This window comes from Brassica napus, chromosome A9 (assembly GCF_020379485.1).
Source record: "Brassica napus cultivar Da-Ae chromosome A9, Da-Ae, whole genome shotgun sequence".
NCBI lineage: Eukaryota > Viridiplantae > Streptophyta > Magnoliopsida > Brassicales > Brassicaceae > Brassica > Brassica napus.
The window spans coordinates 17,667,885-17,728,832 of NC_063442.1; the positions used below are offsets into that span (position 1 = coordinate 17,667,885).

The following is a 60,948-nucleotide window of genomic DNA, read 5'->3' on the forward strand; positions in this document are numbered from 1 at the left end:
AGCAATTATAGAACCTTCAACTTTGGCGAGGTTCTTTGCTTTTCCCTTCAAATATTTCATGGCTCGCTCATACTGATACATCCATCCGTAATGTACAGGTCCACGAAGCAATGCTTCATATGGGAGGTGGACAGCTAGATGCTCCATGACGTCAAAAAATCCAGGAGGAAATATCTTCTCCAAGTTGCACAATAAGATGGGAATGTTCTCCTGAAGCTGTTCTACAACTTCTTCTTTAAGAGTGCGTGTGCTCAGATCCCTGAAAAATGCTCCAATGCCTTTTATATTCCAAAAACAATTAAACACATTGTTAGTCGTATATTATTTCACAAACTAGACCGTTATAAAATTATTGTGATATAAAACACTACGAACCTGCAAGTGCTTCATGTACGTTTGTTGGAAGTAGCTCCGCAAATGCAAAGGGCAGTAGTCGTTGCATAAAGACATGACAATCATGACTCTTCATCCCAGAGAACTTTTGACCCTTTTCAACACATCTAGAGAGATTTGAAACATACCCATCGGGGAACTTCACTTCTGATGCCACCCAGTTGAACAACACCGACTTTTTTTCTGAAGACAGTCTGAATATCGGAACGGGAACTTGTCCATTGCTTTTAATATGTAACTCGCTTCTTGAGCAAATATCCGGCAAGTCCAACCTCGATTTTATGTTGTCTTTTGTCTTCCCTGGGACATTCAATATTGTATTCATGATGTTCTCAAAGAAATTCTTCTCTATATGCATCACATCGAGGTTGTGGCGCAGAAGAAGATCCTTCCAATATGGCAACTCCCAAAATATACTCTTCTTGTGCCAGTTGTGATGAACACCGTAAGAATCAGGCATATTACGAGGGACATGCCAATTACCACCCCAACGAACTGTTTCGTTAGCTCCGTAGTAGTCGATTTGTGCTTCAATTTGTTCTCCAGTTAGATATGGTGGAGGAGTGTCTCTCACAACCCTTTTGTGCCTAAACAAATTCTTGTTTCTTCGGTAAGGATGGCCAATGGGAAGAAATCGACGATGACAATCAAACCAACTTGTCTTCCTACCATTCTTCAGTTGAAACGCATCTGTCGTTCCATTACAATATGGACAAGCTAATCTCCCATGTGTAGTCCATCCAGACAACATCCCATATGCAGGAAAGTCACTTATGGTCCACAAAAGCATAGCTCGCATCGTAAAATTTGTCTTCGTTGAACAGTCGTACGTCCTCACCCCTGTTGACCACAAATCCTTCAACTCTTTTATCAGTGGTTGTAGGAAAACATCCAGGGACCTTTTTGGATGGTTCGGACCAGGTATCAATATCGTCAAGAATAGCAACTCCCGTTGCATGCACATCTCCGGTGGCAGGTTGTATGGCGTAAGAAAGACTGGCCACAATGAATATTGTCTCCCTGACATTCCGAACGGACTAAATCCATCTGTGCATAATCCGAGATACACATTCCGGATATTGCTAGCAAAATCCGGATGTACTTTGTTGAAATGTTTCCAGGCTCTTGCATCTGATGGATGAGTCATCTCACCATCCGTCTGAGTATGCTCGGCATGCCATCTCATCTTTCCAGCAGTCTGCTCTGATTGATACAATCTTTTCAATCTGTCTGTAATTGGTAGGTACCACATCCTTTGGTACGGTACCCTATTACGTCCCCGTCCTTGCGGCTTGAATCGTGGCTTCTTGCAGAATCGACATTCTTCTAGCTTCTCATCATCTCCCCAATAGATCATGCAGTTGTCGATGCAGACATCTATCATCTCCGAAGGCAACCCAAGACTATAAACTAATTTCTGAATCTCATAATAAGAATCAGCAGACACATTGTCTTCCGGCAAATACTCTTTAAACAAGTCCGCCCATTCGTTCATGCAACTTTCAGGTAGATTGTGATCAGTTTTAATATTCATCATTCTAGCAGCCAACGACAATTTAGAGAGACCTTCTCTACAACCACTGTAAAGTGGTTGATTCGCCGCGTTTAACATTCCGTAAAACTTTTTTGCATCTATATTAGGTTCTTCATCTTCATCATGAGCTACGAATGCATCAGCTACCATATCATGAACCCTATCATAATCTACCATCTCCTCCTGATGGTAACTATGTTCATTATGCAAATGATGATTAACCGGTTCTTCCTGAAAATTGCTATTACTACTACTAGCTTCATTCTGATCATAATTATAACCTTCCCCATGTTGAAACCAGATATAGTAATTTGGCGTGAAACCTCTATTTATTAAATGCTTCCAAACATTTTCACGGTTTGCCAATTTCGAATTGTTGCATTTCCGACAAGGACAGAACATCTTACCACTTTCTTGGGCGAGCGGTGTTGAATCTGCTTGGTGCATAAATGTCTCCAGCCCCGCAAGGTATTCTTTCGTCACTCTCCCGTTAGCATCTCTATGCATATACATCCAATTCCGCAACTCGTAAATAGTCCCAGAGCCAGCCATTTTTTTTTCTTTCACGTTTTTTGTTGTTGGTGTGTTTAAAATGATGTTCCAACATCCATATTTATAGAAAATTTCGAATCTGGTAGTTGTAATTTTACTATGAAATTACGACGAAAATTAATTGCATGGCCAAAAAAAAAACGTGAGCCACCTACCAAGTTGGTGGATTCAAAATTTCCTCGTTAAGTACACGTAAAGTATTTCGTCGTAAAGCACTCGCGAAATTTACGTGGCTTTTACGAGGAAAAGATATTTCCTCGTAAAAGCCACGTCAATTTACATCGTCTTTACGACGAATATCTTTTGTCGTTACCTTACGACGAAATAACGATGCTTTTCTTTCTCCACGTACTTTCCTCGCAAAATCAACGTTTTTTTACGACGATTATTTTTCCTCGTTAAACCTCCTCGTTAAAGATACGTTTTCTTGTAGTGATTAACATTTTGATATAAAAACATTCGAAAGTTATATTATCCACTCAAATGTTATCATCTCTACTTTCTCAACGTCCAAAAAAATTGGTCCTTTTTTCTTTTTTTCCTTGAAGATATTAAACCAAACTGAAAAGAATACATTTGGAAACAAAAGCCAGCTCTTTCGAAGAGATGAAAGTGAAGGTGAGATGGTCGATACGTATCTGACCATGTATTCTTTTCAGTTTGGTTTAATATCATTGAGAAAAAAATTAGTCATTAAAAATAGAGAAATTCTCTAAAATAGTTTTTTTTAAGTTTTCACAAAATAGCTTTTAATAAGGAAAATGACAAAAACAAATTTTATTAAAGAGTAAAAATACATATATCCTAGAGTTGGCTAATCTAGACTTAGTGTTTAAGGTTAAAGGGTGGGATTTTGAAGATATAGCTTCAAATTTTAAAAAATAAAATATTAAAATTAAATTTTCTATTTTGGTCATTTTTTTTATTGAGTGTTATTTTGTGATAAAAACTTAAAAATGATTATTTGAGAGAATTTTCCTTAACATATGTATTATTAATCTTTTTATTGTATATAAGAAAGTGAAGGTGAGATGATGGTGTATGTTGAAACCATACAACTACGTACTTTTGACAAGCTCATACTTCCTAGTTCCTACAAGCAGCTGCCAATGATGTCTACTATCTCAGATCTCTTTACCAACACAATCAATATTACTCCTAACGCACTTCTCGTTCTCACTACCATCTTGACAGTTCTGTGGTTCCTCTTCAAGCGCTCGCCACAACCGCCGCTACCACCTGGACCGCGAGGGTTACCTATTGTCGGAAACCTCCCATTTCTTGACGCGGACCTTCACACATACTTCACAACTATCGCTCAGAAACACGGTCCGATCTTCAAACTCAAACTCGGCTCAAAACTAACCGTTGTTGTGAACTCTCCATCGCTGGCTCGAGAGATCTTGAAAGACCAAGACATCAATTTCTCAAACCGAGATGTCCCTCTCACTGGCCGGGTCGCTACCTATGGTGGTCTCGACATCGTTTGGCTACCATACGGTGCTGAATGGAGAATTCTCAGAAAACTTTGCGTTACCAAGCTTCTTAGCCGCAAGACTTTGGAATCTTTCTACGAGCTTCGACGCAAAGAAGTCCGTGAAAGAACGAGATTTTTATACCAGCAAAGTCAAGAAAAATCGGCGGTGAATGTCGGAGACCAACTGTTCTTGACGATGATGAATCTAACGATGAATATGTTGTGGGGAGGATCGGTGAAAGCGGAGAATATGGAGAGCGTTGGAGCAGACTTCAAAGGAGTCATTTCTGAGATGATTAGGCTTTTGGGTGAGCCTAATGTTTCGGATTTTTTTCCTTGGCTAGCTAGATTCGATCTTCAAGGGCTTGTGAAGCAGATGCGTGTGTGTACTCACCAGCTCGATGCCATATTCGAAGGAGCCATCAAGCAGATGCAAAAGCTAGGACGTAAAGATGATGATGAATGCAAAGATTTTTTGCAACATTTGATGAAGTTAAAGGACCAAGAAGTTAATTCGGAGACTCCCATTACAGTTAACCATGTCAAAGGCGTACTTACGGTAAATAACTGTTTCAGTGTCTCTAATTTGGTACGACGTGGCACGTGCTTATAGCTCCTTTTTGGAAAGTGAAAATAGAACCGTAGGATGATTTAATCGACAAGAAATAGGCCTTGGATTTTTCAGATTTTAAAATATGTTTGGTGTTTGATTTTTGCATATCTCTACTAATAAAAGGGAGCTTTTGAGGCTCTATAGGGCGTCCACATCAGCGGAAAAAATTTCTCCCGAAAGATGACACGTGGCATAAAATATAGTTTTACATTTTAATATTACTAATTTTCGAAAATTGTAAAAAATATGTAAACATACAACATAAAAAAATGGAAAAACTACATTAAACATATCTCTACTAATAAAAAGGAGCTTTTGAGGCTCCATAGGGCGTCCACATCAGTGGAAAAAATTTCTCCCGAAAGATGACACGTGGCATAAAATATAGTTTTACATTTTAATATTACTTACTTTCGAAATCCTTACTAATAAAAGTGACCTTTTGAGGCTCCATAGAGGGTCCACATCAGCAAAAAAAACTTCTCCCGAAAGATGACACGTGATATAAAATATAGTTTTACATTTTAATATTACTAATTTTCGAAAATTATAAATAATATGTAAACATACAGCATAAAAAATGGAAAAACTACATTAAACATATGTAAGATTATCATTTTTCACTTAAAAAAAGACGGCTTATCTCCATAATGTAACATTACCGTCTTATAAAAAAACAAAAAACATTATATATAATTTGGAAAATAATAAATATATGTAAACATACAACATAAAAAATAGAAATACTACATTAAACATATGTACGATTACCATTTTACATTTTTATTTTTTAAAAATAATATGTAAACATACAACATAAAAAATGGAAAAACTACATCAAACATATGTAAGATTACTATTTTTCACTAAAAAAAAGACGTCTTATCTCCATAATGTAACATTACTATTTTGTAAAAAAAACATTATATATAATTTTGAAAATAATAAATAATATGTAAACATACAACATAAAATATGAAAATACTATATTAAACATATGTAAGATTACCATTTTACACTAGAAAAAACGGCTTATCTCCGTAATGTAACATTATCATTTTATAAAAAAATAAAAAAACATAAATATAACTATTTGACTATTTGTCCAAGTTCTTCTATTAAATATTACCGTTCTACATTAAAATGAAAAAATACATTAAGACTTAAAATATAAAATATAAAATATAGATATTAAATAAATATAAAGTATAAGAAAGAGAAATAATAAATATATAGAAAAATAAATAATAATTAAATATTATAAATATATTAATATACGAATTATATATACAATAATAAGTAAATGCACAATTTAAAAAAAATGGAAAGAGTACATTAAATATTAAACATCTATCTTAAAATGTAAAATATAGATATTAAGAAAATAGAAAGTATAAGAAAAATAAATACACAACTTAAAAACAATGGAAAAAGAATATTAAGATTTAAACATCTATCTTAAAATATAAAATATAGATATTACGCAAATAGAAAGTACAAAAAAAGGAAATACACAATTTGAAAAAAAATGGAAAAATTACATTAGTATTTAAACATCTATCTTAAAATGTAAATCTATCTTAAATTATAAAATTATTAGTAAATAGAAAATATAAGAAATAGAAATACACAATAAAAAAATATTAAGTAAATATATAATATAAGTAAATCCCCAATTTAAAAAATGGAACATTACATTAAGATTTAAAAATATATCTTAAAATTTAAAATACAGATATTACGTAAATAGAAAGTATAACAAATGGAAATATACAATTTAAAAAAATGGAAAACATACATTAAGATTTAAACATCTATCTTAAAATGTAAAATAGAGACATTAAGTAAATAAAAATACAAGAAATGGAAATACATAAACATGAAAATAAATAATAAGTGAATAATGTAAATATATAATATATGAATTATATATATAATAATAAGTAAATACACAATTTAAAAAAAAAATGGAAAAAGTTCATGAAGCATTAAACATCTATCTTAAAATGGAAAATATATAATATAAGTAAATACACAATTGAAAAAAATGGAAAATGTACATTAAGATTTAAATATCTATTTTAAAATATAAAATATAGATATTATGTAAATAAAAAATATAAGAAATGGAAAAAGTACATTAAGATTTAAACATCTATCTTAAAATGTACATCTATCTTAAAATGGTAGTAAACTATATTAAAATAGAAATACCACATTAAACAAAAAAAATAAAAATGTGTAGTTTTACATCAAGAAAGTCTCTATAAAACTCATTATTCCATCAACATCAACCTCACACTATCAAGGAAAACTTCAAAGCACTCGAGCAAAAAAATGGTTCCACCATCAACTCTTGCCGTCCCAAAAACCTTTAATGACCTTGAAAGAGATTTTTTATAACAACGAACTTTTTGTTAGGTGGATTCATTGTTGGAAAACCCGCAACTTCCAAAAGCCAAACTTATTCATGGGAATTGAATTGCTTTTCATAGACTCAAAGGTATTCTTACAAATTTAAATTAATCTAATCCATAATTTTATTGTTAATATTCATAGTAACTCTTTCATGATCAAACCATTACAGTTAATAACCATTCAAGCGTTTATCCCGAAACACTTCCTTTCTCGCCGAATCAGGTATTGATTCATGTTGGTTTAGTATTGTTTTTGGTTTATTAACCGGTTTAGGATGGTCCTATTGTAAATATAATTTAAGTTGGTTTAGCATATATTATGCTTAAAATAACTTAAATTAAATAATAGTAATATTATGCTTAAAATACAATTTTAGAGAGTTTTCAAATATAGTTTACAGAACATTATAGGTGATGAATTTAATTTATTAAATTTGTTTATTTCTTAAAACTAAATTTTTTTAAAAACATACTGAGTTATAAATATCAATGATGGATTGGTGAGTATAACATAAAGAAAAAAATATAATTATTTGATTTTCAAGATAAGAAATTCAGCTTTTATTCAGTTACTCAATATATAATTTCTTAAATTTTTTTTTTAAATATACATAATTTATATATATATATATATATATATATATATATTAATCTTCCAAACTTAAACTATTATACTATATATGAATAATGTTTTTAAATAAAAAGAATTTCTGATTTAAAAATAAAATAAAAACAACAAATGGTATTTTCAAATAATGGATGTAATTTACATTATACTATCATTTAATAAGTATTAGATATGTTTTGATATATCATTATTTTCTATTTCCAGAAAACAATAAATTGTTAAACATCAATATCATCTAGGTTAAGTATACGAACAACACAAATTCAAACATCACAAAAAAATATTTACATAAACATTATAATACAATGACTTAATCAGAAAATACAATTCAAAAAAACAATATTCAAAAGAATAGTTATATACTTAATATTTAAAAATCAAAGATATTTTTGCTAAAATTGTACTTACCTGGCTAAGGAGATCGACCATCTTTTTACGGATCGATCGATTGTTTAGCATATGGTCGATCCGAAAATACTCTGCAGTTTGATTAAATATCTAAAACATTTATTCCAACACTCAACAGATAACTTTGCTAAATATGATAACTAGATAGCCAACAAAATTCCAAAAAAATATTTAAATAGTAAAAAATATGTTAATTTAATGTGTTAAAATTTAAAAATAAATTTTAATTATGACATGCATCTTAACATTTATATAAATATATATCATAACCTAAATATAAATAATTTAACAACTTAAATTGAAAAAAACATAAAAATCCCGGGCGTAGCCCGGGTTAATCCCTAGTTACATTCTCTAAAGTAGGTGAGGTTCACATCATATTTATTTGGAAACAGACTTTTTCCAACACAATCTGAACACGTGACCTCCAAAATCGTTACTAAGTAATATGCTAATATGTAAGTTTTAACCACTAGGATACTTTATTTGTTGTTGGTATTTTCGCATATTATCAGTTAGAATTTGGCTACTTCAAAATTTAGATGGCAGATTTATACTGGACTAGTCCAAGCCCTTATTCTGATTAAAAATGCATAATTGAATTTGCATGTTTCTTAGTTCATGAGAGTGATTAATGTGTTTGTTATATATTGTATATTTGAAGGATATGGTGACTGGTGGTACTGATACCTCTACAAACACAATAGAGTTTGCGATGGCCGAGCTTATAAGCAACCCAAAGTTGATGAAGAGAGCGCAACAAGAGCTAGACGAAGTTGTAGGAAAAGAAAACATTGTTGAAGAATCACACATCACTGAACTTCCTTACATACTAGCCATAATGAAAGAAACACTTAGACTTCATCCAACCATTCCTTTGTTAGTCCCTCACCGTCCAGCTGAAACTGCCGTGGTGGGCGGTTACGCTATCCCTAAAGACACTAAAGTTTTCATCAATGTTTGGTCTATCCAAAGAGACCCAAACGTGTGGGAGAATCCGACTGAGTTTCGTCCCGAGAGATTTCTTGATAATAAGTCTTGCGATTTTACTGGAACTGATTACAGCTTTCTTCCATTTGGATCTGGCCGGAGAATTTGCGCCGGTGTAGCACTCGCCGAGAGGATGGTTTTGTACACTCTCGCGACGCTATTACATTCGTTCGACTGGAAGATTCCGGAAGGATGTGTGTTGGATTTGGAAGAGAAGTTTGGGATTGTCTTGAAGCTTAAGACCCCTCTTGTTGCCTTGCCGGTTCCGAGGTTGTCCGACTCGAATCTTTATCAATAGATACTAAGATCTTTGTATTTAGCAATTCTTATTCAAAACCAAAAAGTATTAATTACTTTCTTTCAGAGTTAAAGTACTATGTACTATGTGTTCTCTAAGAGCATCCCCATCAATAAACTTACAAGGGGTTCACACAGATTCCAAAAAACAAAAATATTAAAATAATGTACAGTGATAAACCTGTCTCTCCTCAGCTCTCCCCAATGAACCTACGTCCGACGAGTTCATCACTGTTTCGCCGGCTCCACAACACGTGGCGGCTCGCGATTGTTTCTATTATTATTATTATTTTTTAAATCAAACAAAAAAATTAATAATAAAAAATTATAAACTTGAACCCCAAGAGCAGGTTCAATAATGGGAGTGCTCTAAGGCATATGAGAGAATTTCCAACAAGCCCCTCATTTTTTATGGGTCTACTCTTAAAATAAGATGATAATTCTTAGCAATCATCCTCAAATTTATTTTTAGAAAAATTAGCAATTTACACTTTAGTCTTTAATATTATTAATAATTAACTATAATCATTGAACTTTCAAATTCAATAAAATGTACTTTTTAAAACATATTAAAATAGAATATTTATTGAGAAAATATAATAATACTAGGATAAGACCTGCGCCGTGCGCAAGATAAATTTATTTGAAAATTATTTAAGAAATATCGTATGGAAAAAAATTTATATTATTGATCGAATTAATATATTTGGCTCTTAAACAATTTTTTTAATTTTTTTTTGTTAATTACATAATTTGTTTACTAATGAACTGATCACATTTTTAAAAATATTTTGGGTCAAAAAATTATTAATCGCATAAAAACCTAACGTTTAGACCGAAGAATCTCATGCCTACTATTTGGTTGCAATGAAAATATGTCAGTTCGGTTTTATATCATGATTTAGCAATTTAAAAGTTAATTATGGTTATGAGAAGTTTACGTTCACGTGTCAATCCTATCTATCTTCGATAGTTTTCTCCTGTTTGTGTCATTTTGGTTATTGCTCGATATAAATATTGATTTTGGAGTTTATTCTCATTTCTTTTTTTTTGTTTTTGGCCTGAGATTTAGAAAATGTTTAAGATTCAAAATTATTAAAGAGATACATACTTAGGTTAAGATATGCGTCTTGTGCAGAATAAATACTTATTTTATATTTTTCTGCATATTATGAAATAATAAAATAATAATTATATATTAAATAACTAAGAAATCAGTTATTATTATGTAATAAATTGGCTTGCACATATAAATCAAATGACCGCTCTTGTTTATTCGCAATCATTTTAGAATAAATAAATCAAAACAATCTTATATATCGTATATGAGATATATTTAAATTTAAACGATATGAAGTATATATATATATTAACATAAACACCTATTAAAATAAAATTATTTATTTATATGATTTTATTATCATTGTGTCTTATTATAGAAAATAATTTAAACATTGATCACAAAAGTTTATGTGAGACTTTTAACAATTTTAGTAATTTATACTCGTTTTGAAAAATTCAAAATACAACATATACAAGAAAATTTAAATTTTAATATATGATTAATGTAATTGTGTAATTTATTTTAATAATAAATAATTAAACAAAATTGATAGAAAGCATACAAATTATTATCAAATCTTCATTATTTAAAATCATTAATTACTATATATATCATAATCACATTAGGTAATTCTGTAGGTTTTATTTAAGGAAATAATATATAATAAATAGCTACATTTCTTTAGTTAATATCATATGATATCATGATGACAAAAAAAATATCATATGATATCATATAGTTGATATTAAATGTTTCTAGTAAGATATAAAAATCGAATTGGACCAATATGTTTTTCAATTTCAATGTGAGGCTGACACGTATGACTAATTAACTACCTAATTGATTGACACATAAACAAGATGTCTTTTTTAATTATTACAAAATTGAGGTTACATCTTTTCAAATGTTCTTCAATTAATATATAGGGGATGTAGTCAAATACAACTAAAAATAGTACAAAAGATGTTATAAAATAATTTAAATCAAAATTTTTTTTTTAAAAAGTATAACAATAAGAACTAAAATATAATATATAAAATGTTATCCATACTATTGTCAAACATATATAATTGTAGGGACTAAAGTAAAAACAAATAGTGTTTTAAGATGGTAAATAGTGGACTACATTTGAGAGTATACTATTTACTCTCTTAAAATTTGAGGGGATGAAAGACTGTTGGAGGAGTGCAAAACCCCTCATAAAATGAAGGGATATAATGGGCTGTTAGAGATTCCCTAATTTTTCAAAGTTTTTGTGTATAATTAATATAATTATTTGTTCGGTGAAAAATAAAATAGCAATATTATTGAACTACGGGAATTTTTTTACTTCCACGTTTAGCTATTAGTTTCATATCTGTCCAAACTTCCTTAATCTTAATTGCATGGCTCGCATGGTGTATAGTGTGTGGTTCTATCTCGTTAGTTACAAAAAAATAGAAGAATTAGGACTACTTATCATTATTCCAAATATGTAAATAAGAATGAATTTTTGTACTTAAATAAATCATAGTATGAATATATATGATGACTCAAATATGCACCACCGCTTATTATAAAAATTATTAAATTTTTATAAGCAATGAAATTCTATCTTGTTTTCCAAAGAGTTATTATATTTGTACATAACATGTTTATGTATATTTGCATTTGCGTGTACATATATTCGATTACTACTTTAAATCCCATAATAAACATTATTTTGACTAATTGGAGCACCACGAATGTGTGGACGGAAGATCTAAGAGTTTATTTTGTGCATCACTCATCCCAAGCAGATACATATTTAGCTTCACAAAGCGGAAGATCATGTTTGAAGTTCGGAACGGGCGTAAGTATTGGCTTGCGCTCGAAGAAGTTTGCAGATTTCAAATGAAAACTCTAAGAAACTATATGCATTATGGGAAAATCTTCTTGGAATGTAATGGAAGCCAAGTGTGCACAACTATATCCTTGTTTTCTATATCTCTGTGATTCTGTATCCCTGTTGAAAGCCAAGTTTAATGTTTATAATAGTATTGAAAGATATAAGTTTCGACTTTTTGGTAAGGGCTATATTCATAAAGAAGGGTTTGATTATAACAAATTTTCTTTATACCAAAAAAAAAAAATTTTCTTTCTAGTTGCAAAGATGCTACTGTTAAACAGTAAATTTTATCAGCTTCATAGAAGTGGTCATTAACTCAACTTAACAGTTCTAGTAAAGTTTTGATGTCCACGAGATAACACCCAAACACTAGTCATTCTTCTGGTTCCAAAACCATCTTCACCAATTGAGAACAATCGCTGCAAACGTAATTTGATACTATCGCAAGTTCCTCATACACTCCATCGTCCATATTAACGCCTCCATCTATGAGTGAAGGGGTGAGAGATTTCCCTAACCTTTCTTACCCCCATCAATCCGTCAAAACCCTCCAGAGTGCTATACCAGCCTTGTCCGGAATAAGGTTCATTTTCTTTCCACGAACCATCTATAAAGCACCAACGCCCTGTAACTGATGGTAAGGTCTGAACCTCGACCTGTCCTGCTGCCCTCTGAATTTCCGGCACCTGTGCCTCTTTCCATAGTATGGATTATGTCTCCGCTAATTTGAGCGTGTCACTGGGATCAATGTCTAAATTACTAAAAAAGTTATTGTTTCTTCCTTTCCAAATATACCATAGTATCCACGCATATTGATGATCATCCATCGGAAGAACTCTCCAAAAGAGGTGATCCATATTTGTGAAGAGAGAACTGGAAGGAAAAAAAGTCGGGTTTGATGGGATCTTTGAAAGCGCCCAAACTTGACGCGCTGGAGGACATTAAAAAAACACATGGTTTATTGATTCCTCTGGAGCTCCGCATCTGTCATAACCTATTTCCCCTTGAAACCCTCGCACTTTTAGATTTTTCTTGACAGCTATACACCCATATACCAATTGCCATAAAAATGCTTTATCTTTGGTGAACACTTCACCTTCCAACAGAACGCTTTCGGTGGGTCCATAAAATTCTTGTGGTTTTTCTTTATCTAGGTAAATGATCTCACTCAAATTATCCTAAAGAGTGAATTACTCTCTCAAATAAGAGGTTCAGTTGTAGTACTTAGGGATGAAATTCTCACGGAGCTAGGAAACCTAATAAATCTAATTAAGTTGATTAAGCTAAGTTTATTTTGATTAAATGTAAAAGACAGGTTTGTGAGCAAGTTAATTGCTCGATCGATTGATTGGAGTTTTGGTACTTAGATGAAAGTAGCTAGACTTAGGATTTTTATTCAGGTAATCAGGATTATAATCCTACAAAATGCCTAATAAGTTGTATGCATGATATTATAGAGCTCAACACTTAATAACAAGCCATTAGGCTCTCGCTTTCTAGGTTTGTCTAATTGACCAGTGTCGGTCGATGATTCTATAGGCATATCGATCGATACACTTGTTGAAACGTCGACCGATTATTCGATTGAAATATCGATCGACGGTTATGGTCAAGCGTTAATGCACGGGTTGAATGTACTCACTAAGCTTCCTAGATCAGGTCTCGCCTTACTCTAGCAATCTTATCTCAATTAGGATGGATTCAGGGTGAGATGCAAGCTATCGCTTATGTCTACAACTCCTAGGGCAAGTTCTAGGTAGCTAATATAGAAACATGCATTAATGACAATCCTAAAGATGAATATCACAACTTAGCAATCTATAGTTTGGGTTAATCCCTCATAACCTATTTAAATCCTAAATCTAACAAAGAGAACTACTCAGACATGACTAAGCAATTCATAACAACAATAATGTATAAAAACTGCATAGATAAATAGATAGATATCAGTGGAGTTCCAATCACAAATCTCTTTGGATCTTCTCTCCAATCTACTAAAAATCCTAGAAAATCTTTAGCTGTGAAAATAGTAAAACAAGAAAGCACACTTTGCCTCTAACATTTTGGCAAAGCTTATATAATTACGTTAAAACTTGTCAGGGGTAATCCTGTAAATTGGTGAAGACTTGGGCTCTAAGTCGGCTGAGACTAAACGGAATTTCTGCGCGCTTCGCTGTCGATCGATGCCATGATGTGAAAATTGGTTGATTATTCCTCTTTAATTTCCACCAATGGTCGTGCTCGATAGTCATCTCGGGAGCTTACTTCAAATATTTCCAAAATGCTCCAAAATCATCACTTTCTTCCAAATCACTCCTGATCCTATATATATACTAGATAAACTCTATAATATAATAAATAGTAGTTAAAACACTTATAAACCATGAGCAAAAGTGAGTCAAATCCATGGTCTATCAGTAAACACGTTCTGCTTGATATCATGATTTAACTGTGTATTTCCCATTCTCAGTGAAATGCCAATCATCCATATCCCTCATCAGAATCCTGCTCAAAGGTATGCTTTCGATAATCTTCACATCCTGTGGATCCACCAAAGCCTGAATTGCCTGTGAATTTCATGTGCGCGAGGCTGAATTTATGAGAGAATCAACTGTGAGGTCCGGGTAAGTGATATGTTGATTTTTATTTGCTGGTCTCGGGTGAGTTGTTCGGAGCCATAGATCATTCGATACAGATATAAATGAACATGTTCCCACCCTTTTGATTAGTCATTTGCTAACCAGAGATCTAGCGGATATGATACTCCTCCAGCCATAGGACGGAGAATATGAACGGATCGGTTCCAGGGGTGAAACATTCCTGAAGTACCGTCCTTTGAAAACACGAGAAAATAAAGAATTTGGTTTCTCTATCAGGCGCCATAATTGTTTGCCAAGCATAGCCGTATTAAAATCTGTAAGATCTTTAAAGCCCAATCCTCCTTCATCCTTTGTTGTACATAATTTATCCCATGATTTCCAGTGCATGTCTTTATTGTTCCCTCCTGGACTCCACCAAAATTTAGCTACCGCACTCGTCAATTTATTTGTCGTAGCCTTAGGTAGCCGATAGCAAGACATCACATGATTTTGTAAGGCCATAACCACTGAATTGATGATCACTTCCTTTCCTCCTTTAGTAAAAAACTTAAAAGTCCAACCATTGACTCTGTTATTCAACCGATCATGGACAAAGCTAAAACCTTGTATCTTGGATCTCCCAAGACTCTCTGGCAATCCCAGGTAAGATCCCATTCCTCCTATATTTTGTATTCCCAAAATATCTCTCAACTCATGTTCAGTACCTTCCTCAATCTTTTGTCCAAATTGAATAGATCATTTCTGAAAATTTATCACTTGACCCGATACCGCTTCGTATTCCTTTAAGATTCTGAGGATGATTTTGCATTCTTCTTTTTCTGCCTTACAAAAGAAAATGTTGTCATCTGCAAAGAGCAGATGAGAGATTGATGGATATTCCCTGCCGACATTGATGGATATTTGATGATTAAAATGTGAGTTTTTGACAGGGGTTGGCCTATTGTGGTCAAGAAGATGACACCTGTTACCACACAAAATTGAGATATTTAGTTCAATATCCTCAAATAGAACTAATATGAAGAAACTACGTCTGATTTGATTTATACATAAATTACTATTGTTTTTTTCCTTAAATTTTTGAAACAGCCCGTACTTCTCTTTTCTTTCTTCTTGCATTCTCTTTCCTCTTATACTCTTTTTCTTTTTAAATATTTTTTCTTACACTCTCTTTCCTTCTATTTATCTTATCTTCCCTTTACTTCCATTCTCTTTCCTCTAACACATCTTTTACCTACAATTTTTTTTCTTGGCAAAAGAACATTATATTCTCTCGTTTATCTTTTTATACATATTACACAAATTTTCTTTTTAAGTTCACCCAATTTGATAGAAAAATTGAATTCTTATCTCTTTTTTCGTTTATCAGTCTCCAATGAGTTTATAAAAAATATCTTACACATTTGCGAGACACTTTTCTACTTATATGTATGTTTTATAGATTGATAAGAAAGAATAAGTTTTCAATAAAAAAATTTAAATACTGAAGATTCTATTCAAAACCTCAATTTTTTTCAGCCCCAAACCTCCGTTGATAAGAAAGAATATATGTATGTCTTATAGATTGATAAGAAAGAATAAGTTTTCAATAAATATTTTAAATACTGAAGATTCTATTCAAAACCTCAATTTTTTTCAGCCCCAAACCTCCGTTGATCTCCTCCTCCTCTTTATCTCGTCCTCGTTACCATATTTCAAATGTTTGAATCTTCTCCCTTAATCATTTTTAGGCATCAAACTATGCATTAGCTAACTAAACATGTACCACATACAACATATTAACTCACAAACCATGTATCAACCCATTTGTCAGCTAAGAAATCAAGTACTCCCTCTGTTCCTTAATATTACATATTTTAGAAAAAAAAATTGTTTTAAAAAATTTATTTTTTACATTTTCAAGACATGTTTTATTAATTAATTGCAAATTTCAAAAAACTTAATTGCATTTACTAAATTTTTATTGGCTTAAAATTATGGAACAAAAATAAACACAAAAAATTATACAAATTTAATGTGTTTTATTAAAATGTATGAAAAATCTAGAATATGAAACATTAAGAAACAGAGGGAGTATCAAACAATGTATAAGTTGACAAACCATTTATCAACTACACAAACCATGTATTAATTAATGACAAATATTTTGTAACACCATACTAACCATTTATCATTCTTTGATATCAAACTATATACCCGCTAACAAAACATGTATCAAGTAACAAATTATTTATCAGATAATAAACGATTTATCAAAAAAGTATTAACTGACAAACCATGTATCAACCCATTTGTCAGCTAACAAATCAAGTATCACACAATGTACAAGTTGACAAACCATTTATCAACTACATGAACCATGTATTAATTACCGATGAGTCTTTTGTAACATCACATCAACCATTTATCAATTTTGTGGTATCAAACTATGTATTAGCTAACAAAACATATACGAGATAACAAATATTTATCAGATAAAAAGACTATTTATCAAACAATGTATTAAGCCAAAAAACTATTTATCAACCAGTTTATCAGCTAACAAACAATGTATCAAACAAGTATAAGCTGACAAACCATTTATCAAAATATTTATCAGGTAACAAACCATGTATCGAATAATGACAAGTATTTAATAAAATTTTACCAACCATTTATCAATTAGCGGTGCAATGTTATAACAACTAACAAGATATGTATTTCTAAAGAGTAGAAAATATAAGAACCGATAAAAGTGAAGATCCACTATAAATTTTATTATTTTTGAGTAACTGAGTTAATATCAGGTAACATAAATGTTAACAAAATAAAAAATATCGGCTAACATAAACATCTAACAAAATTGAACATTCGCAAGAACATTCTTATTATTGAGAATTGAAAATGAAATATGATTCATAATTGAAGGCGGCGGTATCAATGAGAAATAATCACGATTTTACCTTGTATTTATATGTCATCGATTGAGGAAATCAGCTTGCGGTATCTCTGAAATACCGTTGCATTATATATCTCTATAATCTTGATTGCCTGAAACCCTAAGTTTAGCAACCCTCATTTCATCAAACAACTCATCAATCTACTGAACAACTGCCTTGTTCACTTTTATTTACTGCTATTTATTGCTTTCATATTTATTACCTAGCTTAATCGCGACTGTATTGAATTATTGTGTGCCCACGCTTCTTGTGGATTCGATCCCTAAAGTACAACTGAACATCTTATTTGAAAGAGTATAATCACTCCTTATGGCAATTTGAGTGTATCAGAAGACCTATAAATACTAGTTGAAGTTCTCATCACAAAACATAGTTGAGGTTAGAAAAATTATTTTCTACTACAATTAAAGTTCTTGAGTATATCCAAGATGAAGGTTTAGAAGACTTACAGAAACGTCAAGCATGTGATCTTCTCAAATTCTTTCACACATTTGATTATGTGTTCTATTTGCATCATATGTTCCTTACTTTGTGACTCACTACGAATTTTTCATTGGCTTTGCAAAAAAAAAGATCAATATATTTTGAATGCTATGTCACTGGTAATGCAAAGAAAGATCAAGATATTTTGAATGCTATGTTACTGGTAAAATCCACTAACCTAGAGCTGCAGAAGCATAGAGATGATGGTTAAGAATTTTTATGGTTAAAATTGCTCTTTTTTGTAAAAACATAATGTTTAAATTCACATCATGAAAGAAGATTTTGTTGATTTTAAGAAGTCAAGAAAGAGACCAACATAACCCATATGCATTATTATAAAGTCAATTACTTTTGCACAGTTTTAAATTTGCCTATTCAAGAGTTTAACGATTGGCTTTTAGAAGTAACGATTGATCTACTTTTTTGATGGCTTCTTTAAGCCAAATTTGTTCATTCCATGGGTTTGACAAGGATATTTTGGTGCAATAATGTAGAGAATCTTGGAGACCTTTTTGTTTGATGGTGAAAACTCAAAGCATCTTGCACATTTGTTTTTGTTTACATGCTTTTGAAATTAGTTCTAATTTTACCGGTTGCCACTACAAATGTTGAAATGTGTTTTTTTTATTGAATGAATGTTAAATTATATTCATCAAAAAACATTTTGGTACATCAAGTGCAACATTGTTTGAAAAAGAAACTAAGTTTTACTGAGAAAAACTATATACTACTGAACCAATACTAAAGGATGTTCTCATATTTATTCTCTCCTTTGCCGTGAGAGTGCTAAGCTTGTTTCGAACATTCTTGTCGATGAGTTTGATTAGAATATTTTTGTTGAAATGTGTGTTTTTAGCAATGAAATTAGTGAATACATCTGCACCAAATGAAATTGGACATCAGTTTCTAAATGATTGTGTGATTGCTTTATTGAAAGAGAGTTGTTTGATTCAGTTTCAAATGAAAAAAAAAATGTAGAGTTGTTTGATTGCTTTACTTGAAATGATGAATGAGAGTAGAGTTGTTTTATAAGAGATTTTTATCATATTTGTTATAAGAAAATCGTTGCAAATTAATGAAATATTAATTTTCACTTTAATTAATTGTATTTTTATTTTGTCTTACTGTATTTATTTTCTAGATACGCCACTGATTTTTGATAGTATAATTAAAATTATAAGATAATAATCAATTGAGGATTTTATCCAGAAAACCATAACCAAACAAGCGAATTTGAATTCATACTATTAAAAATTTCAGAAGTTAACATCAAAATGCTATCTCACATCCACACTTTATGTTAAGTTTTCCGATGCAATTTTTTGTGACTATATGACATAAATTTATGCGTGCAACTGAAGCTTTGGAAGTGAATCATGAGAAATCTGGTTAGGTTAGTAAATTATGTTAAAGTTTTCATGTGTATTTTAACTGTTATTAGAGAATTCTATTTAGCTTGGATTTAAAAAGAAGTCACATTTCCTTTTCTTTTTACACTCACTCATCTTTGTATTTATTTGCAAATAATATTGAATAATATAACAATCACAAACTATGATATTGTAGTACATTGATTTTCTCCAGAATGTCGATAAGTCTGATGGATTTTGATTTGGTTATTACAAATTTGCAAAGATTATTATATGGTACTATAACATTTGTATCAGATGAATGTCAATTAAAGGTTTTACTATTTTTTATGGCATGGATTTTCTTCCAGTGTTAACAATATTAGTTAGGTGAGATATAACATTCATGAACCAAATATAAAGCACATTTTAGTTTATTACTAGATTTTCATTTGCGCTATCAAAACTGAATTATAATTGTTTACAAAATTATATTTAGTGAAAATTATAGGGATTATATCCACAATTTATGTATTTTAAGTTTTATAATATTTTATTTAAATGTGTGTATATTATTTATTTAAAAAAAGTTTTTAAGTTAAGTTTGAATTTTAAGAAATATTATAATCACTATTATATAAAGATTTTCTTAATTAAAATATTTAAAATTTCTAAAAATAATTTATGATAAATATCATTTTCTTAGTTTTATTACATGTGTATAAGTTTATATTTCAGTCTTATATTTATAAAACAAAGCAAAAATACTAACTTGAGATGTTAATTTATTCATAATTTAGATTTTTTAATAGTAATTTTTAATACAAATTGCAAAAAAAGTAATAATTTATTCTATTATCTAACCCATACTAGAACGTGATATCATAAAACAATTTCTTAAATTTACCTCTGATAAAGAAATTGTTGTAATTTTAGTTCTTATTTCATTGATTTGTTCTATTTTTACGGAATAACATATAGTCTTTTTTGTTGAACACGTAATAACATACAATCATATAAAATTTCATTTGGGGTTTTAATATTATATAGTTAAATTAAAATTTTATATAAATAAAACTATATAATAATCATAGATTCAAATTAGAATAATTCATACATTTGATGTTTCTTGCATTTTTAGTTTATTTTTAACAAATTAAAATGGAATAATACATCCTTTAACATGTTTCTCAATAGTCGAATTTTGGTTTATAAAATTGTTATATAAATGAGTAATGTGTGTTAAATCGTCTCATTTGTTATTAATATTTTGTATGATTGGTGAAATAACTCATAAAACTTTAAAATTATAAAAATATCAATCGTAACTTGTTCCTCTATATTATATAATAATACAAATATGAGTTGATTTTAAATATTTTTATTATTATTGAGTAAATAACTATTTACAAAATTTTAATATCTTAAATTTTAAAAAGTTTCATATTTTAATTTTAAAAATTATAATTAATTTTCTTTGATTTAATATTTAATTTTATAATATTATTAATTTGAAATATATTGTAAAATATAGGAATTGTTTTGTTATTTTATGCGTATATCATATAATTTAATATTTGAAATATAATTGTAACTCGTTCCTCTATATTATATAATAATTATTTTATCATATAATTTAATATTTAACAATCCTATAAATTTTTATGAATATTATTTTAAATTTTATATTGTGTATATAATTCAAAATTAAAGTAATATTAATTTATAATAATTACCAAATTATTTAATTATTTAGATATTTGTAGAGGTCTAATATTTTTTAAACACTACATTTTTGTATTTTTTTTAAGATAGAGTAAGATTATATTAATTTATAATCTTAGAAATATTTGAATGAATATTTTTAGTTCTTTTTAATTTAAAATATTGAAATATTACTGGTTCAGAGTGTTAGGAGTGGGGGCAAGGGTTCTTGGATATGGAGAAACTTCTAAAGATTCGTGACCAAGCTTACAAGTTTTTATGTATTGAGGTTCATGATGGTAAAAACAAATTTTCTGGTATAATAACTTGTTACAAATGAATTCTCTAATAGACACTAAAGGTCCGGCAGGTACTACTCTCATGGGACTGCCGCATAAAGCGACAGTGGCCGATGCTGTGGGAAATATTCGGTGGAGAACACTGTGTTCTCGTAGTAGGAAATTTCCAACACTGTGTGACAAGATTCTTGCATTTACGCAGCAAAGCGATGGAGAGAGTAGGGATAATGTATTGTGGCATCACTCAGTTAATGAATATTGCAATACTTTCTCTGCCTTCAAAACATGGAAACAAATTAGACGCAGGAAACCTCGATCGAGTGGAATGTGATAGGCTGATCTTGTTTGTTAAGGCAGTACCATGCTACTATTTCATTTCATGGTTTGCATCTTCAACTATACTCTATTTTCCACTCTAAAAGAGAGTTTGGAATAAAAATACTCCACTGGTGTTCTATTTTTCACTCTATAATAGAGGAAAATAGGTTTATTCTATATTTAGAATAAGTTGTTTTTTTTTTGTTAATGGTGTTGTTCGTTGCTCACCCAAGTGATCCATCTGGGTGAAGAGGCAAATTGATGTTCGTTTTGTGCATTAGAATGCTACATCCAGATGGATCACCCAGCTGAATTTTTAAAAACTCATCTCAAATTCTCACCCAAATGAAGATGAGTCTTGATGGTGCATCTGGATGCAGATGCATCTAGTTCAGTCCAAAAAAATAAATGACAAAAATGATCTTTTAAAATCAAAATATTATTTTCAAACTGTAAATTTCGTTTTTTGCATATACATTTTTCGGCCAGAACTAAAAAAATGCATTCTCCACTATAAAATAGAGTACTGTTGGAGTATATAACAACTCTATTATAAAATTACTATATTTAAGAGTGAAAAATAGGGTAAACCATTGGAGATAGTCTAGCGATATGAAATTATCTCTCAACAGGTGATATAATGTGTACTTAGGGGCTAAATTAAGGGGTCTATGCTGTGTAGCGAACCTGACAAGACAGTGGGTGGCGGTCGGCTGCAAAATAGAGCCAGTCTGGATTGGGCAAGTACTTTGGAGTCTATATTGAATGGTGGGAGAAAACTTATCAGCTCCACTCTCATTCGTATGGTCTTCCAAACCACAATTTATTTTCTATGAAGGGAGCGTACTGTTAGACTTTAGAATTGCAGGTATCTGAGCTTATTGTGAAAGCAGTAAAAAAACAGGATCCTATTTCTTGGATACTTGTCTCTTCGTATGCTTGAAATTATTTTGAGAAGATGGTTTGAAATAACATAAGAGATGAGTTTTCTAAAGGAGTTCTATTTTTAGTATTCCGTATGTATTATATTTTGTAAATAAGCTTTTGCTGATCAATAAACATCAAATTTCAACAAAATTATATGAAATATATTTAATCAAATCAGTTAAGTAATTGAAATTTTAGGTGATATGTTATGATGCATAGTTTATATAAGTGTCTAAATTGGTATGGTAGACCAAGTTAGGTTCAAACTGTACTTTAGTTTTAATAGTATTGATAAACTTAGTTTCCTAAAGAAAATACAGATTGAGTATTAAATGACTTTTTCTAGTTATTTAGTAGAGAAATTGGCGTGAATATACCCAAACACATACATATTTTGTCATCTACCCTTAGAAAAAGGAAACTATTTTGTCTCACCATTTTATTCCTACAGGCTAAGGTGTCCCTCTCTCTCTCTCTCTCTCTCTCTCTCTCTCTCTCTCTCTCTCTCTCTCTCTCTCTCTCTCTCTCTCTCTCTCTCTCTCTCTCTCTCTCTCTCTCTCTCTCTCTCTTCCCTATCTTCTAATCCCTTTATCTCTCGCACATGTCGTTTTTATGCTCTCTTTCTTCATCATAAATCTTTTTTTTTTACTCTGATTCTTTTGACACTCATAATGCTAATGTTATTATCTCACACTAGATCCATTGTTTCCAATTTCAAATCTTGAAATCTACATTCTTTTATTTAGATAACATGCGCGTTAGCAGCTATTTCATTACTTATTTGCTATTATTTATATTTAATGGATTCGTAATCGATACATAAAGTGTTAGCTGTTACAAATAGATTTAGGGCTATTTGATAGATAACTGATTAGCTATTAATTGTGTCATTCACCGATATATGATTTGTTAGTCGTTTGTTATCTGATATATAAATATTTAGCTGATAAATATCTCTTAGTGTTCAGTTAACATAATGTATACCCGCTAAATTTAGAGTTACATGTTTTCGATAAAGCTGAAAGGCTTTTTCGTCCGCACAATATCAAAATGTTACTCTTTTTTTAGTTATCCACATCTATGGGTAGTTTGCCAATTTAGTCCATCTTTGGGTATATTTGACACATTGTCCCTATTTAGTAATATAGGGTCTTATTAGAATAAGTTATATCTTTATATTTTTAGTCGTAGAATTTAAGGTGTAGATCTTTTTGTTGTAGTTTTTTTTTTGCAAGAAACTTGTAATGCACTATTTTTACTATATAAATAAAGCTTTTACAATTGCTTTTTATCTTTTGAGGTTTTTTGGATGTAATTTTAAAAAATAAAAATAGTTTGATTAGTGCATATATGATTGTATATTATTTTTACCTATCTAGAGCATCTACTTACAACCATTCGCGACCCCATACTAGTCATTAAAAGTAGATGATTACGTATCAACAAATACAATGACCATCTAGTTTATGGAATAAGACAAATCCCCACTGAATGTTTTCAAATATTTAAAGATAATGTATTTAATCTATGATTTAGAGTGAGTTATAGTAAAAACAAATATATATTTTTTTGAATATGAGTTTAAAATTTAAAATTTTACTGCACTTATGATTTTATAATGTATTTAAAAAGTAAAGTTATTAAAAGATAATAAATATTAAATTTTTAGAAGATTTATTGTGATTAAGTTTATTGTCGTAGATTTTGGGAGAATATAAAATATATATTTACATTTTAACTCTAAAGCTATTTAATTAAAAATATATCAAAATTTGGTTCATTCAACAATTAATTAAAACTCATTATGTCTTAATACTTTAAAATACTAAATTAAATTCAAGTCTGTTGGCAAATAAATAAAAGTAAATGACATCTCCATTGGGAAATAAATAAAAGTAAATGAAAATTCCAAAATTATATATGAGAAATTTCCTATAATATTTTTAAAACTTTTTTGTCATAAAAAATCTCTAAGGCGAAAAGTGACTAAAACAATTCTATTAAAGAGTTTAAAAACACATATACCCCCTAAAGTTAATTGATATATAATTAGGAATTAGTTGTTGGGGAATGAGTTTAGGGTTTTAGATTAGAATGTAAGATTTATAATATAAATTTAAAACAATAATATTTTTATAAATTTTTAAAAATTAATTCTATTAAATGAAATATTTATTAAAGGTACTTTGGTTTTTTAATTTTAATAAATATTATTTTGATCATTTTATGGGCTATTTTGATTATAAAAACTTTTAAAAGATTTTGTACGGGATTTAAGATATATATATTCTCTTCCCGAAAGCTTCGCGGACACTACTTTACGACGACAGATATTAAATTTTAAGTTTTTTAATAGAGTAGATCCATATTATGCAAAGTACTGTGCATACTAATCGTGTTTTGTCGACAATTTCCTAGCATATTAGTGTCATATATGAAATGTTTTTCTTTGTCACAGATCAATAGTTTCCTAATACACATATAGCGTATAGTAACTCTTGTGATTGTTTCAAAATCTTAACAACCGTTATCAACAGCAAAAACTGTGTTCGCGGGTGTTATTTTGAAAACCAGTCGTGCCTGTTAGTGTCATATATGAAAAGTTTTTCTTTATCACAGATCAATAGTTTCCTAATACACATATAGCGTACAGTAACCCTTGTGATTGTTTAAAAATAAACGTACATGCATGATTGATTACAGAATGTAATTGGGTATGCAATTGCGTATCCAAATCCAACCTAAATATAGATGTAACCAAACCCAAACCAAAATTCTAAAATACCCAATTAAGTTATAGTATTGAAATACTCAGAATTGAGATAGTGATCCGAACGGAATATCCAGATCTAAGAACACATTAAAATCATTAGCCTTGAAAGGTAATCAAGATACAGGATTAAATCCAATATAATCTCTGACAGCTAAATTACCATGACTTGAAGATTTAACCAAAAATATATATATATAGTTTTAAGGGATCATAGATAAATCAATTATGAATAAAGGCACATAGAGAGAGAGAGAGAGAGAGAAGTAAGTACAAGTAAAAGAAGTCTCTTCCTTCTTCTTTCCCGGAAAATCCTCATATTGACTTGCTCCTCCATCTTTGCTCTCTCTACCAACCCTAATCGATTCGCCGGCGGAAATGTCTCACCTTGACGATCTTCCTTCCACTCCGGGCAAGTACAAAACCGATAAAGCCCTCCCGTACGGGATCCTCCACCACCACCGTTACCTCCGCCTCTCGAAACCCACGCTCTGGGCCTCTCTCTTCCTCGCTCTCTTCCTCTTCTACCTCCTCTTATCCCCTCCCCCCACCCCTTCCCGCCGCAGCCTCAACGACTCTTCCCTCTCCTCCGCCGCTAAATACGGCGGCTCTCAGTGGGAGAAACAAGTCCGCAAATCCGCCCATCCCAGGTCCCGCGGCGGTTTAACCGTTCTCGTCACCGGCGCCGCCGGATTCGTCGGAACCCACGTCTCGATCGCGCTGCGGAGACGCGGCGACGGGGTCCTGGGCCTCGACAATTTCAACCGGTACTACGATCCGAAGCTGAAGCGAGCGAGGCAAGGGCTTCTGGAGAGATCGGGAGTCTTCGTCGTGGAGGGAGACATTAACGACGCCGTTTTGCTCAAGAAGCTCTACGACGTCGTCCTCTTCACGCACGTGATGCATCTCGCCGCTCAAGCGGGTGTCCGTTACGCGATGCAGAACCCTGGATCGTATGTGAGCAGCAACATCGCTGGGTTCGTGAATCTGCTCGAAGTCTCGAAAGCTGCGAATCCTCAGCCTGCGGTTGTCTGGGCTTCTTCTAGCTCTGTTTACGGTCTCAACAAGAAAGTGCCCTTCTCGGAGAAAGACCGTACGGACCACCCCGCGAGCTTATACGCGGCCACCAAGAAAGCAGGTGAAGGGATAGCTCATACTTACAATCACATCTACGGTTTATCGCTAACCGGTTTGAGATTCTTCACGGTTTACGGGCCTTGGGGGAGACCAGACATGGCCTACTTCTTCTTCACTAAGGATATACTCAAAGGGAAGACGATTACGGTGTTCGAGTCTCCTGATAAAGGTAGTGTCGCTAGGGACTTCACTTACATTGATGATATTGTGAAAGGCTGTTTAGGTGCGTTGGATACTGCTGAGAAGAGTACTGGTAGTGGTGGCAAGAAGAAAGGTCCTGCTATGTTTAGGATTTACAATCTGGGGAATACTTCGCCTGTTCCTGTTACTAAGCTTGTGAAGATATTGGAGAAGCTGTTGAAGATGAAGGCTAAGAAAAAGGTCATGCCTTTGCCCAGGAATGGGGATGTGGAGTTCACTCATGCGAACATCACGTTGGCGCAGAGTGAGATTGGGTATAAACCTGCGGTTGATCTTGAGACGGGTTTGAAGAAGTTTGTGAAATGGTATATGGGGTTTTACTCCAAGAAGAAGAGTTCTTGGTGAGCTCTCTCTCACTCTCAAGTCATGGTCTCAGTTTATGGTTGAACTTCGAGTCCTTGCATCGCTGAGGAAGATTGGCTCTACTTTTAATGGACAAACATTTGGTTATCTCAACATAAAAGCTACCTACGTATTTTGCATTGGTTCTGTATTGGTAGATTTTTCTTCATTTGTTTGCTAGTAGATTTTGAGCAATGTACAGCTTCAGGACTTTAGGTGTGTTTTGGAAACTTAATTGTCTCAATATCCGAAGAATAAATCAGCTTTGAGAGTTTCATGCATATGCACTCTGTAGTAAAGTAAATCAATCTATTATGTTTGTTAACTTGTTTCTTGTGAATTGCCTATCTTTATAATGTTATATGCCTATAGATTCACAAGATTGTTCTCTAGCCTGAAGTCTGTACACTGTTAATCACCATGAATGATTTTCATAGCCTTCTACTGATTCATCTTTATCGAGAAGGCCTTGAAGATCTAACACCATCTTCATTATCCATCTCTGATCTCCACTGATTCCACATCTGTTCCATTCACACTCTCATCATCATCAGAATCAAACTCGCAACTCTAAACGCCGCATGAAGAACCTCTCGCCATCTCCAAAGCAGAATCATAAGTCTATTCCAGCTTCTTCAACATTGATGTCCATCCAAATAGAGCATTTATATAGAGATGATAACTAATGTTTTGTTTTGTGTTAAAATGAGAACAATCCAAATGATCCGTCCAAATGAATTTTAAAATCTTAACCTAAAATGGAACTTATCCAAATGACTCATCCAAGTGAATATATTGGATCCATATGGATAGAAATGAACCTGTACAAAAACTCTTATGCATATAAAATATTTAGAACAATGTTTAGATAAACAAATAATCATTATATATTTTCTCAAAAAGCTACAAAACCCCCATATTCCACTAAAATTGAAAATTTGCATTATCCCACGAAAACTAAAAAATCACATTTTCGTAAAAACCGCAAAAACTTATTTTCTCGTCACTGCACCAACACATATTAGGTATTCTCAAAGTTTTTACTCTTGTTTGGCAACCATATGTCCCACTCATGTGGGAATAACCCGGAATTTGACTCATTAGGCGAAAAAAGATTACAAAAGAAGAAAATGGATGAGAGGAAAGGGGATAAGGGATTAGGAAAACAGAAGAAATGGGGGAAAACTCAAATATATGGTTTACATAGAATGTTAGGTTAGTTTGGCGGGGTGTGATATTTTGGAATTTTGGTGGAAAAAATTTAGGAAATTGAGTTAGAATTTTTCTTTTTTGTACGAATAGGAAAAAACTCAAAAAAAAATTACCTAAATTTGTAGTTTTACTAAAATCATCAAAGTTATATTTCTATTTTTTAGGTTTTTTTAAGTTATAATGTACTTAAAATACATATATTATGATTTTCAATCTTATTTAATCATTTATTTTCTAACAATATTTTAATATATGCATATCCGGCTTAAAAATTGTTTGGGCCTTGTGCAATGATATATAAAACAGAAACAAAGTATGGTGTATTACTTATTTTTGTGAAATTTTGGATTCTATTTTGTAAATTTTCAGAAATTTTGGACCCTAAAATATTAAGGGAGATTTAGCGTAATACATCAATCGGAGGCTAAAATTAGAGTCTCACACTTGACAAGACGTAAAGGTAAATTGTTATACATTTTGTGCCTTGAAATGCCAATATTGCCCTATCTTCTTCTTCTCCTTCTTCATTAATCTTCTTCTCCATCTCAAATTCATACATTTTATTTTATTCTAGTTTTGCTGATGTAGGATCTTCCACAAAAATTCAACGCTCATATCATCTGGAATAATTTTTACTCACTTCTTCTCAATCTGCATATATGTTGGATCCTCCACAGAAACTCCCAGATTATAATCCTTGCAATGAATTTCATTATTACAATCAACTCCTCAAATCCACTTTAACCAATTTCATTTATGAATCTCTTAATCACCGTCATTTTCCACTCTAATCTTAATATCACCTCAATCCAAATCATAACAGTAGACACTGGTTTATTAATATATACACCTGACAAGATGTAAAAATAAATTATTGTACTTTTTGTGCCTTGAAATGCCAAAATTGCCTATACCTTCTTCTTCATATCTTCTTCTCCATCTCAAATTCAAACAAATTTTTATTCTAGTTTCGCCGATGTCGAATCTTCCACAAAAATTCAACATTCATATCAACTGTAATAATTTCACTCACTTCTTCTCAACCTGCATATATGTTGGATCCTCCACATAAACTCTCATATTTTAATCCTTGCAATGAATTTCATTGTTACAATAAACTCCTCAAATCCACTTTAACCAATTTCATTTATGAATCTTTTAATCATCGTCATTTTCCGCTCTAGTTTTAATATCACCTCAATCCACATAATAACAACATACACTGGTTTATTAATATACTAAGAAGATAACTTAATTGTTATGGGTTAATTTTCATGTTAGTTGGATAAGAAAATGACGATTCTTTAGGAAATACATAACACTTGGGAAAAAACGAACAAAAATATTATCAACACTAAAAAAAATCAATACTACACTTAAAAATGAATATTTATTATTTGGTATCAAATCATATATCAGCTAAGAAATCACGTATCAGATAACAATTCACGTATCTACTAACATATCATGTAACAATCCATGCATCAACTAATTAATTATGTATCATAGAAATGTATCAGCTGTATTGTTTACTAAACCATGTAAAAATTAAAGAAATCTATTTTGTACCATCTAATCAGTCATTTATTAATTAGCCATAATTTATTTCTAACAGCTAACAACATATGTATCAATTATAAACACCGAGGGTTGGCCTGCCCGTGAAAAAACTATTTTATATAAATATATATTAATTTATGAAGTATTTAAAAAATCAGCATGGAATGAAAACGATTTTATTAAACGAATAAATAATGAATAGAATTTTGAGACAGTGATACAAATTTATTTTTAGGTCCGTTGTTTGGTTATATTTATGAATTATAACTTTTATGGGATCGCTTTTTAAAATATAAGGGCATGATTATCGGCGTTCCAAACCGCGTCCTTACCGAATTAAAACGAAAAATTAAATCGAAATGAAATAAAAATGAAGAAAACGTATGTTAATCTACTCTATTAAAATAGAGTCCTACTATAAATCTACTGGTGGAAGTCGTTTTTTAATTTTCGGACCCTTACTAGAAAGTTACATGTAATATTAGTTATACGCTGCTTAATGAATTAACCGATGCAATATTTAAATCATACCACCATCGGGTAATAGAACCAAACCAATGTTCTGACTGTCGATTAAATTAACACTGGACCGGTTATCTATTATTATAAGAATATATCTTACGTACAGACTTTGCTTAGACAAACATGTTTACTTCATTTCTTTACGTGAATCACAACAATTTCTTCTGTATTCGCTTTAGTTCATATCAATAATTGCATAACAACAAATTCAAGTTCATTCACATATTGTCCTTCTTCATAATACTAACTAGACAACCCGAAATCTAAACATACATTACACCTGCAAGTTTTGAACACTTACTTTCACTAGCATTAAAGACATCAGCAATGGTGATACTCAAGGCACAAATTCTTAGAAATAGTATTTGTGCTTATTTTTATTAATTTTTTGGAATTTTCTTTTTTTTTTAAAAACTAATCAATCGCGGACTGCCATGTGTCAGTGGGGCCTGCAAATAGTTAAGAGACTCAGCAAATTTAATCCTTAGCTAGAGAATTTAAGAGTTTTTGTTGGCACAAAAACATAAATGAAGTAGGGCCCACATAATTTTATAATAATTTTTTTTAAGGATTTATGCTAAGGATCATTGTTGTAAATGGTCTAAGAACATAATAATTTGAACCATATATTATAGATTATATTCATTCCAACATCTAATATATTAATTTAGGTTCCTATTTTCATCTACTATTAACAAAAGTCATAGCAGGACCACTTGAGAAATTAATTAATATGACATATTTGATTATTTACATTAATAATAAACCAATTATAATTTTTTTAACTATAACAAAATCTGCTGAGAATAAATCTAACAAAATCTTACTTAAAAATTTCAATATTTTATAAAATAACACATTAATTAATTTCATAATTAGTATTATAAATATTATCATAAATCAGTGTTAACTAAAATTTTATTAAAAACAATAAAATAAAATTATATACGATTTTAATAAATTTATAATTATATTATGTATTATATAAATAGAACTGCCATATGAGTTAAATATTAAAATATTATATTAATTAGGTAAATTAACAAATTTTAAATTTTCATTTAAATAAATTATCACTCATCATTAAAATTGGTTAAAATTCGTAAACTATATAATCTTTTATTAAAATAAATTTCTTAACATATGTTAAACTTTTATATCTATAACTATATGTTATCTTTTTTTTTGAAACTCTCAACAATATATTGTTTAAAATTAACTGTTTATATACAAAAATATAATAGTATAATAACCTTTAGTTCATATACTATTTAAAAAACATGTTACTATTAAACTTTGAAATTTTAGTAATTCATTTAAAATATTAATGAAAAATCTAATTTTAATCATAAATTTATTTTTTTATTTTAATTATAACAAAATATGTTGAGAAAAATTTAGAAAATATGACCTAAAATTCAAATATATTTTATAAAATAATATATTAATGTAGTAACAAAAAAAATCAAAATTCATGTAATCTTTCAAACTCAAAAATAGCTGTATAATTTTTCAAAATTTTCTTGACAAAATATAAAATTTTGAAAGTAAATATTCAAACTCAAAATGATAGTATTTTAAATTTTTTAAAAAGATAAAATCATAGATAATCAAGAATAACTTTTTGAAATACACCACGAAAAACAAACTACATATGTTGTAAAAATTAAAGCAATCTAATATTTTAAAATATAATTAAAAAAGAAGAAAATTTAATATCATACCATCCAAATTATTATATATCAATAAAATTTACTAAAATAATATGATAGATGCTACTATGTATAAAAGTTTCTAAAATAATAGGGCTATATTATTTTAACAAAACAATGTTTTTGCTTATAAATTTCGTAAAATACTAAATTGATAGATCTTAGAATTATATTTTTTAAACACAACATATAAATATAAATTATGTTAAACATATTTATTTTCTACGATAAAAATAAATTTATAATGTATTATATGCAAAATATATAGATTATCTTAAACATATTTCTTTTCTATAATATAAATAAATTTAAAATGTATTATATGCAAAATATATAGATTAAAGGAAAAACATATTTTGAAGTAAGTTCTCTATTTGATTATTTTAGATTATTATTTTATTTTAGTTAACTTCAAAATTTATTAGTAAGTAATAACATTAATAACAAAGTAAAATGTATTAGACATATCACTACATATTAATATTGCCGGTTAATAAATATAAACAATAATATTATAGAATTACATAATATATAGCACTAAAATAAAAATTATATATTTAAAACATTTTTAATAATATGAAATACATTTATAGAATGAAAATATTATCCGCACGGACGTGCGGGTTAAAATCTATTAGACATATCACTACATATTAATATTGCCGGTTAATAAATATAAACAATAATATTATAGAATTACATAATATATAGCACTAAAATAAAAATATGTTTTTCCTTTAATCTATATATTTTGCATTAATAACATTACATATTAAAATGTATTAGACATATCATGTAATGGGATAAGCTGAACTTCCGTCTAGGTCTAAATTGTCTTCCTCGTAAACTCAGGTTACTGCACTGGGACTACTGTCCATTGAGAGTTCGGTACAGATTGTTCCATACGCTTCTTCGTTTTATAGATAGATACTTTACACATTGTTCTAGTGTCATACTCTTGTTATCCTCATTCATTGAAATGGATGTAATTTTTGTGTGTGTTTGATATCATGTTCAGAGGATGGTAACAGTCTAAATGGCATCGTAAGGAAGTAGCATCCAAAATCCACTCAGTCTGCTGACTTTTTTTTTTTTTACCTCTAAAGTGAAAACCCTTTAAAGATATGCGTGTATATATTCCTAAATCAAGACACTAAAGTAAAGTTATGTATATATTCAGGACCGCTAAAGTAAAGTCTAAAGCGTTCTTGTTGTATAGTTTTCAAGGATAAAAGATGTAATGTTAATATGTAGTGATATGTCTAATAGATTTTAACCCGCACGTCCGTGCGGATAATATTTTCATTCTATAAATGTATTTCATATTATTAAAAATGTTTTAAATATATAATTTTTATTTTAGTGCTATATATTATGTAATTCTATAATATTATTGTTTATATTTATTAACCAGCAATATTAATATGTAGTGATATGTCTAATACATTTTACTTTGTTATTAATGTTATTACTTACTAATAAATTTTGAAGTTAACTAAAATAAAATAATAATCTAAAATAATCAAATAGAGAACTTACTTCAAAATATGTTTTTCCTTTAATCTATATATTTTGCATATAATACATTTTAAATTTATTTATATTATAGAAAAGAAATATGTTTAAGATAATCTATATATTTTGCATATAATACATTATAAATTTATTTTTATCGTAGAAAATAAATATGTTTAACATAATTTATATTTATATGTTGTGTTTAAAAAATATAATTCTAACATCTATCAATTTAGTATTTTACGAAATTTATAAGCAAAAACATTGTTTTGTTAAAATAATATTGCCCTATTATTTTAGAAACTTTTATACATAGTAGCATCTATCATATTATTTTAGTAACTTTTATTGATATATAATAATTTGGATGGTATGATATTAAATTTTCTTCTTTTTTTTAATTATATTTTAAAATATTAGATTGCTTTAATTTTTACAACATATGTAGTTTGTTTTTCGTGGTGTATTTCAAAAAGTTATTCTTGATTATCTATGATTTTATCTTTTTGAAAAATTTAAAATACTATCATTTTGAGTTTGAATATTTACTTTCAAAATTTTATATTTTGTCAAGAAAATTTTGAAAAATTATACAGCTATTTTTGAGTTTGAAAGATTACATGAATTTTGATTTTTTTTGTTACTACATTAATATATTATTTTATAAAAAACATTTGAATTTTAGGTCATATTTTCTAAATTTTTCTCAACATATTTTGTTATAGTTAAAATAAAAAAATAAATTTATGATTAAAATTTGATTTTTCATTAATATTTTAAATGAATTACTAAAATTTCAAAGTTTAATAGTAACATGTTTTTTAAATAGTATATGAACTAAAGGTTATTATACTATTATATTTTTGTATATAAACAGTTAATTTTAAACAATATATTGTTGAGAGTTTCAAAAAAAAAGATAACATATAGTTATAGATATAAAAGTTTAACATATGTTAAGAAATTTATTTTAATAAAAGATTATATAGTTTACGAATTTTAACCAATTTTAATGATGAGTGATAATTTATTTAAATGAAAATTTAAAATTTTAAAATTTAAAATTTGTTAATTTACCTAATTAATATAATTTTTTAATATTTAACTCATATGGCAGTTCTATTTATATAATACATAATATAATTATAAATTTATTAAAATCGTATATAATTTTATTTTATTGTTTTTAATAAAATTTTAGTTAACACTGATTTATGATAATATTTATAATACTAATTATGAAATTAATTAATGTGTTATTTTATAAAATATTTAAATTTTTAAGTAAGATTTTGTTAGATTTATTCTCAGCAGATTTTGTTATAGTTAAAAAAATTATAATTGGTTTATTATTAATGTAAATAATCAAATATGTCATATTAATTAATTTCTCAAGTGGTCCTGCTATGACTTTTGTTAATAGTAGATGAAAATAAAAACCTAAATTAATATATTAGATGTTGGAATGAATATAATCTATAATATATGGTTCAAATTATTATGTTCTTAGACCATTTACAACAATGATCCTTAGCATAAATCCTTAAAAAAAATTATTATAAAATTATGTGGGCCCTACTTCATTTATGTTTTTGTGCCAACAAAAACTCTTAAATTCTCTAGCTAAGGATTAAATTTGCTGAGTCTCTTAACTATTCGCAGGCCCCACTGACACATGGCAGTCCGCGATTGATTAGTTTTAAAAAAAAAAAGAAAATTCCAAAAAATTAATAAAAATAAGCACAAATACTATTTCTAAGAATTTGTGCCTTGAGTATCACCATTGCTGATGTCCTTAATGCTAGTGAAAGTAAGTGTTCAAAACTTGCAGGTGTAATGTATGTTTAGATTTCGGGTTGTCTGGTTAGTATTATGAAGAAGGACAATATGTGAATGAACTTGAATTTGTTGTTATGCAATTATTGATATGAACTAAAGCGAATACAGAAGAAATTGTTGTGATTCACGTAAAGAAATGAAGTAAACATGTTTGTCTAAGCAAAGTCTGTACGTAAGATATATTCTTATAATAATAGATAACCGGTCCAGTGTTAATTTAATCGACAGTCAGAACATTGGTTTGGTTCTATTACCCGATGGTGGTATGATTTAAATATTGCATCGGTTAATTCATTAAGCAGCGTATAACTAATATTACATGTAACTTTCTAGTAAGGGTCCGAAAATTAAAAAAACGACTTCCACCAGTAGATTTATAGTAGGACTCTATTTTAAGTCTAAAGCGTTCTTGTTGTATAGTTTTCAAGGATAAAAGATGTTTCCACGGCTTTTGAGAAACAACGGATAGGAGTTCATAACAACAGAACACAAATTGAGTGTTTTATATTGGACCGTCGTATTCATCCAAAAATAAATAAAAATGAAGATGCAACCCAAAAATAATTCGAGAATGAATATGATAGTTTTTCTTTCTTTTTCATCAAACAACGGTTATATTTCTCAAACTTGATGTTGTTTCAGGAACCAGACTAGAAACAAAACATCCAGTATAATACTACTCCCTATTGAAAGTTCTTGCTATCTTTGCTAATGACTCTAAAGAAACATTTTCAGAAAGGGGAATAAACACAATAGAGAAATATTTATTCTTCAGTCTTGTCAGTTCCTTTAATTCGGTTGAAAGGATAACAAAATATGATACTTTTATGTTGGTTAACTTGTTATTGCACATTTCTTCTTCATCGTCCAGAAGGCAGCATAGTATCGATTCTGCAAAACAAAACAAATATATAGTTCATTTTGTTCTGTTGCAGTGAGAAAACCAAATATAATTGAAATAGATATGAAAAACTTGAATTATAGTTTTCATTTGAAGTAAACTCTTCAACTATTAGACCATCTAAACTGTTTATTAGGCAAATTTTACTTAAGTTATTAACAAATAATGACTTAGACTTATACATATTTCAGTTTTCTCCTCTCGCAATGAAATTGTGTTCGTTAAGCATAAGAGAGTCGCAATTGAGAGGTCTAAGAGATAAAGTTTTTTCTTCTCTACAGACTTTTCAACAACTCTTTTGGTTGTGGTTGGTTGGTATTTTAGGTGGTGGTATATAAAAAAAGACTAAAAATGGTGAAAAGAAAACTTGGACACTAATATTTTAGAATAAAACCAATCAAAAATGTCTAATTTCAGATTTTTCGGATCATCTTACAAAAAACTACTTACTTTTTTTATATATACACGTTTTCACATTTATAGTTTTATATCGTAAAATACCAAAACGTTTATTTGAAAAGAAGAATTACAATGTCATCATCCAAATTTGCTATATTCTGTGTCGTGCTTTTTTCTTTCGTTAGCCTTCATGAAGGTATGTCATCTAAGTTTAGGTTTCGTTCAATCATTTACTATCATTACCAGTATAAACATAATCATATCCTCCATTATGTTTTAATTGGTTTGTTCTTTATTTTCTTTTATATAGGTTTCAACCATAGGCATCTTTTAGCCGTACCAAGACCGTGCTCTCCAACAGCGAATGGTAAATGGTGCTGCTACCCATCTGGATTTGCATATTGCAACGACAGCCAAAGGAGATGTGAAAAACAATGCAAAGCTATACCCTAAGTGCAATATAATTGCAGGGAAACCCTCTCAGTTTCCAAAGGAAAAGTATATTATTATAGTTATGCGAATATGTTTTAAATAATAAAACCAATTGAAATGACAGCTGTGAATAAGAGATTTTTCCAGGATCTCAAGATTTCTTAAACAAGAATTCTCTCTCTTCTTTTTATGAATTTTTATCATTTTATTTTTTCTTAAACTAAGAGTATACTCTAATAAAATAGCATTTGTTCTTAAAATTTAATGTTAACTAGGTGTCTTGCCCGCATATGCGGGCTTAATCGTTTTATAAATATTTATTAGTTTATTTTTTATTAATTCAAAAATCAGCATAATAACTTATTATTTATATTTTCAAAAAAATTAAATCAAACATATATATATATATGACAAAAATCTAATTAAATATATATATTTAATTAAAATTTATTAAAGATAACATTGACTTTAATCACTGAATTTATTATAATTGTTTTATAGTTTATTTTTAAATGTTATAATTGAAAAATATGTTTTAAGATAACAACACAATATATAAGAATTATCTTATTTGAAAAAAAGTTAATATTATGAATAAAAATTCGTTTTTGATTATATAATTAATTATATATAAAATTCATTAAGATTATTATAGATATTAACCGCTCTAACTTTTAACGTGAGAGCTCGATTCCAAAAATTTACTTCGCAAATAATAATATAGTTAATTAAAATTTATTAAAGATAACATTGACTTTAACCACTGAATTTATTATAATTTTTTATAGTTTATCTTTAAATTTTATAATTAAAAAATATGTTTTAAGATAACAACACAATATATAAGAATCATCTTATTTTTAAAAACGTTAATATTATTAATAAAATTCGTTTTTGATTATATAATTAATTATATATAAAATTCATTAAGGGTATTATAGATATTAACCGCTCTAACTTTTAACGTGAGAGCTCGATTCCAAAAATTTACTTCGCAAATAATAGTATAGATAAGATTTTATTTTCTTTACTTTGAAATTGATATACTAAAATATTAAATAATAAAAGTCAACCTTTTTAATTTTGTAAAAATAAAAGACTGGTACTTTTATTTTCTTATTGTTTTGTCATATTCTAATTAGTCTTTTATCTATATTATCCGTTTATTTTCTTAAAAGTATATTCTATTTTGTATATGTTTTATTGTAAATGTTTGAATTCAATTAAAAAGAAATTTATAAAGATATTAATGTGGTATAGTAATTAATAATAACTAATAGTAAATATGTAAAGATATTAATTTAATGATTGAATCAAGGTTAATTATACTACGGAAAAGAAAACAATATAATACATCGAGCGGATTTTCAAGGAATTTTTCCTTCACAGTTTAACCACATGTGTAACTAAACACTAACACCGTCTTCACTTCTGTTAAACATAGTTGGGATCCTCTAAATCGTGTTAAATATAGTTAATGTTGTCTAAATCAATGTGTAAAATCTGCAAATTTCAAAATTTGTGTATTGAATGGGAAACAAAAATTAATTAGTGTATTAAATGGAAATCCAAAATAGTTTGTGCATTTTATTAGCAAATGAAAATTAGTTCATATATATTTAAGAAATTTTATTTTCATAATTTAAACATGTGTTTTAGTTAAACACTAACACATGCAATGTTCTTGTCATTCTTGATGGGGTTGATCAGTTAGAGCAACTAAATGCAATGGCCAAAGAAACTCAGTGGTTTGGCTATGGAAGTAGGATTCTTATCACAACACAAGATCAAAGACTTTTGAGTGCACATGGTATCAGCCATATTTACAAGCTGAACCTTCCAGCTATGGATGAAGCTCTCCAGATCTTCTGTCTATACGCTTTCGGCCAAAAGTTCCCACATGATGGTTTTAAGAAACTTGCTATGGAGTTTACTCAATTTGCGGGTGAACTTCCTCTGGGTCTTAGAGTTATGGGATCTTATCTACGAGGAATGTCCTTGGGCGAGTGGGAAGACGCACTACCAAGGTTAAGGACAAGCCTTGACGGTGAGATTGGTGAGATCGAAAGAACTCTAAGATTTAGCTACGACGCCTTAAGCGATAAAGATAAAGCGCTTTTTCTGCACATAGCATGCTTGTTCCACGGTTTTCGAGCTGACCATGTGAAACAGTGGCTTGCTAACAGCGGTTTGGACGTTAACCATGGATTGGAAGTCTTAACTCGTAAATCTCTCATAACTTCAAATGTGGGTTTCTTAGGGATGCATTCTTTGCTGCAACAACTGGGCGTTGACATTGTCCGTAAAGAATCTATCAGAGAGCCTGGGAAACGTCAGTTTTTAGTAGATGTTGATGATATTGCTGATGTTATCACAGACAATGCAGTAAGTATATATATATATCTACAGCTGACTGACTACTTGTCGTCTAATATACGTACTTAGTCAATTAACTAAATCATACGTCTTTGCTTTGGAAACAACACAGGGCACTGGGACTATTCTAGGCATAATGCTCAATATCTCTAAGATCGAGGACGCATTAGTGGTAGAAGAAAGCGTGTTTGATGGGATAACTAATCTTCAGTTTTTGATATTTCACCACTGTTTAAGGGATAAGCTGAACTTCCCTCTGGGTCTAAATTGTCTTCCTCGTAAACTCAGGTTACTGCACTGGGACTACTGTCCATTGAGAGTTTGGCCCTCTACGTTCTCCACAAAGTTTCTCGTTGAACTTATCATGCGGGGGAGCAAATTTGAGAAGCTGTGGGAAGGAATCCAGGTAAAATACTTTTGTATTGAAAAAAAAAAACATCTTGACTCTAAACACATGAAGTGTGTGTGTGCCCTTTGTTTGTGCAGTCACTTAAGAATCTCAAGCGGATTGATTTGAGTGATGCCAGGAGCTTGAAAGATATTCCAGATCTCTCAAACGCCACTAACCTCGAGTCATTGCTTCTCTCGTTCTGCACGAGTCTATTGGAAATTCCTTCCTCTGTTGGAAACTGCACTAGTCTTAAGACACTGGATCTCAGTTGCACAAGTCTTGTGAACCTCCCATCCTCTATTTGTAATGCCACTAGTCTCGAGAAACTGGTCCTTAGTGGTTGCTCCCGGTTGAAAACTTTTCCAGAGATCACCACGAACATCCAAGAACTCAATCTGAGTAGTACAGCAATCGAAGAAATGCCTTCATCTCTCAGGTTGTGGTCTTGTCTCTATAAACTAGAGATGCAGAAGCCTGAAGGTGTTTCCACCTGTTCCTGAAGGAATTGAAGAGCTGGACTTGAGTGATACATTAATAGAACAAGTTCCTCCGTGGATCGAGAATCTCTCTCAGCTTCGACACTTGGCTATGTTCAGATGCTGGAAGCTGGACAATGTTTCATTATCAAGAATATCCAAGATGGTAGGTGTTTCTTGTATGCAAATTACTCGTGGTGATAAGGATACCTCTAGGTATGTGGAAGTAAACATCAGGTGGTTTTCTGACTTCTTAAACCAGTGGACTTTATTTGACCAAAAAAAAAAAAAAAAAAAAAAAAAAAAAAAAAAAAAACCAGTGGACTTTACAGACGGACATGTTACAGATTTGTCTGCCAGAGACGGTTTACATTTCTCCACTGTCACTGTTTTTCATCCGTAATGATTTCAAGACTATTCCAGATTACATCAAACAACTTCCTCAACTAAAGCAGCTTTCACTCTATGAATGTCCAAGTCTTGTATCGTTACCTCAGCCTCCAGATTCCCTTTCATCTCTAGATGCGGAGAACTGTGTCTCACTTGAGACCATAGATGGCTCTTTTCACAATCCAGACATCCGTCTGAATTTTTTGAACTGCGTCAAGTTGAATCATGAGGCTAGAGAGCTCATCCAGGCATCGGTTTGCAAACATGCGCTTTTACCCGCTGGAGAAGTTTCCGGACACTTCATTCATCGAGCTACTGGAGGCTCCATAACAATCCATTTGAAAGAGAGGCATCTTCCTATGTTCTTGAAATTTAAGGCTTGTCTTTTAATGATCGACGACGAGGGGGATGTTGATGAGGAGGATGATGACTATGACGAGGAGGTCATAGTCTATGGTGATTATGATACTTACCCACATAGCGATCATTATAAGAAACAGGATACTATGAGGCTATCTTGTCGCGTCGACGGCAAACAGAATGGGGTCACTACTCGATATGGATCGAGTGTGCATATATTACCAACTCCACGTGCATTCACAGACCATATCTATGTATTTGAAGCTTCTTTTTCTCTAGACCAGTGCAGCAATCCTGAAGGAGAAAGCGAACTTGTCTTTGACTTCAAGGTTCACGATTACTTTTGGGTGATAAAAGAGTGTGGTCTTCAACTCTTGGAGCTCCCTCATGTTCATGAACACGACTGATGAGATGTTCCGATAGAGTAGACAATTGGAACATTAACACTTACATTCATACTATAGGAACTTCCACAAAGCTCTGTTGTTCATGTCTTTCTGAAGCGCCCCGTTCAATCTTCACCACTGAAACCAGGTTTCTAGAGAACTTGTAACACAAACAAAGCTACAAACTTGATTGCTGCCTGCCACTAACAAAGCTACAGCTCTTTTATATTTCTCAATTTTCATCGTGTACTTTGCCCACAGGCTTCACTCTTTAATGCCCTTTAGCTGACTCGATCTGTTTCACACGTTTCTGATTCTCCTTCTCGTGTGAATCTGATGGAAATGACTAACCGTAGGTAACAGTCAGTGAGAAAGAAGTAGAAGACTACCTGATTTCATAAAATCATCGGAGTCCGCAACTTTTCAAATGATTTCATTTAATCCGAATTTATATCTTTTCAAAAGCCGATGGGGTGAAGACAATAGGCCTATTTCGTAAACGTGAGAATTTTGTTTTTTTATCAATATAAACGTGAGAGTTTTGAATCTCAAAAATAAAAGTAAAAATTTTAAAAATATTCCCATCCCCCTGAAATAAATGTGGCCGACCCAAACACCTAAAAAAAATGAAATTCGTTGTTTAAAACAAAAAAACGAAAGTTCTTTTCACTAATTAATAAACCAGAAAAAGGAAATTTATAACAATTACAAACAGTAAAAAGGAAACTTTTTATATTAAAAAAGAAAAAAAAACAATGACGCGCTTATAAATCTCATTAACATAACCCTACACGTCACAATCTCATTCTCTTAATTGCTACACTCGTATAATTCTCTTTCTTCTCTCACAGTAAATTGTACTATCTTCATCAGTCTTTCTTATGCATTTTTCAAACATGAATATTCAACAACTGGATTTTCGCGTAATGCAGTCGAGACCTCTTTCGCCATCAGAAGGATACGAAAACTTAGTCGCCATCACCATCGACATAAAATCTGACCGGTCCACTCCGGTTTATCCACCCGTTCTCATCAACATCAGTCTCCATAGTTCAAGTCCCCGCTACATCTTCCAACAACTTGTCATGGAACAAGAGACTCAAGATACTAACCATCTTCGCTTATTAGCATATTTAGCCGAACAGATCTCAACAGCTGCAACCTCATTAGGTTTTGGACACAACGGTTTTGTCATGGAAATAGACTACAAAGTTGTTTACGTGGTGGTTAGGTCTGGTCATCCTCCTCTAGACGAGTCGGTATCGTTGAGGGCTTCCTTGTTGAGGTTGGTTCTATCAGGGAGTGTCGGATATAGAGAGGAAACCAAGGGTTTGAAGATGGAAACAGGGCCGTGTTCTATATGTCTCGACAATCTCGTCGTCTCCGGTCGTTCGAACTCGAAACGTGGTATCCCTACGCGTATGACATGTTCCCATGTCTTCCACGATGGTTGTCTCTTGGAATGGCTTCAACGCAAAAACACTTGCCCTTTGTGTCGGACTGTGCTGTACGATCGGTCTACGATTTTGAACAATGTGGATTGAATTAAGGTTTTGAAGAGGACGTTGGATGTCGTAGTTCCCAAAATATGTAATTTTGTTTTTGTTTTTTCATTTAGGGTTTTTAATCGATTGAAAGAGTGATGAAATTTGAATAGCATCAGTACTTACTTCTTATTACATAAATCTCCAAAGTCAAACATAACTCAAATGGTTTTATGATCACATACAAGTAACAAATTAAGTTTTTCTTTTTCTGTTACACACCAAAACATTTGACACCTACACAGACACCAAAGTATCATCCCACAAAGCTGCATATGTAGTGTAATTCTAATCCTTCATGCTGAGAGAGTCGTTTCTTAGAGTAATTGTAATCCTTCATGATGATTATCTAAACTGAACAAACTATATCACTTGTATGAGTAGTTTCTGTCTCACAGTCAACTCTTCGATCACCTTCTCTACACAGAAAGTTAAAGATCAAAAGTGTCCTATTTATATTTTAAAGTCACCAAAACGAATTAGAAAACACACAACAAATATAAGGGTTTTAATCAATTAAAATGAAAATTGTATATGGTAGGTAGTGTAATTGTAATTCTTCATGATGATTATCTAAACTGAACAGCCTATATCACTTGTATGAGTAGTTTATGTCTCACAGTCAACCCTTGGATCACCTTCTCTACACAGAAAGTTAAAGATCAGAAGTGTCCTATTTATATTTTAAAGTCACCAAAACGAATTAGAAAACACAACAAATTTAAAGGTTTTAATCAATTAAAATGGTTTAGGGAATACCCTTAGTTAATCGGAACAAATTTAAAGGTTTTAGTCAACCCTTGGTTCACGATGTCTTGTTTTGAGTTACCTGTCAGTTTATGTAAGAGAATACAATCAGTTCTTACACGGTTCTGGTGGGACAGTTCCGATGGAGTAAAGAAAATGTGCTGGGTGGCTTGGGACAGACTAACTATGCCAAAGGCGGGAGGTGGTTTAGGGCTAAGGGATATTCAATTATTCAACCAAGCCCTCCTAGCTAAGCAAGCATGGCGTATCTTAACTAATCCAAACTGTCTACTGGCGAGAGTACTCCTGGGTAAATATTGCCATAATAAAAGCTTCATGGAAGTTTCAGTTCCCGCAGTGTGTTCTCATGGTTGGAGGAGCATCTTACATGGTCGAGAGTTACTAAGAGATAATGTGGGCAAGGCACTAGGGAATGGCTTATCAACTAAGGTGTGGAAAGATTCTTGGATATCTTTAGATAAGAACACTAAGCCATATGGACCTGTACAAGAATCAGCTTTGGACCTAACGGTCTCCGACCTCCTAACGTCTGACATGAAGTGGAATAAGAGTAAAGTCGAAGCGCTTTTACCTCTGATGGCAAAGGAGATCCAGCTGCTCAATCCAGGACATCCGACCACAGAGGACATCCATGTATGGCAACCGCTACACTCAGGCAAATACACCACCAAATCAGGTTACTATACAGCAGCAATGAGAACTCAGCGTATACAAGAACATAGTGCAGACGTTTTTGACTGGATAAAGGACATCTGGAATGCAAAATGCTCACCTAAGGTGCAATTGTTCATGTGGTCAATCATCCAAGAGGCGATCCCACTTGGAGAGAACCTGCGAAGACGCGGAATCCAATCAGAGGCGCTATGTATCAGATGCAAGGGTACAGAATCCGCAATGCACATCTTTTTTAATTGCCCTTTTGCTCAAAAAGTCTGGAAGCTAATCCCGTTAAGACAAGGAGTTCACCTAGCTACGGAGACAGACTTCAAAAAAGCGGTCATAGCCTGTAGACGTTTGATTTGCCTCCCCCCTACAGGGGTCTCCACCACTATCCTCCCATGGATGTGTTGGGTTCTTTGGACAGCTCGGAATACACTACTGTTTGAGAAAAGAACTCTCACACCTGAAGAAATCGCAACAAAAGCTGTAAGATTTGCAAGGGAATGGATCAATGCGCAACCGCAGAAATTACCAACAACGCAGGGACTAACACAAGCAAGGAGGACTCACCGGATTCAAACCAACGAAGAGGCTATACCGACATGCAAATCAGATGCGGCCTTTGACACCCTGTCGAAGAAAGCAGGACTAGCCTGGATCATCAGAGAAGAATCGGGAACCACTATCAGTCAAGGATCAAAACCCCAAGGAAGGGTAAACTCCCCTCTTATTGCGGAAGCACTGGCGCTCCGTGCAGGTATCATCGACGCAGTGAAGCTCGAGCTCTCCAAGCTCCGGATGCTCTCTGACAACTCAACGCTCATCAGAGCTATCAACAACGACGCACAGGTGAAAGAGATTTTTGGTATCGTCAAAGATATACAAGAACTCTCTTCTGTGTTTGTCGAGATCTCTTTTGCTCATGTTCCTCGGTCTTCCAATGTGGAAGCCGATCGCCTAGCCAAACTCGCTCTTTCTGTTTCAGTTGTTTCTAACCCTTAGTGGGTCGACTATGGGCCTGAGGCTTTTTTATTTATGGAAAAGTATGTGTTACAAAAAAAAAAATCAATTAAAATGAAAATTGTATATCCTACCACCTGAAATTACAATAATTAATTTATAATTGTCCTCGACCCATAAAAGCCAAAAAAGGAAAATTTTAACCAAACAGAAAGAAAAAAAAAAGGAAAGTGATCGATGACGACGCGCTTATATCTCACTTACATAACCTTAAGAAGCTTCACAAGTCATTCTTTAAAACAAAGTCATCTCTTTCTTCTCTGTTTTCAGAACATGATTCGTCCTCGTGTGGAGCTGAGCGACTTCAAACATGAGAGACGTTCAGGAAGCTACGTAAACTCGATCATCATCGTCGTCGACACAATATCTGATGAGATTCAAGTTTCTCCAAGCGTTCGCGTAGATATAAGTCTCCCTAGTTTCTTAGGTCGTCACCGCATCCGAAGGCTCATCCAAGATCAACTCATCAACCGCCGTTGGTTATCCCCGAAGATCTCAAGGACTGCAACCAAGTTAGGGTTTAGCCGCAGAGAGGTTCTCCAAGATCAATTCGCTAGCCACCGTTGGTTGTCTGATAAATTAGCCCCAGGGATCTCAGAGATTGCAGCAAGGTTAGGTTTTGGTTGTAACAGTTTAATTGTGACCATCACTGTCAAGATAACCCCTTCTCCATCGAAGGAAGAGGTGTTAACGAGGATGGTTCAACTAGGGAAGATAAGCAAAGAGGAGTTGAGGAGTTCTAAGATGGAAACAGAACCGTGTTCTATTTGTCTGGATAATCTTGTCTCCGGTAAACATGGTGTCTCTACACGCATGACCTGTTCCCATGTCTTCCATGAAAAATGTCTATTGGTGTGGTTTCAACGCAAAAACACTTGCCCCTTGTGTCGGACTGTGCTGTACGATCGATTGATGATTGGGAACAAAGGGAGTAGAAATTAGGGGTTCATCTATTGATTCAAAACTTGGGTGACACGTTTTATATATTGTTATATGTTATAATTTTCGTAACTGATTTGTAATTTTTGTGCGTTTGAATCAGTTCAAGATGTTTAAATTTTGAATAACATCATTACTTCTTATTACATAAATCTCCAGTCATTCACAATTCAATGGTTTTATGTTAACATACAATTCTTAAAGCCTTAATACAAAATAGTCTTAATCGACGCCCAAAGGAATTTGATAAGAACTTTGGTGTATATTCAAGAATAACCGCCCAACCACCCCTCTTAATCTCCACAAGCGGAGGATTAAGCCAAGTACAATCTTGTATCTCTCTCGAGATCACAAGCCAATGACACTACCAAATGTATGCGTAACCGTATTGTAATCCTATTGGGTCCTTTTATACATAAGGCCCAAGTACATTATTTGATTAATGAAAATATCTTCTTTCTTTAACTCCAAGTAACTCCTTCATTCTTCATTATCTTCACGCCTTACTCTTCTCGCTCTCCTTGTGTATACACGTAATGGCCTATCAGAACTCGCCTTTCTTTTTCTGTTAATCAACTTAATCACCAAAAAATTGACACCTGCATTCATACTATAGGAACTTCCACAAAGCTCTGTTGTGTGCTATGTTGTACTAATCATGTCTTTCCCCGTTCAATCTTCACCACACCATTTTACAGTGATATATATATGTAAGCCCTCGTAATACAAATGTAGACACTGAAACCAGGTTCTAGAGAAGTTGGAAGTGTAGCTTGCATTTGCCAAGACAATCGTTCAGCTTCACAGTTCCTATTAGGCAGGCGGGTTCGCGTTCAGCTTCACAGTTCCTATTAGGCAGGCGGGTTCGGATAGTTAAGGTAATTCGGTTCGGTTAGTTCCGTAATTTAATTAAACTAACATCTCGCGAAATTGAACCGTAGAAAAATTTAGTTTGTTTCGAATCGGTATTCTGTTAATTCGGTTTTAAAAACTTCTACCGAAACAAACCAAAATTTTGGTTTCGATTATAATTCATTTAAAATTTTAAATAAAATCGGTTAAATTCGAATAATTTCATTAGCTTTAGCTGATTCAAAATTTTGCTTAATTCAGATCAAATTTTTTTTATTTTTTCGGACCAAAATTTTTTAATAAATTTGCGAATTCAAACCGAACTTCTCACCGAACAAACCAAAGCTTTAGTTCGGTTTGGGTGGTTGGGTTAAAAATCCGAGACCTAGTTGTTATGCAGAAGTAAACTGTTTCACTAGCCTTTGATTAGTTGATTTAACTCATTATAATTAGTGCACCAGGGTCTTTCGGGTGGAGTCCGTTCAGAATCGAACTAAGATAAGACTTGTTACCAAATGCATCTAAAAGTCCGCCAAACTCAATAAACTTGAATTTTGACAGAGTATAGCAGTTAGCACAAAATCATCCAGCGACTATAACTGGCCGGAAAGTTTCAACCTTTATTACTTGTTAAACAGTGTAATACAAAAACAAAGGTACGAACTTGCTTGCTGCCTGCCAGAAACATCAAAGGGCAGCTTCTCGCCGTAAAAGTATTCAACTTTATTCTGTAAAACTACAAAAACAAACACCGACAACAGGAATCTTGTTACCGGAGCATCTAATAGTAGATGTAATCATATTATGTAAAGCCACAAGATTTTGTTCAAATATTTTCTTATAACCTCAAAAGAAGTAGTTTACTAGGCAGAGGCAACCCCTGACTGATTCTGTTGGAACCACTCAGCAGGCCACCACGTCGGTCTAATCGCCTCCACCTTCACCTCCTCTGACCCGCTGCTTACGGACAGTGCTCTAAAGGCTTCCTCTACTCTCATCACTCCCATTCCTCGGCTACCCAAAGCCGTTGAAACCGTCCCCACTTTCTTGCCGCTTCCTGATTCAACCACCTCAGCTCCAGCTGCTATTTTCTGGTTCACCTCTGCATTAACCAACAACCGATTACAAATCTTTTGCATTCTTGACCACAAAGATTCAAAGAAAGTTTTTGACCTTTCCCATTGCTATCAATGAATCGTAAAGGGACTAGGCGTTTGCGGATGACCCCACGGTGGTGAGTACGAGCTATAAGCTCTTGTCCAACATAGCAGCCTTTGTCAAAGCTTATCGCATTAAGACCAACGAAGTTATACTCAAGCGGAATCGCTTCACCTGTAGGTTGCACAACATATAATAAAGAAGAGGGCATCAATGAGCTAAAAAGAAAAGAAGAAAGATAATACCTTTAGGTATTTCAGATGATCCTTCAGCAACTCCATGCTCTAACCTCCACAAAAGGTAATTGCTTTCATCTGTTTCTTTATCCGCCTCAACCAAAGGCGCTGCAAAACAAAGTAAGTACCATCAGTATTCAAAGCTCTAGAACTAAAGCTTTGATTCGATCAAGAACCTTACGCGTTGCATCAGAAGGAAAGATGCTTCTGTAACCGAGACAGTCCAGCCTTGGATCCTCGTACCATTGCCACCCATACTTATTACCACTAGCTGTAGATTCACCAGCACGATCAACACCACCTCCCCAACCAACAGACGAAGATCCAGAAAGGTTTCTACCGTAACGCTGCCAACACGAGAACTCTTCTGCAACGTTTTCAATATCAACTTTGGACCTCAAACGATATCTATCAAACATTCCACAAACACTACACGTCAGAGCTAAACCCTTAACAAGAAAAAGGTTCCTTCTTCTACAAGAATCAGCAAGGAGATTGTCTAAAAGACCTAAAAGAGATGGCAAAAAAGCTTACTTTTTTAGTGTTTCAAGCAACTCATCGAGGACAGAGACATCAACATCTGCAAACAACTCAACAGACCCATCACGACCCGGATCCGACCCGGGTCCGGAACCGGTTCTATCGAGCTTTTCGTCGGGTCTCGTCGGGCTGTACAGGAAAAAATCGTACAGAAACCTTCCCTGGGGAGTTAACAGCGCGGCGTACATAGGCGGCGTGGAAACGGAAGGCATGTTCGGAGTAGGAACCGTGGAGCTTTTCTCGCCGGCGGATTCACCGAACCTCCGTACATCGTTGGTCAACAATCCCTGGAGAAATTTAACCGTATCCGGTCCGCTAAACCGGACGACGGATCGGGATTTGAGCTTAGATGCCATCGGACCGGCATCTTCGAGACCGCTGTGTATGTTCCGGCGGTAAATGCCGTTTGAATTGGAGATTTGACGGCGGAGACTGAATCGGAGCATTGTAATTGTGTGAAGGCTTTGTGCGTATTGTTTCTTCTTCTCTGCGGTTTAACGATTGCTTTGGAGGAAGAAGGCTCTAAGACAAAGCCACGTGAATGACACGTGCGTTGAGCTTGACCTCTGCTTTTTGACACGTGTTGCCTAGGAAGTGTTCGGTCAGCATTTCTTTTGCCTCATTTGACGTTTGCGTTTAGACCAATTCCAGTAGATCTTCATTTTATTTTTTTTTTAAAAAGATAATAACTTTATTACTACTAAATTAAGTTTTTCTCTAATATGTGTATTTTAATAAATAAATATAATTTTCTAAAAGAATATAAAGAAAATACTCTTTTGCATCTATATTGTAAAAAAAACAAGTATTTATGTATATTCTTTCCACAAAAATAGCATTTATCGATTATATAGATATATATCTGAGAAACACTCAATTTTATTCTTATATTTTTAGGAAAACTATAAAGATAAGTTAGACAAAATCTTACAAATTAACATTTGAGTTTTGTTTTTTCTGTTAACAAATTTCATTCGTTAAAAATTTAAGTGTTAAATTAACTAAAAGGCGACCAAAATTTTGGCTGATTTATATGATAAAAATAATAGTCATATATTCATTTGGAAAGAAAATCGGCATAAACTTTAGAGATACAAAAATATGAACTAAACTAAAAATCTCAAAACATTCTTGAAAATTATAAAGATGGTCAAATTCTTGAACATTTAGTTTAGTTTTGTTTAAAGTAATTAAGATTGTGAATATATTCATTTTTGAATGACTGTTAAATGATTCAAGACAAAAAAAAAAACACTTTTGTACAATATATGTGTCATGTTTTAAGAAATCTAAATTTTTGAAACTACTAAAGAAAAAAAAACTTTCATCTAGTAGCAAACCTCAGTCCCATAATTTTACTATATCGTCCATTGTCATGTCTTGGTAGTGAGTCGATGCGGTCTCGTACCAGTTTTTGCCATGTCTCCTATTGTTCCTCTCTCACCATAACGAGTATACCACAATAGAAATAACCTTTCAGGTTGTGGTATACTCTTTATGGAGAGAGAGGTCTAGTGCTCATTACTTTATTTGCAGTAGAGAACCAACGAGGAGTTTGGATTCTAAAGTAATGGATCAGGTCAAACGTATTAACGTATTGTATGTAGCTTCCGAAGAAAAGACTTTGTTGACACGTCGTTTCTGAGTTCTACAAGTGTATATCTTTTATTGCGCAGCCAAATTATATCCTTTTACCATAAACTAAACTATTGATGGGTCAAGTTCACATCATGGAGTACATCACTTTGCTTTTATAATCTGGCTGGCAGTGAAGAACAGACTCTCCACAGGTGATCGAATGCGAACTTGGGGTCAAGATCAAAACTGTCTGTTCTGTGGGGAGCCAAACGAGACAAGAAATCATTTGTTTTTCGCTTGCCCCTACACGTATACTATTTAGATTGAAATGGTTGGTACCTTGCTAGGAAGACCTCTTGATCCTGACTGGGAAATAAATCTCCAACACCTCATAACGCATAGACTGGATTACCTAAGCTACATTCTTCTGAAACTGGCGTTTCAAACAACTGTCTATATGATCTGGAGGGAGCGTAATGACAAGAAATATCTAAAGAAACCTCGACAGCTTAACCAACTGGCCAAGCTCATCAACAAAACTGTGCGGAATCGGATCACGACAACAGGTTATGCAAAGAAGCCTCGCCTTAGAGGTTTTATCCAACTCTGGTTTCGAGCTCATACATAGTTAAATTTTAAGTTTTTGACATCAAAGTTCTACTACAAACTTACCACATAAACGTAACGTATTTTATCACATAACTTTTATTGCAAATTACATCAAATTACAATACATACTGCGATTCAAATTGAATATTACCTCCGGTAGGAGCCTTTGCCTCCGTCCCTGCTTGTCCCGATCATAGTGGGATGTTATTGAAAGGTTATTTAGATGGTGGGCTTATTTAGAAAGTGCTGATTATATTGAGGGTTACTTTCACAAATAAAACTTCTTTTAATAAAATAACCATTCTTGAGTCCCAAAGTTTGACTTTCACACACGTTCTCTGAGAAAAATCGTTCAGAGTTTGAAAAATCGTGGGCTCGCTCTCGGAGCCGGAGCCGACCCGGAAAGTCTAGAAGAAGCGCCAAGTTTCCTTCTTTTTTACTTTTCTCTTCATCACCAAGTAAACCCTAGATTCTCCCCCCTTTCTCTTCGATCCAGAAGATCTTCAAAAATCAAACACTATCTTCTCCTCATCTTTCCAGAATCTGTTTCGGAGTCTCTTACCTTCGAGTCAACCGTAATTTTCTTATTTTCCGTCGATCAAAATCTTTTTTTTTTTTAAGCATACGCCATGTCTTTCTCGGATTCTGGATCCTACTCAAATGGCGGAGATCACAAGAGTTTCAGGCAAATCACCCGCGAGAGTGAGCTTCTTTCTCTTACCAATCCTGTGTTTCAATCTGGAAGCTTCTAGTGTTTGGGTTTTAGGGTTTATCGATTTCGAATTAGATGTTTGTTTTTAGGATGCTTTGTTAACCTTAAATCAAGACAACAAGTCGTGTGTCATATTTTGATTTCAGGATTACTGTATGAAATGCTTATGCCAGAGAAAAATGGGACCCCCATGAAGGTGATTTCTACACAAAATTGCTTGAAACTTTCTTTACCTTCTATGGATGGGGTTTGTCAATTTTCTTCTCCTTTTATTTTATTATGAAGGTGCTTGTTCTGGACAATTTCACATTGAAGATTATATCATCTGCTGCCAAAATGTCTGAGATCTCACAACAAGGCGTTTCTTGTTAGTATATTACCCCCCTTGTTTTAATCTTCTTGGCTTTGCTCTTTTTTTTTCATGTTTTTTTTTTTGTTTCGTTTTTTTAGTGGTTGAGCTCATAACTAGACGGAGGCAACCTATGACTTCCTTTGATGCCATATTCTTTATTCAACCGACCGAATCAAAGTAAAACCTCTTCCATCTGAGATCAGTTTCTAGCAAATTAAATTAGATTTCCTGAAGGTTTTTCTTTGTTTTTTTTCAGTGTCAATGCGTTTTTGTCTGATATGACTGGAAAATCACCGCTTTACAAAAAGTATGTGACCAAGTCTTTCAGTTATACCTATGGACTCTCTCGTCTGAAATGATTTTAACTGTTTTTTTTTTTCTTTTTAATGTTGCTTTAGGGCTTTCGTTTTCTTTAGCTCTCCTGTTTCGAGAAGCTTGGTTACTCTCATCAGGAAGGACATGAGAGCGATGAAACGAATTAGCGCATTGAAAGAGGTCGACTTTATATGCCACCTTTGTTCTCACTTTCCTTAATAGTCACGTACAATCTCACAAGATTGTGTAAATTTGATTTTCATTATATGCAGATGAACTTGGAGTACATTAGCATGGACATTCAGGTATATCTTCAGTGTTTATAATCTTGATTTGGTTTCTTCTCTTGAGCCCAAACTTACACACAGCTTATAACTGACTTGTCTACAGGACAATGAATGTGTTTTAACTACATTTCTATGTATTGTCTTTTCAGGGGTTCGTTACGAATAACGAAAACGCTCTGGAAGATCTTTACAGCGACGAGGAGAACCATCAGAGAGCAGATGAATGCTTGAATGTGGTAGCTAAACGCATTGCTACAGTTTTGGCTTCGCTAAAGGTACGTACGAGGCACAAATCAAAACCTTCTTTGTTTGATTTAGGATGAATTTACTAAGACAGTCTTATCTTTAAACTCGTCTGGTATACAGGAATACCCCTTTGTGCGCTACCGTGGAGCCAAAGCTCTTGATGCCTCAACAATGACAACTTACCGAGAGTTGATTCCTACAAAGCTTGCTGCTGGTGTATGGAACTGTCTGGCAAGATACAAACAGACAATCGAAGATTTTCCTCAGACTGAAACATGTGAACTACTTATCCTGGATCGATCCATAGACCAGGTCTGGATCTTCACTGAGACAATTATTTTTTCAGTTTTTACTTGAAATGTTGTTGTTATTCCTTTTTTTTTGTTTCTTAGATCGCACCTCTCATTCATGAGTGGACATATGATGCAATGTGCCATGATTTGCTTAAGATGGAAGGAAATAAATATACATACGAGGTGACATTTTGATTTTGCGTTCAGATCTTATAAAATTTTGTTGGAGCTCATCACTACAGGATATGGTAATTTTGTCTTTTATTTCTTAGTGTATAGGTTCCGAGTAACAGTGGTGGTGATCCTGAAATGAGAGAGGTTATTTTAGATGAAGAAGATCCCATTTGGGTGGAGCTTCGTGATGTTCATATTGCAGATGTAATTCCTGTGTTTAAAATGGCGCATGGCGCACCAAGGCGAGACGTGCCGAGCCTTGCGCCTCGCGCCATGGCGCAATATGGCGCTCGCCTTGAAGAACATTTTGTTTTGTATTGGAGAAGAAACTTAGAGAACACTTATGCAATGATTGATATACTAAATTTAAATAAGATGCAAGCTTTATTATACTAGAGAGTTCTAACCTTAAGCAAAAAACCTTGAGATCTATGTTTATGTTTTACGTAACTTCTCTTTTATAAAGCTTTAAGTTTCCCCGGTTAAGTTTTTTTAAAGTCTAAGGTTTAATTTTTTTTTTTTTTTGAGCAAAAAAGTCTAAGGTTTAATTATTAATTAAGGCTTATATGGTTTACATACGGTTTACATTAATCTCGCCTTACGCTTGCCTTTGCCATGCTCGCCTTCTCGACAAGGCACCCATGGCGCGCGCCTTAGGGAACCCACCCTCGCCTAGGTGGTACATGGCGACAGAGCCATCGCCTGAGTGCGCCTTGCGCCATGGCGCAAAAGGCGAGCGCCATTTTAAACACAGTGTAATTCTCTTGCTATATTATCATTCCTCCTCTTTCTCAGACTTTTATGTTTCACATGTGGGTAATGTCATTTATTTGGATTTGTTTGGGAGTAATCTCTTCTTGTTTTTTGTTCAGGCAAGTGAAAGATTGCATGAGAAGATGACAAACTTCGTGTCGAAGAACAAAGCCGCGCAATTGAAACACAGTTCAAAGTAGTTACCGGTTTGACTTTTTTTTTATCGATTCAAGTGATCCACTAGAACTATTCTGATTAATTTATTGGCTTCTTGTATCCAGAGACTCTGGTGACATTTCAACAAAAGATTTGAAGAAGGTGGTTAACGCTTTGCCACAGTACAGTGAGCAAATTGACAAGCTCTCACTTCATGTAGAGGTCAGTTTTAAGCTTATAATATAAACCATTGAAGAAAGTATGATTAAATATCTTTATCTTGCAAGTTGATTAGCTTAACGTGACAAGGTTAATGTCACTGCAGATTGCTAGAACAATTAACAGAACAATAATGGAGCAAGGTCTAAGAGAACTCGGGAAGCTAGAGCAGGACCTTGTTTTTGGGGATGCTGGAAGAAAAGACGTTATCAAATTCTTGAGCACCAACAATGTAAACTTCCCTGTTTTTTTTTTTTTTTCGTTTTTAGTTTCAGACATCAGAAGATGTTGTGCTGAAAATGTTCAACATTTCCAGGTTATAAACCAAGAAAGCAAGCTACGGTTAATGATGATTCTTGCCGCAATCTACCCCAAGAAGTTTGAAGGTGAAAAGGGACGAAAGATGATGGAGGTATAAAACACTATTGATCCCTCAAAAGGCTTTGATTGGAAGCTAAGGATGATTGATTATGATTTTTGAGCTTTTCTACATGTTTGATTAAATCCTTCAGCTAGCAAAATTGTCGGGGGATGATGTAGTTGCTGTGAACAATTTGAGATTACTTGGACCAGTACATACAGAATCTAAAAGGAGCACAACAGGATCTTTTTCTCTCAAGTTTGATGTCCTTAAGGTACGTATTCTTCCTCATTCTTGTCTTCTTATTACAGTTTCTTAAGACCTGAGATCTTACCTGAAAATCTAATAACTGGAAATCTTCTGATCCATGTGAATCAGAAGAAGCGAGCAGCTCGTAAAGACCGGGTTGGTGAAACTCAAACATGGCAACTGTCTCGTTTTTTTCCAATCGTAGAGGTTCTAAATTTCATCTTTCTTTCACCTTCAGCAGTGTTTTGTTCAGACAGATACTGGTAACATGTTTGGTTTCTTTCTCTTTTTTATTCAGGAACTTGTTGAGAAACTTAACAAAGGTCATTTGCCAAAGCAAGACTATCCTTGTATGAATGAACCAAAACCAACCTTTAATTCAGCCTCTCAGTCTCCATCAGGGAGTCCAGTATTGCCTCATTCAAGACGGACGCCAACTTGGGCAAGACGCCATCTCTCTGACGATGGATATTTCAGGTAAGATGTTATTTTGATGATAATGGTGAAATCAAACATTGACTTTATTCGCCTTCTCTATGTGTGTTTCAGTGACTCATTTCTAGGACGAACATCTAGCGGATTCAAGAAAAAGGGGCAGAGGATTTTCGTCTTCATAGTTGGAGGAGCAACGAGATCTGAGGTACTGTGAATTATTATGGACTGAGGATTCGTCAATTGGTAACCAAATGGGTTAATTAGTGATACATTTGTTACAGTTAAGGGTTTGCCACAAACTTACGGAGAAGCTTGACAGAGAAGTTATCTTAGGCTCCTCCAGCTTCCTTGATCCCCAAACTTTCCTTACTGTATGAACTCTTTCGTACGCCCAGAAGCTTTCTTTGCGTCTCTGTTTCACTAATGATTAACAATGTGTTTATGGTGTATGCAGAAAATGAAACAAATTAATGAAGAAGAGGAGATTTCACTGGATGATATTGACATCTAATCGCTTGATTTTGTTTTGGAGAGGTTTCTCTGTCCATCTAGACAACTTATTGTGGGTATTGATTTGTGCTTTTGGAAATAAAAAACTGTGACATGATGATATATGTCTTCCCTATGTAAATAAAGTAATAAACACATTTTGTTTGATTCATTGGTTTCACTACCAACAAAAGAAATTGGTTGATTATTTGTTTTTTTTTTTAAATTCTGTCCGTCAAAAAATAAAGAAAAAGCAAAACAAAAACTAAATTCGCCCACCGTGGGACTCGAACCCACGACCACAAGGTTAAGAGCCTTGCGCTCTACCAACTGAGCTAGACGGGCTTGATGATTTACAGTTTGGGTACATTTTATTAGTGCTATATACCAAACTGGTAATAAAGAAGAGAGATGCGAACAATGGTTTCAACTTTCAACCAGCCGGCCAGCCCTTAATCCTAATTGTAAAAATGTGAGCCACTATTGAATCTACACAGCGTGACATCTTTTATATATAATATCCCTAGTGTGTTTCAATTATTTACATGCACGTACAAATACATATCCCCAAAAATATAGCACACAAAATGCAAGATCTCATCACAACTCACAAGGACTCGTTAGTAAAAGGGATCTCTTGGAACTTAAACGAAGCATTACCCACATTCTCGCGTTCCAACCCGAACACATCATCCTCGTCATCCGGCAATGGCAGCACTTGTCTGTCACCGACCTGTCGTGGTGGCGGAGCAATTCGATGCCACGAAAACTCGCTCGAGTCGAGTGTTTGGTTACTAAACAACATGCTGCTCCTGGGCGGTGAGGAGAAACTCGCGGTGTCCCAGAGGATAACGTGGAGGATGATGGAAACCTTTGCGTGACGGTGAAGCGACAGTTTCTGGCTGAGCGAAACGGTGTCGTAGCAGCGAATGGCTCCTGTAGAGGAAACCATCCACGGCAATACCTTCTGGCTACCGACACGTGAAACCACCAGACGACGCGAGGCCTTGGCTGCATCTCTGTATAATGAGCTCAGGCCCGATCTTGCAGCTGGTGCACTCTCATCTTCGTGGTCCGTTACCGAGGAGACATAAATGAAACCCTGTGGAAGAAATATTCCAGTTTAAAGTGTTGTTTGGAAGAGATGCTGACAAAAAAAAAACCTCAATAGATATTTTCACCTCTTCAGTGCGGCTAATGGAGAAACCAAGTTTGGTGTCATCATCTCTGAGTTTGATTTCAAGTGGCAACTCAACACCAAGAGGAGCATACCAAAGCCGAACCGCTCTCACAACACCAATATCAACTCCATGATAATCCTCAAACCCATAGAGACTCACGTTTGCGAGATTCGACAGGTCAGAAAGCGAAGTCATCGTATTTACCGTTGCTGAGGCGGTCTCTCCCGATATCTTTACTATGTAAAAAAAAGAAAAAAAAACTTTTTCATATTCAAACTCTCTATGCACAAATAAAAACATTACACAAACTATCAAAATATGACCTTAGTGAGCAGAGATTCAGTCTGAATATTCATAAAGACGATTGGTACGCCATTAGCTTGTGAACAACTTAGCCAAGCATTTGCACGAGCAAGTGTGTCTTCCAAGTCATTATACCGAGAACCCGCCCTTCCATGAACTATTTTTAAAAGTATATTAAGATTCACACATGTACGATATATGGATTTTTAAAAAAAACAAGATACATGGTAAAAGAATTTCATCGAATGAATATGTGACCGAAAATTTAATTAATGTTTCTTACCAGAAGCTTTAGGAAGAAAAAGAATGGAGAGAAAGTTGCTGGATCCAGAGATTGGTAAAGCTTCTTGCATCCGCCTTTCCCATGGATATGAAACATAGCCATCTTGAAGCTTAGCTCTCCCCAATGCTTCCACCATTCTTGACCCTCTTGAAGCTGTAAATCATTTTAACAACATTTCTTATTTTGTACTCCCAATAAGCGAGGTTATATAATTTTTCATTCTTGAAAGTTATGGTTTTAGTTAAAAGTGTAAGATAATAAAAGAAAAAAGTGAAAATTATATTTAAATAATTAAATAAATAATATTTCTGAAATAATTTTGACACTAAAAAATTAAGATAATCACTGAAGCAAAACTTTCTTCTATTTTAAGAATATTCTATTTTTAAACTAAAAATAGAGGCAATCATTAGAGATGTTTTAAGAAATAACGGTTTTATAAGTCTTTATTTAGTGAAAACTAATTTAGTATTTCTTTATATCATTCCAATAAAACTTAAATTTATAATATTTATTACATCTATACTATTAAAGTATAATCCCTCGTAGGATTCTGCCCTTACCTTTTGAAGTTATTTACAATGACATGTCATTCCTATATTTATGCTTAACAATATTAATTATTTTGAATTTCCTTTTTTGAACAACCTAATTATGATTTTATCTCTACTATAGCAATTAATATTTACCAAATATAACATGATTCATATATTCCAACCAAACCCTTTAATAATATGTTGTTATATAATTCAATCTAATTTGACCAAAAAATAATATATATATATATAATTTAATCCAACAACTAACATTATGTAATTGTAAATATATAGGATGACTTTGTTTACTTAATATTATATTACACAATAGTTTTACATGAATACATTTACCATAACAATTAACATTACGCAACTATATGTCAAATTTCCTTTGGTTTATTGCTACGGGTCACAAAATATTTATCAAATATAAATGGATTGAACAAATAGATTTGTCGTTTCTATTATGAACTAATAAACAGATTAATAGTTTTATTAACAAAAAACAATCCAGCGCTTTTAAAACGCGGATCAAAATCTAGTTTAAGTAATTATTTGCTAAAATCATCAATTAATAATCCAGAATTTTAGCCACTACACCAACTCATCCCTAGTGTAATATTACCCAGCGTCAAAGTAGCAAATTTTGGTTGAGTGGAAGCTTTCTTTAGTTTATTTTTATTTTGTAGGACCAAGAAAAAGAAATATTCTTAGTGTATAGTTAATGATCAAATAATAACTCTTATAATGTATAAATACTTTTGTTCTTAAATTTAAAAATATTCTATGTTACGTTTTTTTTTGTTGTAACTCACAAAACTTGTGTATAATTTGGAAGAAAGATCATTACTATAAAATTTAGAATTAAATTCATCTTGATAAACAATAAATTGGTACAGTTTTAATATTCTCTTTGTATAATTTTAAGTGTTATTTAAGAATTTTTATTTTGTTATATAATAAGTGATTTTTCACTATCTTAGATATAATTTAATATCATTTGAAATTTATGACCGACTACAAAATTCTATGTTGTTTTTTATTGGTTGAGCTAGTTTTATTTTATATATTTTATGAAACTAAAATAAATTACATTAAATTTATATCTTTAATTTTTGTGTAAAAACCATCTAAAATAATATAGAGGGAGTAACTGTTAAAAATTAATTGGTACACTTTTTAATATAAAAAAAACAAAAAACTCGTATTAAAAATAACTGCATTAATTATATTTCACCTACTGAGAACCATGAGAGTGTACGATTACGTACGATGCCTAAGGCAAAATTCAAAAAGTAAGCCAGAAAAGTCAACACAAGAACCAAAAAGATAATTAACCGACCGAGTGAACTCACCTTGTATACCGAGGCAAACAGACTCAGTACGATCCGAGAACCCAACTGTATAATTCGGGTCATCAATGGATCTAAGCATGTACTGTCTCTTACCCGCGGATTCGTTAGGAACAATACAAGCAGAAAGATCAGAGAGATCTTCGGAGCCACGCCTGACTCTAACAACAATCTTTTAGTGAAATGAAGTTTGAACAGAAAGCTCTCTTGGGCACTACAATGGAGGAAGATGCTTGAGAGAGAAAAGACAAAATAGGGAAACTTTCTGTTAGTTTCTCATTAACGTAGTCAAATGACTATATACAATTGTTGTAACAACCTAACCGGAACAAACCGGGTATCAATGTACAAAGACTAAACCGAATATACATAACCGACATTCAATATATCAATATTCCCCCTCAAGATGGCGCATATATGTTAGTAATGCCCATCTTGCCTAAGAGATGTCGGAAAGGATTAGGATAGAGCGGCTTAGTGAGCAAATCTGCAAGTTGATTTGCTGACCGTACATGAAGAGTCTTGATCTGCCCCATCTTCACGCGTTCTCTAACAATGTGGCAAGCACG

General features: G+C 32.5%; 7 protein-coding genes, 1 non-coding gene and 1 pseudogene across 10 annotated transcripts; 6 read left to right on the top strand and 3 right to left on the bottom strand.

Annotated features, from left to right (window-relative positions):
* Window positions 1–3,423: 3,423 nt before the first annotated feature.
* LOC106406462 (flavonoid 3'-monooxygenase CYP75B137-like) lies at window positions 3,424–9,448 on the top strand. The gene is made up of 2 exons (XM_013847134.2): window positions 3,424–4,515; window positions 8,687–9,448. Exons 1-2 carry the CDS (start codon window positions 3,511–3,513, stop codon window positions 9,308–9,310), a joined length of 1,629 nt encoding a protein of 542 aa, XP_013702588.1. The 5' UTR covers window positions 3,424–3,510; the 3' UTR covers window positions 9,311–9,448.
* A 16,386-nt stretch (window positions 9,449–25,834) lies between these two features.
* Window positions 25,835–27,637, top strand: LOC106406797 (UDP-glucuronate 4-epimerase 5). Its single transcript, XM_013847530.3, has one exon. The coding sequence runs from the start codon at window positions 26,004–26,006 to the stop codon at window positions 27,306–27,308; it is 1,305 nt and encodes a 434-aa protein (XP_013702984.1). The 5' UTR covers window positions 25,835–26,003; the 3' UTR covers window positions 27,309–27,637.
* Window positions 27,638–38,960: 11,323 nt separating this feature from the next.
* Window positions 38,961–42,902, top strand: LOC106363091 (annotated as a pseudogene).
* Window positions 42,661–43,342, top strand: LOC106363090 (putative RING-H2 finger protein ATL69). Its single transcript, XM_013802893.2, has one exon. The coding sequence runs from the start codon at window positions 42,661–42,663 to the stop codon at window positions 43,321–43,323; it is 663 nt and encodes a 220-aa protein (XP_013658347.2). The 3' UTR covers window positions 43,324–43,342.
* A 2,606-nt stretch (window positions 43,343–45,948) lies between these two features.
* LOC111200051 lies at window positions 45,949–47,181 on the top strand. The gene has a single exon (XM_022690730.2). The coding sequence runs from the start codon at window positions 45,949–45,951 to the stop codon at window positions 46,711–46,713; it is 765 nt and encodes a 254-aa protein (XP_022546451.2). The 3' UTR covers window positions 46,714–47,181.
* An 897-nt stretch (window positions 47,182–48,078) lies between these two features.
* LOC106367033 (putative transferase At4g12130, mitochondrial) lies at window positions 48,079–49,999 on the bottom strand. Of its 2 annotated transcripts, XM_013806719.3 has the most exons (6): window positions 49,491–49,999; window positions 49,138–49,364; window positions 48,966–49,064; window positions 48,736–48,894; window positions 48,408–48,664; window positions 48,079–48,298 (listed from the first exon to the last, which is right to left on the bottom strand). In XM_013806719.3, exons 1-5 carry the CDS (start codon window positions 49,940–49,942, stop codon window positions 48,426–48,428), a joined length of 1,176 nt encoding a protein of 391 aa, XP_013662173.1. In that variant the 5' UTR covers window positions 49,943–49,999; the 3' UTR covers window positions 48,079–48,298; window positions 48,408–48,425. The 2 variants fall into 2 exon arrangements, with proteins under 2 accessions (XP_013662173.1, XP_013662172.1); XM_013806718.3 differs by having other exon boundaries at window positions 48,079–48,664.
* Window positions 50,000–52,005: 2,006 nt separating this feature from the next.
* Window positions 52,006–56,932, top strand: LOC106367032 (protein transport Sec1b). 2 transcript variants are annotated; one of them, XM_048740804.1, is made up of 21 exons: window positions 52,006–52,385; window positions 52,542–52,591; window positions 52,681–52,762; window positions 52,846–52,924; window positions 53,004–53,054; window positions 53,146–53,242; window positions 53,335–53,367; window positions 53,499–53,624; window positions 53,716–53,907; window positions 53,988–54,071; window positions 54,168–54,266; window positions 54,935–55,011; window positions 55,097–55,193; window positions 55,297–55,422; window positions 55,507–55,602; window positions 55,703–55,825; window positions 55,930–56,007; window positions 56,099–56,277; window positions 56,350–56,440; window positions 56,517–56,606; window positions 56,690–56,932. In XM_048740804.1, exons 1-21 carry the CDS (start codon window positions 52,313–52,315, stop codon window positions 56,744–56,746), a joined length of 1,980 nt encoding a protein of 659 aa, XP_048596761.1. In that variant the 5' UTR covers window positions 52,006–52,312; the 3' UTR covers window positions 56,747–56,932. The 2 variants fall into 2 exon arrangements, with proteins under 2 accessions (XP_048596761.1, XP_048596762.1); XM_048740805.1 differs by having other exon boundaries at window positions 55,933–56,007.
* A 64-nt stretch (window positions 56,933–56,996) lies between these two features.
* TRNAK-CUU lies at window positions 56,997–57,069 on the bottom strand. The gene has a single exon. It is a non-coding gene; the product is annotated as a tRNA-Lys (tRNA).
* Window positions 57,070–57,212: 143 nt separating this feature from the next.
* On the bottom strand, window positions 57,213–60,624 carry LOC106364537. Its single transcript, XM_048740806.1, has 5 exons — window positions 60,383–60,624; window positions 58,492–58,644; window positions 58,229–58,365; window positions 57,906–58,136; window positions 57,213–57,826 (listed from the first exon to the last, which is right to left on the bottom strand). The coding sequence occupies exons 1-5, from the start codon at window positions 60,459–60,461 to the stop codon at window positions 57,332–57,334; spliced, it is 1,095 nt and encodes a 364-aa protein (XP_048596763.1). The 5' UTR covers window positions 60,462–60,624; the 3' UTR covers window positions 57,213–57,331.
* Between the last annotated feature and the right edge of the window lie 324 nt (window positions 60,625–60,948).

What these genes read in the sequence shown, in the direction of transcription:
- LOC106406462 (XM_013847134.2), top strand. Translation starts at nt 3,511, where the DNA reads ATGATGGTGTATGTTGAAACCATACAACTACGTACTTTTGACAAGCTC. An exon ending in ATGTCAAAGGCGTACTTACG is followed by an intron (nt 4,516 to 8,686) that starts GTAAATAACTGT and finishes GTATATTTGAAG; the next exon opens with GATATGGTGACTGGTGGTAC.
- LOC106406797 (XM_013847530.3), top strand. Translation starts at nt 26,004, where the DNA reads ATGTCTCACCTTGACGATCTTCCTTCCACTCCGGGCAAGTACAAAACC.
- LOC106363090 (XM_013802893.2), top strand. Translation starts at nt 42,661, where the DNA reads ATGCATTTTTCAAACATGAATATTCAACAACTGGATTTTCGCGTAATG.
- LOC111200051 (XM_022690730.2), top strand. Translation starts at nt 45,949, where the DNA reads ATGACGACGCGCTTATATCTCACTTACATAACCTTAAGAAGCTTCACA.
- LOC106367033 (XM_013806719.3), bottom strand. Translation starts at nt 49,942, where the DNA reads ATGCTCCGATTCAGTCTCCGCCGTCAAATCTCCAATTCAAACGGCATT. An exon ending in TTGCTTGAAACACTAAAAAA is followed by an intron (nt 49,365 to 49,490) that starts GTAAGCTTTTTT and finishes AATGTTTGATAG; the next exon opens with ATATCGTTTGAGGTCCAAAG. An exon ending in ATCATCTGAAATACCTAAAG is followed by an intron (nt 48,895 to 48,965) that starts GTATTATCTTTC and finishes TGCAACCTACAG; the next exon opens with GTGAAGCGATTCCGCTTGAG.
- LOC106367032 (XM_048740804.1), top strand. Translation starts at nt 52,313, where the DNA reads ATGTCTTTCTCGGATTCTGGATCCTACTCAAATGGCGGAGATCACAAG. An exon ending in CAGGCAAATCACCCGCGAGA is followed by an intron (nt 52,386 to 52,541) that starts GTGAGCTTCTTT and finishes TTTTGATTTCAG; the next exon opens with GATTACTGTATGAAATGCTT. An exon ending in AATTCTTGAGCACCAACAAT is followed by an intron (nt 55,423 to 55,506) that starts GTAAACTTCCCT and finishes CAACATTTCCAG; the next exon opens with GTTATAAACCAAGAAAGCAA.
- LOC106364537 (XM_048740806.1), bottom strand. Translation starts at nt 60,461, where the DNA reads ATGCTTAGATCCATTGATGACCCGAATTATACAGTTGGGTTCTCGGAT. An exon ending in TGTTTGCCTCGGTATACAAG is followed by an intron (nt 58,645 to 60,382) that starts GTGAGTTCACTC and finishes AATGATTTACAG; the next exon opens with CTTCAAGAGGGTCAAGAATG. An exon ending in CCATTAGCCGCACTGAAGAG is followed by an intron (nt 57,827 to 57,905) that starts GTGAAAATATCT and finishes TTTCTTCCACAG; the next exon opens with GGTTTCATTTATGTCTCCTC.